The 72,089-nt window shown below is 46.6% G+C and overlaps 1 protein-coding gene across 1 annotated transcript; it reads left to right on the top strand.

The window, feature by feature from the left end:
• The first annotated feature begins 13,393 nt into the window (after positions 1-13,393).
• Positions 13,394-45,853, top strand: LOC123494947 (uncharacterized). Its single transcript, XM_073504232.1, has 5 exons — positions 13,394-14,419; positions 14,903-14,980; positions 15,584-15,765; positions 44,520-44,571; positions 45,221-45,853. Exons 1-5 carry the CDS (start codon positions 13,394-13,396, stop codon positions 45,851-45,853), a joined length of 1,971 nt encoding a protein of 656 aa, XP_073360333.1.
• Positions 45,854-72,089: the final 26,236 nt, after the last annotated feature.

Genomic DNA, 72,089 nt, shown 5'->3' with positions numbered 1-72,089 from the left:
TCAATCAATCCCGTATACAATTCCCTTTGTCTACCGGTATAGTACTTGCCCGAGATTCGATCGTCGGTATCCCGATACCTTGTTCAATCTCGTTACCGGCAAGTCTCTTTACTCGTTCCATAACACGTCATCCCATGATCAACTCCTTGGTCACATTGTGCACATTATGATGATGTCCTACTGAGTGGGCCCAGAGATACCTCTCCGTTTACACGGAGTGACAAATCCCAGTCTCGATTCGTGCCAACCCAACAGACACTTTCGGAGATACCTGTAGTGCACCTTTATAGCCACCCAGTTACGTTGTGACGTTTGGTACACCCAAAGCATTCCTACGGTATCCGGGAGTTGCACAATCTCATGGTCTAAGGAAATGATACTTGACATTAGAAAAGCTCTTAGCAAACGAACTACACGATCTTGTGCTAGGCTTAGGATTGAGTCTTGTCCATCACATCATTCTCCTAATGATGTGATCCCGTTATCAACGACATCCAATGTCCATGGTCAGGAAACCGTAACCATCTATTGATCAACGAGCTAGTCAACTAGAGGCTTACTAGGGACATGGTGTTGTCTATGTATCCACACATGTATCTGAGTTTCCTATCAATACAATTTTAGCATGGATAATAAACGATTATCATGAACAAGGAAATATAATAATAACCAATTTATTATTGCCTCTAGGGCATATTTCTAACAGTATGATGATACCGACAATCGAATCTCGGGCAAGTAACATACCGATGACAAAGGGAACAACGTATGTTGTTATGCGGTTTGACCGATAAAGATCTTCGTAGAATATGTAGGAACCAATATAAGCATCCAGGTTCCGCTATTGGTTATTGACCGGAGATGTGTCTCGGTTATGTCTACATAGTTCTCGAACCCGTAGGGTCCGCACGCTTAACGTTCGATGATGATTTGTATTATGAGTTATGTGATTTGATGAACCGAAGTTTGTTCGGAGTCCCGGATGAGATCACGGACATGACGAGGAGTCTCGAAATGGTCGAGAGGTAAAGATTCATATATTGGAAGGTTACATTATGTGACGCCCCTGATTCAATTGTACACAAATCATACACGTAAATGTGTACGATCAAGATTAGGGACTCATGGGAAGATATCACAACACAACTCTAGACACAAATTAAAATAATACAAGCTTTATATTACAAGCCAGGGGCCTCGAGGGCTCGAATACATCAGCTCGAAAACACAAGAGTAAGCAGAAGCAACAATATCTGAGTACAGACATAAGTTAGACAAGTTTGCCTTAAGAAGGCTAGCACAAAAGCAACACGATCGAATAGGCAAGGCTTCCTGCCTGGGACCTCCTAACTACTCCTGGTCTTCGGCGGCCTCCATGTAGTAGTAGGCATCGACGGTGGTATCTGGCTCCTGGGCTCCGACATCTGGTTGCATCAATCGGAAAGATGAAGAAAGGGGGAAAAGGGGGAGCAAAGCAACCGTGAGTACTCATCCAAAGTACTCGCAAGCAAGGATCTACACTACATATGCATCGATATCAATGAAATGGGTTGTATCTGTGGACTGGACTGCAGAATGCCAGAAGAGAAGGGGAAAGCCTAGCCTATCGAAGACTAGCATCTTCAAGCAGCTCCAAGCATCTTGCAGCATTCAGAGGAGTACAGAATAGCATAAAGTAAAGTAGTAGTAGTGTTATCAACCTCGGCCAGAGATCCTTTCTCGACTCCCTGCGAGAAAGCAATCCCAGAGCCATACTATCCAGTTATCACCTCAAGTATCCAGTTCTAGTTGTATCGATCGGGATACAACTCCAAGTGTCCGTTACCATAGGACAGGCTATCGATAGATGTTTTCTTCCCTGCAGGGGTGCACCAACTTACCCACCACGCTCGATTAACTCCGGCCGGACACACTTTCCAGGGTCATGCCCGGCCTCGGCCAAACAATACGCCGCAACCCGACCTAGGCTAAATAGAGAGGTCAGCACGCCGGACTAAACCTATGCCCCCAGGGGTCTTGGGCCATCGGCCCGGGAACTCCTGCACATTGCGTACGCGGCCGGTGAGCAGATCTAGCTACCTCCTTAAAAAGGCAGGTGCTTACCAGCCCAACCCGGCGCGCCCCGCTAAGTCGCATGACGTCTATTAAGCTTCGGATGATGCATACGATGCAGAACGCCCATACTATGCCCACGTGATGGTTAGTGATATCAGGCCAGAGGCCCCTCGGATCAAATATCCAAATCGTAGTGGATTAGGAGCACGCGGTAACGAGCAGAGACTCGCGATCGATGTGACCCCGTCGCCCCGTCTCGAGGACTTGCGGCAAGGGCTAAGAATGCCCGGCCACGCCTCGTAATTATCTCGCGGGCACCTTCCAGGTCAACCCGACTCCACATCACTCGCAATTAAGCTCGCGCGGGTACCCCTCAGGGCCGACCCGTCTTTAGTAACATGGTTCAGTGTAAGTCATAGTAACCATAGTAATTGTGTGTCTAACACCAAGGGGAACCCTGAGGAACCACCCTCGGTGGATTCCACTCGATGTAATCATCAAGGTGAACGTAAGAGGAACCACCCTCGAGGTTCACACTTGAGGGGTTGCACAACAGAGTCGTATCGGAAGTGGTTAAGGAGGAAATCACCCTTGATGACCATGTTCGAATAGCTACACTACAATGATCTCATCAGGAGTGATGTATGAGGTTCCACCCTCGGCACTCAATGGTAACTCTGTAGAGTCGAGCAACAAAAGGGGCGTGATGTGATGTGAGGTGTTGGGCTCTGGTCGTCGATCACGTTGATCGAGTCGTCGATGATGAAGCAGGGGCAACAAGGACCAGGTGGGGGTCACTGATGGATCACTAACCAACCTATACTAAGCAGTTTAGGATAAGCAGGTAGGTAACAATAAGCAGGTTACAAAAGCAGGCTATGCATCAGAATAGGAGCAATCAATTACAGTAGCAAAATCTAATGCAAGCATGAGAGAATGGAATGGGCGATACCGGGATGATCAAAGGGGGGCTTGCCTGGAAGCTCCGCTGAAAGGGAAGAAGGGTCGTCGTCGACGTAGTCGAACACAGGGGCATCAGCAGCGGTCTCGGGGTCTACCGTAGAGAAGAGGGGGGAAGAAACAGTAAATATAGAGCAAACAGATACATTACTAAGCATGACATGACGAAACGCGGAACTAGGGTCGACCTATCGTAGTACTACACGTTGCAGACGGAGGGGAAAATCATCCGAGGATGAATTCCCGACGTTAGTCGGATTCCGGACATATGGAAGAGAGGGGACGGTTCCATGTTCAGCATGCTAGGGTCATGTGACAGATGAACGGGTCACGTATTCGGATTCGTTAGATTTTTCTGAGCAACTTTCATGTAGAAAACATTTTCATCGGAGTTACGGATTATTTTCTATTAATTTTCAAAGTTTTAAACATTTTTCTGGAATTAATTAAATTAACAAAAGGAATTACTACGTCAGCATGACATCATTGTGACTTCAACAGTCAACAGGACGGCTGACCAGGTCAAACTGACCAGTGGGTCCCACTTGTCATAGACAATGGACTAACAGAAGTTTAAACTAACTAAAATGAGGTTAATTAACAGCTAGGCCCCACATGTCAATGGAAGATTAGATTACTAATTACTTTTAATTATAAAAACATTTTAATTAGCTTAATTATGCGGTGGGGCCTGCATGTCAGTGGTACTGGGCTGCCCAGTCAGCATGTTGACTAGGTCAACCCGGTCAACTAGGGCCCGTGGGACCCGCTGGCAGCGACCCAGGGGTGGCCCCAGGTGTGCCACGTTGGCAGTGGCCGGCGGCTGAACGCCGGCGACAGAAAACACGGCGGAGGCACTCGGGACCTCGCCGGAATCCACGTACAGGGGCCATTTGGCCCGCGCGTTGGCGCATTCGAACGAGTAAGCAACGCCGCATCCAACGTGGGTGGCCACGCGAGCTGGGATGGCCCGAGCCGTCGCCGGTGACAGGGACGGCGGAGACCCGAAGCACGGCGAACTCGCGCGCGATGAAGCGAAGGCCAAAACTGGCGGCGCGCTACTCCTACGGCGTCTTCTCGAGGTCGTAAACGCGGAAAGGGACTCGGCGGCCATGTCAGTGGCTCACGTGACGGCGAAGAGCTCATCGGCGGAGCTGGGCTCGGCCATGGCGGAACCTGCCGCCCCGAGCTCGTAGAGGAGCAAAAAGGAGGGGAGGAGAGACGGAGCTCACCGCAGCGGCTCAAGGTGGCCGATGGAAGGATTAGTAGCAACAGAGGGCGGCGCCGGAGATGAAGAAGAACAACGGCAGCCGGAGATGGGGACGAAGGGGATCCGGTGCTGCAGCGCCTCCGAGCTCGAGCTGAGGCCACCGGTCGAAGGAGTCGACCCCGGCGGAGCTCACCGACAGGGTCAGCGGGCGCGGGGCCGCGGGTAATGACGGAGGACGGCGGCGACCGCGCTCGGGCGTCGATGGGGAGCGAGGGGGAGAGGGAGAGGCGGAAAGGACGAGGGGAAGTGAGCGGGCGAGTGGGGTAGCAGGGCAAGTGGGAGGGGAGCCTGAGGCGTCGAGGGGATCCTTATCCCCCTCGTCAACGGCGAGGTGGTGCGGCGGGAGCGTGCTTGCCCGTGCCCCTGGTCGGTTGTACAGGAGAGGGAGAAGGCGACCGGGGGAGGCAAGTGCTTGGCCGGCTTGGGTGGGCCGAGGCCCAAGGGAGGCAGGGGCTTTCTCTCCCCTCTGCTTTTCCTATTTTTTGCCTTTTCTTTTAAAAACTTTCTGTTTTAGCTATTTTAGGCCATTTAGACACTTTGCAAAAATGTTGGTTCACCACCAATATTACCAGAAGAATACTTCCCACATGATGAATATTTTAGTTTTCATGTTTGAGCATTTTTGAATTTCACACATAATTTGAAATTGAATTCAACTGGATTTTGAAAGAGATAAGAGACAATGATGAACAAACACCTGTTTAGCAAAAGGATTAACTTAACCCCAGGGATTACTGTAGCACCGTTACACCGGGGTGTTACAACTCTCCTCCTCTAAAAGAAATTCTCGTCCCGAGAATTAAGAGGTAGAAGGGAACAGGTCGGGGTATTCAGTCCGGAGGTTATCTTCGCGTTCCCAAGTGGCTTCATCTTTAGTATGATTCGACCATTGCACCTTGAGGAACTTGGTAACCTTCTGGGGGGTTCGATGTTTAGCTTCTTCAAGAATGCGGATCGGATGCTCTTTGTATGTGAGATCATCTTGAACTTCAATCAATTCCGGATCCACTTCACGTTCCGGATCCTTGAAGCAACGACGAAGTTGCGACACGTGGAAGACGTCATGGACGTGAGAGAACTGAGGTGGCAACTCCAGTTGATAAGCCACCAGTCCTCGACGGGCGAGGATGCGGAAGGGACCAATGTAGCGCGGAGCAAGCTTGCCCTTGACTCCGAACCGATGAGTGCCTCTCAAAGGAGTGACACGCAGGTAAGCTTGTTCACCAGGTTGATAAGTTGAACCCCAGTGTTTACGATCATAATTGCTCTTCTGGTGGGATTGGGCCGCCTTGAGATTATCCCGGACAATGCGAACCTGCTCTTCAGCTTGTTGAATAATGTCTGGACCAATGAGCGTTCGTTCCCCAGTTTTTGACCAATTCAGAGGGGTTCGGCACTTACGTCCATAAAGCACCTCAAAGGGTGCCATCTTCAAGCAGGCTTGATAGCTGTTGTTATAAGAGAACTCTGCATAAGGGAGAGATTCTTCCCACTTCTTGCCGAAAGAAATAACACAAGCCCGAAGCATGTCTTCAAGAATTTGATTGACTCGCTCGACTTGGCCTTGGGATTGGGGATGATAAGCAGTGCTCCAGGTAATATGAGTTCCCATTGCCTCTTGGAAACTATCCCAGAACTTTGAAGTGAATATACTGCCCTGATCTGAATTGATCTCCTTCGGAATGCCGTGGAGTGATACAATTTGGGAGATATACAAGTTTGCTAATTGACTAGCAGTATTGTCTCCTTGACTGGCGGAAAGTGAGCAACCTTCGAGAATTGGTCGATGACGACAAAGATAGCATCGTTACCTTTCTGAGACTTGGGAAGGCCAGTGACGAAGTCCATTTGGATCTTATCCCACTTCCATTCAGGAATCGGAAGCGGTTGTAGAAGTCCAGCCGGTTTCTGATGTTCTGCTTTGACGCGACGACAAACGTCACATTCTTTGATATATCGAGCAATGTCTTGCTTCATTTTAGACCACCAGTACTTCTGACGGATGTCTAGATACATCTTGGTACTTCCCGGATGAATAGAGAGAGGGGTGTCATGCGCTTCTTTCATCACCTTCTCTGTCATAAGCTCGAACCGGGGTACTACAATGTGATCTCTGAAGTATAAAGTTCCATCTTCACCAAGTGAGAAATCTCTGGATTTCTCTAAGGCAAGATCCTTTTTCATCAAATCAACGTGAGCATCTTTGGCTTGAGCAGACTTAATTGCTTTCAGAAGAGTTGGTTCCAGGACAAGGTTATTCAGAGAACCCTATGGAACTAGTTGAAGGTTCAGCTTGCAAAGTTCCTCATAAAGGCGGGGTTGAGCTTTATGAACCATGTGGTTATTGCAATAAGACTTGCGGCTCAGGGCATCGGCCATTACATTAGCCTTGCCAGGGGTATAGGATATACCGCAGTTGTAGTCAGTAATAGCTTCCATCCATCGCTGTTGACGGAGGTTCAGATCTGGCTGAGTAAACAGGTACTTCAGACTCTGATGATCGGTGAAGATCTCACAACGATTACCGAGAAGGTACTGTCGCTATAGCTTTCAATGCATAGATAACCGCATCAAGCTCGAGGTCATGAACTAGGTAGTTCTCTTCGTGAGGACGCACTTAACGGGAGGCATAAGCAATCACTCTGCGCTCTTGCATTAGGACACAGCCTAATCCTTGTCGTGAAGCGTCGCAATAGATGACGAAGTCCTTGCGAGAATCAGGGGGAGCAAGCACTGGGGCAGAAGTCAGCTTGTCCTTGAGTGCCTGGAAACTTTCCTGACACTTTTCAGTCCAATCAAACTTAACGCCTTTGTGTAGCAGATTGGTCAGTGGCTTGGCGATCTTCGAGAAGTTCTCGACGAAACGACGTTAGTAGCTGGTGAGTCCAAGAAAGCTTCTGACTTGCTTGACAGTCTTTGGAGTGGTCCAGTCAAGAATAGCCTGAACTCGCTCTGGGTTGACGGCAATACCATCCTTGGAGATGACATGCCCAAGGTAGGTTACTTCGGGTAGCCAGAATTCACACTTGGAATACTTGGCATAAAGTTGATGTTCTCAAAGCTTCTCTAGAACAAGTCGAAGATGTTCAGCATGTTCTTCTTTGTTCTTCGAATATACCAGGATATCATCCAGATAGACTACGACGAACTTGTTGAGTTAATCCATGAATATGTAGTTCATGAGATGGGAGAATGTGGCTGGAGCATTGGTCAAGCCAAGAGACATGACGGTGTACTCGTAAGAACCATAACGAGTGACGAATGCGGTCTTTGGAATATCCTCTTCACGAACACAGATCTGGTGGTAACCCAACCTCAAGTCGAGTTTAGAGAATATCGATGAACCAGCCAGTTGATCATACAGATCATTGATCCGAGGAAGGGGATATTTGTTCTGAATTGTAGCTTGGTTGATAAGACGATAGTCTTGGACCAAACGATTTGTTCCGTCCTTCTTCTTGACGAAGAGAGAAGGTGCTCCCCAAGCAGAGGAACTTGGACGAATGAAACCCTTGCGAAGAGATTTGTCGATTTCCTCCTTAAGTTCAAGGAGCTCATGAGGCGGCATCTTGTAGGGTCTTCTGGCAATAGGAATGGTGCCTGTTTTCAAGTCGATGACGAACTCGACAGCCCGGGCAGGGGGTATTCTTGGAAGTTCTTCTAGAAAGACATCTAGGAAGTCGCAAACAACTGGAATCTTTTCAATTCCCTCAAGAGGTGTTGCGTTCAACGCATTCAAGACATAAAGTCGTGCTTCGGCGTTTTGAACAATCTGAGCATGGTAGCTTACTATATCATCGGAAGGATGTAGGATGTGAACGACCTTGGTGGCGCAAACGATAGAGGCATTATGTGATTTCAACCATTCCATTCCCAGAATGAGGTCAATATTGGAAGACTCCAGAATAATGGGAGAAACAAGGAATTCCAACCCTTCAATCTCAACGGGAACATCGCGACCAATCATGGTAGTTTGACATCGGCCCGCAGGGGTGCGTACCACTATCAGAGTGTTCATGGGCTCGCATCGAATGCCGTGTGCGTATGCAAATTTTTCTGACATAAATGAATGCGATGCTCCTGAATCGAATAAAACAGAAGACGGTACTGAACTAACGAGAAGAGTACCCATCACAGTGGCAGGCTGGTCTTGAGCTTCATTCAGATCAACATGATTAGCTTGACCACGACCATAAGGTCTGGCATTGTTGTTATGGGGCTGATTGTTACGGCCAGTTGAGGGCAGAGCCAGCTGGCTCTTTTTCTGATTGCACTCTTTGGCAAGGTGACTTGGACGGCCACATCTGAAGCACAAACCATAATTGGGATTGGGAGCAGGAGCTTGGGGTGGTACAACTCGAAGAGGCTGCCTCTGCGGTGGAGGAGGCAGACGAGGTGCAGCATAGGACTGTCTTGGTGCAGGTGCAGGTGGACGATACATGCTGTGGGGAATCCATATCCAACGCTTCTGCGCTGACGAGCCCGAAGATGAGCCAGCATCACGGCTGCGCCTGAGGGATCCCTGATGTTCCTGAAGACCAGTCTCAACCTGAATAGCCTTGTTCACCAAGGTGGCGAAGTCAGCAAAGTCATGAACGAGCAGTGCTAGCTTAATATCAGGGTGAAGTCCATCATGGAACTTCTCTTGCTTACGAGCATTAGTAGCAATGTCTTCTTCAGCGTAACGGGACAAGTCCAAGAATTCCCGCTGATAAGCATCTACATACTTGTTGCCTTGGGTGAGGTTGTGGAACTCGCGCTTCTTCTTGTCCATGATTCCTTGAGGAATGAAGCGGGCACGGAAAGCAGCTTGGAAATCCGGCCAACTGATGACTGTTCCAGTAGGTAGGGTACGCCTGTGTCTGACCCACCATTGAGCAATGGGACCCTTCAGAAAAAATGATGCAAAGGTGACATAGCTAGCAAGGGCCACACTAGCAGACTCCATTTCATAAGTGATGTCACGGAGCCAGTCATCAGCATCAAGGGGCTGAGTTGAGCCGCGGTAAATAGTTGGGTTGAGGCGCATGAAGTCCTGCAGAGTTACTAGGGTTGGCTGTTGATTCATGTTCGGACGAGGAAACTGAGCCATCATTCCTTCCATGATCTGGCGGTTCAGCTCAAATTGTCGCATCATTCCGGCAAAGAATTCGGGCGGTGGTGGATCGTTGGCACCGCGGCCACGACCAGCGGGTCTAACCATCCTGCTAACATGTAACAGGGGGTAGTTCAGCATTGAGCATTTGCAAAGACAAGGATCATTCACGATGAAACATGCATAATGAAATAGGTACGAAGGATACCACTTAGTAGTCAACACGACAGTGTGTGTACTATTGAAGATACTATTCTAAGGAATAACTATGGCTTATCCAACTTTGGGGTGAATGTGGTCACGGGATCCTAATGTTAGAGTTAGTAAATTCGTTTAACCCGAATGGAAGAGAGATCAGAGTCCCAGAGTATAGACGAGGAGTAAAAAATCCTAATACCACCCAATGGCGACATGGGCCCGTAAGCCACACAGCCAAGTAAGTAAAAGTTTTTCATTGACTAGACTCAACTTCGGCCAAGGAGTTGGAAAGGGGGCTACCTACAGGCAGTCGGCTCTGATACCAACTTATCTCGAACCCGTAGGGTCCGCACGCTTAACGTTCGATGACGATTTGTATCATGAGTTATGTGATTTGATGAACCGAAGTTTGTTCGGAGTCCCGGATGAGATCACAGACATGACGAGGAGTCTCGAAATGGTCGAGAGGTAAAGATTCATATATTGGAAGGTTACATTCTGTGACGCCCCCGATTCAATCATACACTAATCATACACGCAAATGTGTATGATCAAGATTAGGGACTCACGGGAAGATATCACAACACAACTCTAGACACAAATTAAAATAATACAAGCTTTATATTACAAGCCAGGGGCCTCGAGGGCTCGAATACATCAGCTAGAAAACACAAGAGTCAGCGGAAGCAACAATATCTGAGTACAGACATAAGTTAGACAAGTTTGCCTTAAGAAGGCTAGCACAAAAGCAACATGATCGAATAGGCAAGGCTTCCTGCCTGGGACCTCCTAACTACTCCTGGTCTTCGGCGGCCTCCACGTAGTAGTAGGCATCGACGGTGGCATCTGGCTCCTGGGCTCCGACATATGGTTGCATCAACCGGAAAGATGAAGAAAGGGGGAAAAGGGGGAGCAAAGCAACCGTGAGTACTCATCCAAAGTACTCGCAAGCAAGGATCTACACTACATATGCATCGATATCAATGAAATGGGTTGTATCTGTGGACTGGACTGCAGAATGCCAGAAGAGAAGGGGAAAGCCTAGCCTATCGAAGACTAGCATCTTCAAGCAGCTCCAAGCATCTTGCAACATTCAGAAGAGTACAGAATAGCATAAAGTAAAGTAGTAGTAGTGTTATCAACCTCGGCCAGAGATCCTTTCTTGACTCCCTGCGAGAAAGCAATCCCAGAGCCATACTATCCAGTTATCACCTCAAGTATCCAGTTCTAGTTGTATCGATCGGGATACAACTCCAAGTGTCCGTTACCGTAGGACAGGCTATCGATAGATGTTTTCTTCCCTGCAGGGGTGCACCAACTTACCCACCACGCTCGATTAACTCCGGCCGGACACACTTTCCAGGGTCATGCCCGGCCTCGGCCAAACAATACGCCGCAACCCGACCTAGGCTAAATAGAGAGGTCAGCATGCCGAACTAAACCTATGCCCCCAGGGGTCTTGGGCCATCGCCCCGGGAACTCCTGCACATTGCGTACGCGGCCGGTGAGCAGACCTAGCTACCTCCTTAAAAAGGCGGGTGCTTACCTGATGAGGACATCCCAAGCATGGGCACCACACCACCAACCATCAACGGTCCAATCACAAGAAGTCGCGCAATGCAAATACATGATCAGGTTAACGCTAACTTAAGTCTATCATTTGACCTTGAAAACATGGTTGTGCCTTCACCTCCTTTGTTGTTGGTTGAACTCAGGTGCGATGTCGAAGAAGGCCAAACACATTTCAGTCCGTGCAAAACAATGTTTTATGGCGAGGAAACAAAGTTAGGAATTCATGAAGAATGAGTTGTCTGCTGAAGAAACATTGTTCCAATTCTGACGAAACAATGTTTTGCACGAGTTTGGATATCCCAACTTGCGAAAGGTTTCCAGAACTCGAGTTTTCTGCTGAAGGAAACATTGTTCGACCCCAATGAACAATGTTTGGTCGGGAACTGCCAACCACCTCCAATGAGAGTTTTCTAGAAGCTACCTCATTAAGTCTTGAAGCCATTTAGTCAAACAAAGCTGGTTCACTTTCACACCTAAGCTAGTTCTCTTTCACACCTATCCAGGGGGTTGTCCCGATTATAAATAGGGTAGCTCTTCCCTTCGTTGGGCACTTTTGCCATTTCTATCAAAGACCAAAGACATAGACTCCTCTTGAGATTGGAGAGCTCTTGTTACCCTTATTCTCGTGATTCCTTGAGAAATTGCTCCTAATTCGTGTTCCATGACTAGATCGTGTTGTGTGGGTTAGAGTTCGTGGTTTCCCTTGCGGATTGCACCTATCCCGTGCTCCACGACTTGAGTGTGGTTGTGTGGGGTAGTATTGCGGGTTGTGGATCGGCGAATGTTCGGATTGCAAGCCTCGGTGAGCATCCTCCTTGTCGGGTCATAATCTCTTATTTTCCATTTTCCGGCTGCTTGCAGCTAGTTATCCCCATCCTTTTATCGATCCTACACCGTGAAGATCGGACCTCCCCTTGTACTCCCTCTTCTCCGAAGACGGGGTCGCATCATCTGGTATTCAGAGCAAGGTTTACATGGTAGGATCTGTATCTTTGTTGCTAGATCTATCCTTTTTAGTTTGGTTTTCCCCATCCTAGAGTCGAAAGCCAAAAAGCCACAAAAAAAATCCAAGCCTTTGTTTGCTGAGATCTAGTTGTTTGCTTTCCTCTTTGTGTGTGCACCAAGTTCTATCCAAAGTTGCTGCTGTTTTTCTTCAAGTCTTGTTGTTGGATTTATTGTGCTGCAAAAAAAGAGCAAAAAAAGAGAAGAGAAAGTGTTGAGCAAGTGTGCAATCATATTCAGTTTGGTGAGAAATTCATAAGTTGAAGTGGCAAGTGTTGCAGCTCAAACGTGGTGCAAGGATCTACAATTTTTTTCTTGTTCATTTGGTTTGCATCGATTGGATCTCAGCACTAGCCCTCCATTTTTACCCCACCCAGATCCACCTAGAAACCGCCAGCTTCCTTCCTTTCATTCACCCGTCCACTCCTGATTTGCTAATTCCGCATAGCCGCCAAGGAATCATTAGAATTTGGGTAAGCAAGAAGGTGAGCTGAGTGTTTTCCACATATATTTTTCTTTTTCCACTTGTTTCCAAGAGTTAACATGACAGGATCCAACTCGAGTCTACATGGACATCAACATGTGGAAGATGATCTCCCAAAAACTCGCGCAACACTTGGTGATGTGATTGAGGAGAGTATAGTTGCAGCTATGAGAAGGATGTTCGGTGGTCGTCTTCCTATCGCGGGTAATGGGGATCAACACCAACACAGCCCCGCTGCCTCGCTGGCTGCCGACAACCGGCAACGTCAAGGAAATGACGATCGCCATGTTGGTCGTGGAAGAGCGGCAGGAGTTGCTGCCCACGGCGCCCCTGCTATTGGTGCTGAACGGAGGCGTGGCGACTTTGCTGCCCCCGTGAGGGTGGGCTGCATGGAGGAAAAGCTCGCGGGCGAGGCCATGACCCCCGCGGGTTTGCTGCGGATCACCGGCGACGAGCAACACATGATGGTGATGCCGTCTTCCTTGAAGATCTCTCCGAGCATGGTGACGAAGATGAAGGCATGGGGGATTATGAACCGTACTCCCCGCCTCGCCGCGGTGCTGCTTTTGATCGCAATGGTCATCATTATGACCGTCATGATCAGGATGACCGTGACAACCAAGCGAGAGTGAAGCTACATGTGCCATCATTCACGGGAAAAGAGGATCCGGATGCATATATTGAGTGGGAAGAGAAGTGTGATCAAATCTTTCGCATCCATGGTTTTTCTGAAGCCAAGAGAGTTGATCTTGCTGTTATGGAGTTCTCTGGTTATGCTCTTACATGGTGGAATCAGCTGCAAGATGATCGGTTGATGTCTGGCAATAATCATATCCGCAGCTGGACTTTGATGAAGGAAGTCATGAGGCACTGTTTTGTTCCATCATACTATGAGAGGCAATTGTACAAGCGGTTGCAGGGGCTCACTCAAGGTGCCCGCACTGTTGAGGAGTACTATAAAGAGATGGAGGTGCTGCTAATTCGGGCAAGAACCCGTGAAAGTGATGAGGCGAAAATGGCAAGATTTTTACATGGGCCGAATGATGAAATATCAGATTTTGTGGAGATGTTTCCTTATGATACAATACAAGATGTGGTACATCAAGCTATCAGAGTTGAGAAGAAGAATATGCGTAATGGTCGTACTCGTGCTTTCCAAGGCCGCACCACCACACGCTCATGGCACCGAACACAACAACCATATGGTTCTCAGTTTGAGGGTGCACCACCTAGGCACCCACATGCCTCAACGGCTTCCTCACCTGCTATTCGCAATCAAGATAAGAGGCCATCAGCTACAGCAGGAGTATCCTCTGCTCCACCTCCAGAAAAGAGTTCTACATGTAGCAGCGACATTCAGTGCCACAAGTGCAAAGGAAGAGGTCATATCTCTTCGGAATGTCCAAGCAAACGAACTATGATAATCAATGAACAAGGTGAATGGGAGTCTGAAAGTGACCCTGAAGGTGGCAATAATGAAGTGGAAGAGGAGCAAGATTGGGAAGTAGGAGGAACTATTTTATCTCACGAAGAACTTCATGGTGAAGCTTTGGTTGTATGTCGTTCACTTAATGCCCAAGTTGTGGAGGAGGAAAAGGGGCAGCGACATAATCTTTTCCACACCCGTTGCCTTATCAACTCAAAGATATGTCGAGTGATTGTTGATAGTGACAGTTGCAACAATATTGCAAGCACTGAGATGGTCGAGAAGCTTCAATTGCAAACAAAACGTCACCCACCTCCATACCGCATGCAATGGCTGAATGATTGTGGCGCAATTAAGGTGATTAGCAGCGTGCGAATACCAATTTCAGTAGGGACATATCAAGATGATGTTGTGTGTGATGTGGTGCCGATGCACGCTTGTCACTTGCTTCTTGGACGACCGTGGTTGCATGACCGTGACGTGCAAATCAGCGGGCGTGCAAATCGCTTATGTTTTGTCCACAGAGGAGAAAAGTTCACTTGGCTGCCCATGACACCCGAGGAAGTCTATCTTGATGAGATGAAGAGAAAAGGAAAGAAAAAAGGAGAGAGTGATCAGACACAACGAGTGAGCCACCAACATAGTGAGGGAGTGTTTCCACAGCCAAATATGACCAAGCCCCGGGAAAAAGAGGGATTAGTTATGACAGCTAGGAAAAGGGATATGCGGGAATTGAGAGAACCTAATACTACATTCTTTGTACTCCTGTACAAGGAAACTTTATTGGCTGCTAACGATTTACCCTCAACTCTTCCTAGTGTTGTTCTTGATCTTTTGCAGGAGTATGAGGATGTGTTTCCCAAGGAGGTACCACCTGGTTTGCCATCGAAGCGGGGCATTGAGCACCAAATCGACTTGGTTCCGGGCGCCCCACTACCAAACCGGCCACCGTATCGAGCAAACCCAGAGGAGACGAAGGAAATTTAGAGGCAAGTAGAAGATCTTCTTAACAGAGGGTATGTAAGGGAAAGTCTTTCTCCTTGTGCTGTTCCCATACTTTTAGTTCCAAAGAAAGATGGTACCATGCGCATGTGCACTGATTGTAGATCCGTTAACAACATAACTATGAAATATCGGCACCCTATTCCTAGGCTCGATGACATGCTTGATGAACTTTGTGGCTCCAGCATATTTTCCAAAATTGATTTGCGAAGTGGTTACCACCAAATAAGAATGAAAGAGGGTGACGAATGGAAAACTGCATTTAAGACAAAATTTGGCTTGTATGAATGGTTGGTTATGCCTTTTGGATTAACAAATGCACCCAGTACTTTCATGAGATTGATGAATCATGTGCTTAGATCCTTCATTGGCAAGTTTGTAGTGGTTTACTTTGATGACATATTGATTTATAGCAAAACTTTGGAGGATCATGTTGTACATATAAAATGTGTGCTTGCTGTCTTACGGGAGGAAAAGTTGTATGCTAACATGGAAAAGTGCACATTTTGCACAAACAAGGTTGTGTTTCTTGGCTTTGTTGTTTCAACAAAAGGTGTGGAGGTTGATGAAGAGAAGATCAAGGCTATTCATGAGTGGATGCCTCCACAAAATGTGAGCCAAGTATGTAGCTTCCTCGGACTTGCAGGTTTCTACCGCCGGTTCGTGAAGGATTTCAGCACCATTGCTGCACCAATGAATGAGTTAACGAATAAAGACACTCCATTCCAATGGGGTGATGCCCAAGACAAGTCCTTCCAAGCACTACAAAAAAAAGACACATCTGTGACATTTTGGGCCGAACGAATTTTTTTCTGTCATACATATGACACTTCTATGACGATAATTGTGACAAAACCCGGTATCATCATAGATGTGGTGGGCTCCTACTTCTATGACAAAAAATCATGACAGGAAATGGGCTTTTCGTCCTGGGCGAGCCGGAGACGCAGCTGCATGACATTCTTTGGGCTGTCCATGACGGAAAAAACCATGGTAGAAGCGAGGGCGAGGAAAATTTCGGGGAGTTCCCGGTTACGGTGGGAGGTCGGGGGCCGAGCGATGCGCGTTTCTCTCGTACACGTACGCGCGTGTGTGCGAGGCATTGGCTCTAACTGAACCCGAGCGAGGCGTTGGGCTCTAACTGAACCCGAGCGATTGCACTGCAGGCTACGCGTTACTGAACCCGAGCGATCGATCAATGGCTGTTAACTGAACCCGATCGAGCGATTCCTTCGCTACTGCTGCTAACTGAAGCCGATCGATTGGATGAACAGTGAGCGTTGCGGGGGGGGGGGGGGGTTGGATGAACAGTGAGCGGTGGCGTTGCCTCTGGATGAACAGGACCCCGTGGTGTGGAGGGCTGGATGAACAGTAGACGGTGGAGGGGTGCCCGTGGAGGGGTGGTTGAACAGGACCCCGTGGTGTGGAGGGCTGGATGAACAGTAGACGGTGGAGGGGTGGTTGAACAGTAGCCGGTGGAGTAGCGCGCGGTGGAGGCTGGATGAACAGGAGCCCGTGGAGGCTGGAGGAGGTCGACGGTAGCCCGTGGAGGCTGGAGGAGGTCGACGGTGGAGATGAACAGTATCCCGTGGAGTCCCGTTTTGCGGTACGCCACACCCCTCCCGATGAACAGGACCCCCGTTTCGACCGTAGGAGGTCCGTTTCGTCCGTTTTGCGGTACGCCACACCCCTCCCGATCAACATGACCCCCGTTTCGACCGTAGGAGGCCCGTTTCCTCTGTTTTGTGGTACGCCACACCCCTCCCGATCAACAGGACCCCCGTTTCGACCGTAGGAGGTCCGTTTCCTCCGTTCTGCGGTACGCCAGGCCTCGTTTCCATCGCCTGTTCCGTCCAAGCCCTCCCGATGAACACGACCACGCATTCCGTTCCGACCCAGCCGGTTGGCTCCCACGCGTTCCGTTGCCTCCCGATGAACACGACGCATTCCGTTGCCTCCCGATGAACACGACGCATTCCGTTGCCTCCCCATGAACACGACGCATTCCGTTGCCTCCCCATGAACACGGCGGCGACGCTGTTTCTCCGTTCCGACCCAGCCATGTACAAGAGCCCTGGCCATACGTATGCGCGAGTAGGCGTTCGAGACCCCGCCCGTATGTACACATACGTGGCCGTATTTTCTTTCTTGCACCCTGGCCGCTGTACGTACGTGTACATGCTAAGTGCGCGCCTCTACTACGACACGTACGCGCCTCTACTACGACACGTGCGCGCCTCTACATCCACCAGTATATATGTACGTACACGTTCGCGACCAGAATGGCAACGCTACGTACGCTTTGACCAGGTGGGTCCCGACTGTCAGGCACTTCCTTGCGTGCGAAGATGTAGCTGGTGGGTCCCAGCAGTCAGGGGGGCGAATCATTTTGTTTTTTTGCCCGGACGCACTTCCTTGCGTGCGAAGGTGTAGCTGGTGGGTCCCAGCAGTCAGGGGGGAAACTTTTTTTTCGTGAAATACGGTGGCCCGTCTGGTGGGTCCCCGCTGTCAGGTGGAGGAATAATTATTTTGCACGTAATAAGGAGGCACTTCCTTGCTGCGGCCGTGGACCCAGCTGTCAGCCTCTCCACGTACAGTCCATGTCCGATGGAAGCCGTTCCTTGACCACGTTGACCACGCCGCGCCGAGAGCACCAGGGCGGTGGACGACGGCGAGGCCTAGGAAGGGGACGACGCGAAGCCGGGGAAGACGCGGCAGTGGATGCCCACGTGTAGAGGAGTACGAGGGTTCACTGGTTTGCTGCGGTGTGAGGCTGCCGTCGCCACAGAATAACAGGGGGTGTGGGTGAGTAGAGGGATGGCCTGGCCAGCGGTGGGAGTAGTAGGGGGCGGTGAGGCCTCCGCGGCATCGCAGCCGGCCACGGGAGGCAGGAGCACGAGGCATGACCGGCGCTGGTTTGGGCGGCTGGAGCAAGAAGACCAGAGGTTGAAGAAGCACTACGGCCGTTTTATGGACATCGTACGGTCACTGGAGCTAGAATCGTGCATATTGACTAAGTTGACAAAGCCCTCCGTCCCCGTCAACTTAGTAGGCCCACAAGTCAGCCTGCCACTATACTGGGTCCCAGCTAACAGGGGGAGTATTCATTTTTTTGTGCGTAATAAGGAGGCACTTCCTTGCGTGCGAAGATATAGCTGGTGGGTCCGAGCTGTCAGCGGCGGTAACGTTTTTTTCACGAAATACAGAGGCCCTTTCGGTGGGTCCCTGATGTCAGGTGGAGGAATCATTATTTTGCGCGTAATAAGGAGGCATTTCCTTGCGTGCAGCCGTGGACCCAGCTGTAGGCCTCTCCACGTACAGTCCACTTCAGATGCATGTCGGTCGTTGACCACGTTGACCAGGCCGCGCCGAGAGCACCAGGGCGGTGGACGACGGCGAGGCCTAGGAAGGGAACAACATAGAGGCAGGGAAGACTCGGCAGTTGTTTCCCACGCGGAGGGGAGTACGACTGTACGAGGGTTTACTGGTTCGTCTGCCGTCGCCGGAGAATAACAGCAAGTGTGGGTGAGTAGAGGGATGGCTAGGCCAGCGATGGGAGTACGGTGGGGCAGTGAGGCCTGCGCGGCAACACAACCAGCCGCGGGGAGGAGGGAGCAGGCAGTCCCGCCGGCGCTTGTTTGAGCGGCTGGAGCAGGAAGAGCAGAGATTGAAGAAGCACGACGGCCGTTCGATGGACATCCAACAGTCACTGCTTGTGCGTCAACCTTTTTTTAGGAAAGCCTCAAATCTGTGGAAAATAGCATACAACCCATCTGCCATTATTTCTAATAATTTACAGCCCATTTGCTAATTCTTAAGGAGCCCATATTCTTTTTGTTAGCATTACAGCCCATATTGTGGCCATGGTTAAAAAATTATATGAAATTTTGCATATTTCAGTGCGGTCCGAACTGTTTTTAATCCCGCAATTTTGACTCACATTCAAACTGATTTTAAAAATAAATGTATATCAATATAAAATCCAACAAATTCTCCACGCATAAAAATTAATGTAATTTAAAATCTCGAAATGAAAAAAAGATATTTGAAACTAATTGCCGGTTTGATGTGTTTTAAAAATGTACAGCCCATTTCTCATTACTGATAGGCCATTTTCTCGGCCAGCCGAATGAAGCTCTCCTCGTCTTGAAAGATTTGCAACCCAACAGGCCTGACAAAGCGACTTACTTGGCAAATCACAAAAAAACTGGGCTATGGCCGTGGATCCAGCTGTCAGCCTCTCCACGTACAATACTCTTCCGATGGAAGTCGGTCGTTGACCACATTGACCACGCCGCGCCGAGAGCACCAAGGCGGTGGACGACGGCGAGGCCTAGGAAGGGGACGACGCGGAGCCGGGGAAGACGCGGCAGTGGATGCCCACGCGGAGAGAAGTACGAGGGTTCACTGGTTCGGCTGCGGAGTGAGGCTGCCATCGCCGCAGAATAACAGGGGGTGTGGGTGAGTAGAGGGATACCCTGGGCTAGCGGTGGGAGTAGTAGGGGGCGGTGAGGCCTCCGCGGCATCACAGCCGGCCACGAGAGGCAGGAGCGCGCGGCACGACCGGCGCTGCTTTGGGCGGCTGGAGCAAGAAGACCAGAGGTTGAAGAAGCACTATGGCCGTCGGATGGACATCGTACGGTCACTAGAGCTAGAATCGTTCATATTGACTAAGTTGACAAAGCCCTCCATCCTCGTCAACTTAGTAGGCCCACAAGTCAGCCACCCACTATGGTGGGTCCCAGCTAGTAGGGGGTATTCATTTTTTGGTGCGTAATAAGGAGGCACTTCCTTGCGTGCGAAGATATAGCTGGTGGGTCCGACTTGTCAGCGGGGGGGGGGGGGGGGACGTTTTTTTCATGAAATACAGAAGCCCTTCCCACGTACAGTGCGTAATAAGGAGGAACTTTCCTTGCGTGCGACCATGGACCTCGTGGGTCCCAGCCGTCAGGCTCTCCACGTACAGTCCTCTTCCGATGACTCTCGTATGTTGACCACGTCGCGCCGAGCGCACCGAGGTGGTGGACGACGGCGAGGCCCCAGACTGGAACGACCCGGAGATGGGGAAGACGCGGCAGTGGAGTCGCAGATGGAGAGGAGTGGGAAACTTGACTGGTTCGGGTGCGGGGTGGGCCTACACTCGGCAGAGAATAATAGGAGGTGCAGAGTGGAGGGATGGCCTGACCCGGGTAGCGTTTCGCTGAGGAGCGCAAAACAATGCTGCTAGGCACCGAAGGCTGGAGCAGGCAGTTCCGGCAGCGCTGGGGGAAGAAGACGAGAGATTGAAGAAGAATTCCGGCCGTTGGATGTAAATCCAACGCCTTCTTAGGCTTCGACCTACTGGCCCACATGTCAGCCAGTCCATTTGTTTTTTAGTCCATTTGGTGGGCTGGGTGAAACAATGATGTAGCATCTATGCAGCCCGTTTAAATCCCATTTGCATTTTTCTCGAAATCCGCGGACTTGCTGGGCTGGGTGAAAATATCATGTTGGGCTAGACGGAGAAATGTTATAAAAACATAAACACATGATTGCACGTCAGTAAAATCTTTGCAAGCTTATGTACGCAATCACTAGGAGTTAACTTGCCAAGTTATATATAAACAATTATTATTATTATTTTGTAAGAACTTTCAACTTATGAAATAAAATATCATTTTAATTTGATGAGTTAATAGTACGTGGGGTATTATTATTTTTTAGGCTAGACGTGGGACGGTTGAGTTGGTTCTTGGGGAAAGTACTGGGAGAAAACTCAGTTTACATCGAAAAAGAAAGTGGGAGAAAATTCAGAGACCTGCTGGGTCCACCTGAGGAGGGGAATATGTTGGGAGGAAGGAGATTCAAAGCACGTCAGCCGAGTGAACTAGTTTTTTTAACGGACAAGTGAACTAGTTTACATACATAAGCAAATAGCCACTAAAAAGCAATCAGGTTAATGGGTTCTTAAAAGAAATATTTTGGACAAAACAGATAATTATGACACATAGGCTAATGCATGAAACACTCAGATGATAAAGGTGGTTATAAACAGATAAAGTACAACATCTAGACCTTCCTGGCATGCTTGATCATGACGCTGCGGCTGTCCATGTACTCGTCGGTTACGGGAAGCAGACACGCCCTCATGTCCAAGATCTGCCTGTACATGTCGTAGCATGCGTATGCGTCCTTGGCCGCGTAGGTTATGTAGGCTAGATTCAGAGGTACCTCCCACGTGTTTAGGTCGTCTTCTTTCATGTTGGCGTATCAGGGGTCGATGATGGTCTCAGCGAGGTCAACCACGGAGTCCTTCTCCTGCCCGTTGCTGATGATCTTGTATTGCTTCTGGATGTCGACAAGCTTGTTGCACCAGATGGCCGAATCGTCGCGTTCTTCCTTCTCTCCACCGTAGCGAAGGTGCAGTTAGCGTTGCCGATGAAATGGGCGAATGCTCCAGAACCTGGTGCAGCCATAGGACTGAGGCGAGGCAGAGCTTCACCGAGTCCGTATCGTTGGTGTACATCACATTCAACTTGGTGCAGCCATAGGACTGAACGGCGAACTCAAAGGGGAACTCCTTGCTGAAGTCCATATCCAGCAGGCTCACCCCTCGGATCGCCATTGGAGTCTCTTCGAGTGAACGAGTGTGTAGGCGGCGGCAGCAGTTCGTTTTTCAACTCTTGAGGAACTGGATTCAACAGTAAGCTGAGTGTGTACAGGCGACAACAGTTACTACCCCTCCCTCGTCCGCTGCACGCCCGGCAGAAGATGCACCCTCGGCCACACGTCGGTTCATGAGCGGGTCTGTATTGGTACTGTAATAACATGAGTTAGTGGTCACTTTACTTAAATTTAATTAGCTTTAATAGAAATTTATACCTAAAACAAGCAATGCATTCGCTCGTTCTATCAGTGCCACAGGATCAACATGCACAACAATTAGAATTATTATTCTCAGGACGCACACGATCAACACATTTGTCGCACTTTCACAAAATAATACTACCAAGTTTGAACTGTTTGTTATGGTTGTTGTCCTCTACATCATCATGCTGTGTTTCCCAGCTTGCAAGATTCAGAACCAACAAATAAGATCCAAATAATAAGTACAACAAAGATGCCTACACATCTCATTGATTCCCAGCTTGCAAGATTCAGAACCAACAAATAAGATCCAAATAATAAGTACAACAAAGATGCCTACACATCTCATTGATTCCCAGCTTGCAAGATTCAGAACCAACAAATAAGATTCAAATAATAAGTACAACAAAGATGCCTACACATCTCACTGATTCCCAGCTTGCAAGATTCATAACCAACCCATTAGAGCCTTTTGATAAAGTGAATATCGGGATTAAATCCATCTTGGCTAGCCATGTCATACAATCGAAGAACTTGGCGAATGCTCTTGACCGTCACAGCATCTGTAGTTGAGCATTCCTGCTTGCACAACGCAGATAATAAAGAGCATGATTACTATAATACTGGCACTAGTGGAAGTCAACCTGCAGTTCCACTCGATGATTCAATTCATGCCACTTTTTCTGTAGTTCACCTGAAATGAAGCAAAGATTGCATCATTCAGCTACGGCTCATCTTGCAAAGGCTAATAAAATGTTGCACGAGATTACCAGCAGAATTTGACGGAGATTTTGGAAACTCCAATCACCATTTTGTGCAGTTCCACCAAAATTGAGAGATGTTGCCCATGTAACATTTTAGTTGAACTGCACAAGACACTCATTCCAAAAAAGTGTTTTGTGCAGTTCACCAAAAGGTCACAATAGCAACAAGGTGAAATGGATATCCCTATCTGCACAAAAAGATAGAAAGTAAACAGTTGCTGGTCAATAAGAATATACGAAACATATACAAAATGAAAAGAAGCATCTTAATTATGTTCATGGAAATCATGCAAGGACAGTAGAAATTTTAAAACGTCAGCAATGCTTCATGTTACCAGAAGCATTACGATCAACAATGAGATTCCTCAAATATGGGATTACTTTAATGGTGGCATTGCTTGTTTACCAGACACAGTAAATCAACAGCAGCTAAAGAGTTGGTTTAAGGGCATGGGACCGTGGGGACACCAGGACACTCAGCAGCGTAAAGGAGCAACTTACTTATCATACTGGGGAAAACAGCAGGAGTGCCATTTGTAACACAGTTTAATTGCATCTTATCACTGGAGGCATTAGATTAACAATAACACTGGTTAGACATGTCCCTAAGGTAACAGTGTGATCGCTTCATTTTACATGCACCCTTACATTAAGAACAACAAAAGGTTGGTATAAGGACATGCGACAGTGGACGCATCAGCACAATGTACCTACAAGGAGGCATAAAGTGGTGATGCCGAGTTTGTTCATGCTATGTGAGGGCAGCAAACCTAATCCTGGAGACCTTGTACTATGTGAGGGCAGCAAATCTAATCCTGGAGACCTTTTACTATGTGAGGGCAGCAAATCTAATCCTGGAGACCTTTTACTATGTGAGGGCAGCAAATCTAATCCTGGAGACCTTTTACTATGTGAGGGCAGCAAATCTAATCCTGAGACCTTTTACTATGTGAGGGAAGCAAATCTAATCCTGAGACCTTTTACTATGTGAGGGCAGCAAATCTAATCATGGAGACCTTTTACTATGTGATGGCAGCAAATCTAATCCTGGACATACTTTGTTGACTTGTCCACCAGCCGCCACTTTCTATCCTTTTTTCAACCAATAATAGATCTGTTCCTTATCCAGTTTGTACTGCGTTTTCCCATTATTTCCCTTTTCAACCAAGAGACCGGTTGGGGATCCGGTCTCTACTACTTTCACCATATTATTTCCTCTTTGAATCAAGTCCTAGATTCATGCTACAACTTTCCCCCCTTTCTTCGTTGTTTGAACAAAGCCCTAGATTCGAATGCATGAAGTAGCTTTACCTCTAATAATACTAAAAATTTAGGTGGCTTTGGAAGAGCTGATGGGAGTAGAAAAAGATGCACATGCAGACACGTGGGGAGCTGGGGCAGTAGAGCAAGGCTGCTTTCGAAGAACTTATACCTGAGGGTCGCCAGGATGTCGGCGGCGATAGGTCGGATCTGCGAACAATACGGCAGGGAGGAAGAAGGGTCGGAGGACCTCCTGAGCCGGCGCTGTGTCGGAGAGAACGACACGGGCAGAGGATCGGGCCCCTCCGGCAGCTGTGGGTTTCCTCCCTCGGCGGCGATGACCGCGTGAATGATGCACCTTTTAGTCCTCTACACACACCGGCCGAAGGGATCCGGCCGGATCTGTGACTAGCGGTGAGCAGAGAGAAAATGTCGCTACTGCCGTCTTGTTTATATCTGGAGAGGATGAGAGAATGAAGAGAGCAACCCTAGTAAAGCAAGCGCTCAGGCCCCTGCGTCCATATATAGTGGAGTGATTATCTTTTTTCTCTCCACAACAAGCGTTTCAATTTGTGTACGTGGCATTAAAGAAAAGAAACTCTCTATTTAAGGTGACTACTGTACAACTCCTACTTACTACTAGTAGTACTACAGTATTGTTCACTTGTGCTCCCTGCCCCTCCATTCATTGAACAACCCCACGGGTGAATAAACATACAGTAATTACTGTATTTATATAGAACGAACAAGCTCGAACTATTTTCGCGTAGTTAAAAGTTGAGGGCGGGGCTTTCCCCGGGCAGTATGCGCGGCAGTTTTCGGGTAGGCGGTTTGACAGAGAGGCGAGGAGGGCGAGCGAGTGGGGCTGTGTGATTTGACGGCGCGTTACTGCTGGAAAGACTTGTGATATGACCACTCACTATAGTCATGAATTACTGGCGCTCCGACCGGGGTGATGCCCCCCTTCTGTTCTGCGCTCTAATCTGGTGCATGACACGTCGACCCGGATGCTGGCTCTCCCACATGTCGGAGTAGTAAGAAGGAGCAAAGAATGATGCGGTATATACTAGTACTATACTACTCCCTCCGTTCCTAAATATAAGTCTTTGGAGAGATTTCACTATGGATCACATACGGAGAAAAATGAGTGAATCTACACATAAAATGCATCTATATACATCCGTATGTGGTCCACAGTGAAATATCTACAAAGACTTATATTTAGGAACGGAGGGAGTACTACTCAGGTCGGAGGAGTGCGAACCACGGCAGCCCAGTGAACCAGCAGTGCGAACCACGGTAGCCCAGTGAACCAGCAGTAGAAAACAATGTGGTGATATGGCCATAAAAAACAATGTGCTACGGTCCACACTGTAGCATGTACAGTAAAACTCCTCTTTGTTTGGATCCCTGAGTTAGAGCTAGTTTGGGTTGAAATAGCCTCAAATTATCAAAACAAGAGGGGTTAGTTTGAGCTAGTTTGCTCTAACCCAGCTAAAAAAACTAGCCCGGTGGAGAGGTTCTAATTGGGTTAGTTATCCATGGGCCCACTAAAAGAGAACTAAAAAAATCTCCCCTGCCCGCACCAGATCGCTCCCCCCCTCTCGCACGACTCCTCTCTGTTCCCCATAGGGCCGCTCGCCCTCTCTCTCCTCCGGCCGCCCTCTCCTTCCGGCCTCCGCCGCCCTACTCCGGCCGCCCTCTCCCTCCGGCCTTTGAAGGTCGCCTCGCTCCCCCTTCACCAGTCGTTTTTCTCCCTCTGTCGTGCGCGGTGGCGGCGCATCTACCAGGGAGGTCGCGAGAGGGGTGAGTTTGTTCGTTCCTTCTCTGTCTCACGACCATATCATTGATCTTGCTTGCTCTAGCGCTAATTCTAATTTGGAAAAGTAGATCCTGATCAAACTTGGTATAGATTTGTGGTGCACGGATGGAATTGTTTGATGCTGCTTGAGGAGGTAATAAATCTTTCTAGAGGCCCAAAGATTCAGGTCACCTTTCTAGGTATTTCAATTTCAGGCTTGCATTATTTCTAGAGGCCCAAAGATTCAGTTCACCTTTCTAGGTATTTCAATTTCAGGCTTGCATTATTTCTAGAGGCCCAAAGATTCAGTTCACCTTTCTAGGTATTTCAGTTTCAGGCTTGCATTATTTCTAGAGGCCCAAAGATTCAGTTCACCTTTCTAGGTATTTCACTTTCAGGCTTGCATTATTTCTAGAGGCCCAAAGATTCAGTTCACCTTTCTAGGTATTTCAGTTTCAGGCTTGCATTATTTCTAGAGGCCCAAAGATTCAGTTCACCTTTCTAGGTATTTTAGTTACAGGCTTGCATTATTTCTAGAGGCCCAAAGATTAAGTTCCCAGTCGGCGACAAGCGCTACCCATGCCGGTGTCGACCTGAACTCGCAAGGGCCGGCGTCGGAGGGGTTCCCGGGGCTTGGGCTCTACAGAGCCTTCCTCCAGAGCGACGATGGCGAGCTCCTCCCTCGGTGCGTGAGGGGCTCCGGGCTCCCTCCCTATCGTGAATGACTTCCGTGATGAGTTAGCTCATTCTTTGTTTCATGAAGTGTTTTTTTTATTTTGTGAAGCTTGATTGACGACTTGTATGTTTAAGTGGGATATCTCATTTGTATGGACAAAGTAAAAATTATCATGTTTTGCATGCTTGATTTGTATAGATGGTTCGTTTATGTCAATTGTGAGCGGGAGGAGGCCACAGAAGAGCCGGCCACACCAAGAGGGTGCTTGGATCCAAGGGACTTATTTTAGTCTGACTAAAAATAGTCTCTTTAAGAGGCTAAAGTTCCAAGCACCCTGACTAAAGAGGGGCTAAAACTAGTCTTGAGACTAAATTTTTTTAGTCAGGGGTACCCCTACTAAAATGTGGATTAGTCCTCTCTCTCCTCATTTAACTCCTCTCCTTTAACACAGGCGAGTTCTGGATTGGAGGGTTTGGAGGATAATAAATGCTCATTAACTTGATTTTAGTCTCTTTAGTATTTGGATCCAAGCATGGGTGAGGCTAGCAAGTTTTAGTCCCACTACTTTTAGTCATGGAACTAAAACGTATCCAAGCACCCTCCAAATCCGGCAGGAAATAGGGTCCAAAGTAGTCAAATGATTGAGATAGAGCATTTATTGTCAATCTAACCCTGCCATCCATACACCTCTTTGGTTTAGAGTTAGTTCAGGGTTAGAATCTAACTCTAACCTCTAACTGAGTTAGAGTTCTCCTCGTCTCGGTTCATCGCCATCATACTTTCCCCATTCCTGTATTTTCAGTATCCTATGAATCAAAGAGGCCCTTTTTTGCGGGAAAAATCAAAGAGGCCCTTATACTGGTTTCGGTCCGGTCATTTTTTATAAACGTGTTATGTCCAAAATTTAATGAACGTGCTCCGGTTTCCACAAAAATAATCCGGTTTCATGTAGTAATTCATTCATTTATTTATTCTTCTGCAGGGGGTTTGCATGTAATTCGTGAGGTCTGAAATGTAAAGTACCCCGGCATATGCTCTGAGTCGTGCATGCACTACGACCCAGATGCTCTATGTCCCACATGTCGGCGAATGGGAGCACGTGGAAATAGCCTAGGAGTACATATAGGAGGATAAATGCGTGAAATAATATGTACTGTGAAGCGTAGCCGCGGTTCGAAAAGGAGACCTAAAGTGATGACAGCTATAGGTCGCACACACCCAACTAGTGGTACTAGACATACGAGTAATTTTTCCCTCAAAAGAAGAGAGGCACGAGTGCTCAGTACTCCTATTCTATAAACACGAGTCCCATCTGACAACAGCGTCCGTGCTACAGCTAGCTCTCCTCCCTCGTTTCTCTCTTCTAATTCTAAACTCGGCCGATGCCCGGTGGGCGGGGTGGGTTTGCTCAACTGCGGCCCCACCTCACAGTGAAAACGTTACGACTGGAATAAAAATGCCATATACTCCCTCCGTTCATAAATATAAGCCTTTTTAGATACTATTTCAAATGGAATACATCATATAGATGTATGTAGACATAGTTTAGAGTGTAGATTCACTCATTTTGCTCCGTATGTAGTAGTCACTTGTTGGAATCTTTAGAAAGACTTATATTTGGGAACGGAGGGAGTACTATACTAATAAAACATTAAGGCCACGAGGCGATGCAGTGCTGGTTACAGGAGGCAAGAAGAGATGCATCCATCGACGACGCCCACCTCCTCGACTCAGGGCGCCGGCCCACCGAACGGCGCCTAAGTAGCAGCAGCTTTCGTGGCCAGGTCGACGTGCTTCTGAACAATGGCGTCCAAAGATTCCAGCCGCTGGAAGAAGGCCAACGTCTTTCTGTCCTCGCTTGCCTTGTAGTGGTCCATGTAGACAATTTCCTCGTAGACGTGGATGTGCAGGTCGACGGTTTCTTGCATGGCGAGGCGCTGCGCGGCGAGCGCGGCCTCGAGGTGCACATTCTTCGTCACGACCTCCGGCACCTGCAGGGCCACCAGGGCTTGAAAGAGTTCGTCACCATGGAGGCCGATGGGGGTGGCAGGCAATGAGGAGCCTCGGCGCGCGGGCTCGAGCAGTACGACAAGGTCGTCCGCGCGCTTCTTGACGGCGGTGAACTTGCGGATGGAGTTGACCATCATGTCGTCCATGCGAGAGGCGAAGCCGGCGTCGGCGAGGGCTACGATGCCTGCGGTCGCCAGCACCGTCTGGAAACGCTGCGCGGTGCGGGGCCGCAGGCCGGCGCCTTGGATGATTTGGCACAGCCGACTGCCGCTCGTGTCCATCGCCTCCATAGGTGCTTGTGGCTTCTGGTCACTTGGTCTTGGATTGGAGTGAGCAGTGTTGCGTAGAGACTTGGGAGTAGATGGATTGGAGTGGTGGGGCGCCTTTATTATATGAGAGTCCAAACTGTGTTGCATTCACATCGTGCTGGGTCTATTCTGCTTCTCCAATTAATTCCCTCTGCATGTAATTGATGATGCATCATTGACCGTTCAACGTCTCGGGAACCGCTACCCTCTCCCTCCTTGGCATTCAAGCACCTATGGACCCGTCGACGACGAGGTGCCTATGGTGACTTCGTAAATTTCAAGATGATAGTGCCATGCGTGTGTGCGTTCATAGGGGTGAGTGTATGCGCGTGTACATGAGCGCTTGCGTCTGTACTGTGTAAAAAAACGTAAATGCGTGTCAAAAAGAGACTAGTCAGTATACTCAATATTGTGCACCTCGGAGAGGAAAACGATAGAACTAGTACGTATTTATTTACGGTGCAGATTCACTCATTTTGCTCCATATGTACTCCGTCTCGGTGTAGTCTAGTCACTTGTTGAAATCTCTAGAAGGGCAAATACTCCTTTCTGGTTTACAGGGCTATACTAGCAAGTAGTTGTACGTATTAGTACAATAGTGGGCTCACATAGCAATTTTGTCTCATGCAAGAGCCTGGCTATATGCGTGCTCCAATGTTCGCAACTGCAACGTTCGGTTTGCGCTTGGCTCTTCGCCTCTTTGAGAAGACGAACAATGATGTTACTACTACTGCTTCTACAGTGTCGAATCCACTGCTGCATGTCCGTCCACCGCGAGCGGGACAGATAGCTTGTTGTAGAAGTACTACTAAGCAAAAGTCTGTCCTCGTTTGCGAGCAACCGCATGCATGGGTGAGGGAGAAGGCGTGTAGTAAAATCAAGCTTCTCCTCGTTGTACGAGTTGACGCGACACATCATAGCACTAGCCCCACATGCTTGCCTCTAAACTTGGCTGAAAGACCCGCAGTGTACAATATATTTGCTGCAACCTCTAACATTTACCCACCACAAATTAAAATATATGTGGCCGTATGCATCGTTCTGATGCAGAGGCCGGGGAGTCGCCCCTTTTTGAAAAAAAAACAAATTAAAATATATATTCCTGTCTTGACCAGATGAGCGTGCAAACTACAATCACCAGGGTGTCAGGTAGGGCCAGAAGACTATTTTAATTTTTAAAAAAACTTCGAGACGGCCACATAGCATGGAGCCGACCCCAACGATTTTAAGCTTACAGGCATGGTACACGCTATCCTAGACTACTCTACACATGAAACTGCCACACGAGCGTCCGGGCTGCGCTTGGCTCTTCGCCTCTTCGGGAAGTCGAACAATGATGGAGTACTACTGCACTGGAGGAGTACTACAGTACGCTTCAGGCCATCTGACACCGATTGAACTGTTGCATGTCCACTGCGTGCGGGAGGGAGAGCGTGTAGCGAAAGCTTCTCCTAGTCTTGCCAGCCACCACGCTCATGGGCGAGGGAGGGACGCTCCTGCCTTTGCGTGTATGACAGGTGGGCCCGAGAGGTGTGTGGCCAACCTGTCATACAGCCAAAGGCAGGTGCAGTTAAGTCCGCGAGGGAGAGGATAATCAAACTTCTTGTTGATGTACGAGTTGACGCGACACATCAAAGCACTGCACTCGATATATTTCAATAATTTGCGTTTACCGATGCATTAATTACAACGCATGCATGCATGCCGTGACTCTCCTTTTGATACTTGCATGTGTTGATTTAATGCACCTTGAAGTAGTATAAAATATGTGACGGTAAAGCTTTGTAATACCCCGGCCCAAGTCGAGAGATGGTTGTGCACGAGGAGGGCGAGATCATGTAGACCGAACAGGACCCGACGATGGAGCTCTCTAAGGTCTCGATGGACCTCACCGTGCTCCACTTCCCCTTGTGCCTCCGCCCCTTGACGCCTCCAGTGTATGAGGTTCGAATACACCTCGTCCATTCGGCTGATTGAGCAAGGTGCAGGTTTCTTGATTGATGTGCTGTTTGATTGATTTCTGCAGTGCAAGGGACGGCACCTGGCCTGCGCGGACTGCCGCGTCGAGCGCCCCGGGAACCAGCGGTAGTGCCAGAAGTGCGAGCGCGGCGGTGGCCTCGATGTGCGGAACACGGCGGTGGACTCCGTCCTTTCGTCGGTGAGGGTGGAGTGCCCGCACGAAAGCTGTGGGCTCTACGTCACTTACCACAAGCTCGCCGATCACCAGAGCGTGTGTCCGCTCGCGCCGTGCAAATGCCCCGTGCCCGTCTGCGGCTACGAAGGCCCGCCGCCGGCGCTCTACCATCACACCAGCACCGCGCATCCCATGCCCGTGCACAGGATCTAGTACGGCAAGGTGCTCCAGCTGCAAGTGCCACTGTTGGAGCCACGGTTCTTGCTGTTCGCGGAGGAGGACCGTCGCGCATTTTTCTTGGTCGGCGGCGTGCTCGACATCGGCGCACCTATCGCCGTGTCAGTCGTCTGCATCAGAGCGGGGGCGTCCCCACTGCCGCACTACGTGGCCAAGCTGTGGGCGAACGGCCCGCCGGGGGAGCCCAAAGGCACGACCGACGCCGTCAATGTGGAAATGGAGGTGACAAGCAGCAAGGATCCCGGCGACGTCGACATGCAGGAGCTGACCTTCTTGACAGTTCCGCCCAAGCTGTTGGCCGGGGCTAAGCTTGTGTCCCTCCACATTCAGATTGACAAGCTCACGTCCTAAATGTTTCTACAGTGCCTTCTGTTTATCTTAGTAATATGCTAATATAGGGATTACCTTGGTCTACTTTAGCTTAAGAAATGGTGGGTTTTGGTGGCGATGCAGCAATTACTTCGACATCAGATCAGTAATTTCCAACAGTCGAACGGATATTTTGTGTCTGTTGGATATAAAGTTCCTTTGGGTAAGAAGTACTACTTGTCATCAAAATGGATAAAAGGAGATGTATGTAGACGTATTTTAGTTCTAGATACGTCCCTTTTTATCCATTTTGATGACAAGCACTCCCTCTGTTCCACAATAGATGCCTTCCATTTGTCAAAATATAGATGTATCTAGACATGTTTTAGTATATAGGTATATCCATGATAGAGCCAATCGGATGGTTGAGAACACTAGTTCGTAGCTACAGATGCGTGTGTGACTCCCAGATGCAGAGGCCGGGGGTCATCATCCTCCTTTTCGAGAAAAAACAGACGCGTGTGTGAGAGCTCGCCACGCGGCTATTCCTGTCGAACGCCCCATTAACCGTAAGATATGTATACGACGGTGCCAGTTACTACACGTACACAGCAGTACTCCCTCCTTTCCGGTTTATAGGGCTTAATTCAAAAATCTCACCAACCAAGATGGTGAGTGGTGGAATATTTTTTGTAGTTTGCAAAAGCACCTAATTAATGCTCTTGTTTTTCTCAAAAAATTATGTTTATCAATGCATTGATTGCAATGCATGCATGCATAAAGTACATGCATTGGTCAATTTTCTCTTAATACTTGCATGCAATGATTTAATGCACCTTGGAATCTGAACATGTGTTGGGGAACAACCAAATTGAGCCTTATAAAATGGAAAAACTAAAATTTTGAGATAAGCCCTATAAAACCGGAAAGGAGGGAGTAGAAAAAGAAGTACTCCATCCGGGAATAGTGCCGCACTTCGAAACTAGAACCGTCAATAAATTTTGAGCTTGCATCTCGTCACATTCCAAATTACTCCACGCTATATTGAATTGCAAACCTGTTCGCACCGATCACAACCTAAACGGTTTCCCACTTAGGAGCGTATTAGCACTCGGTTATAAATACTAGTATGCCAAGATGACTGCACATTCCTCCTCAACTCCTCATCCACAAAAACAAACAAGTCATTCAGCATCCTTCCCTTGTGTCTGCCATGGCCAGCGTGAGTTCTGGGTCGAGAGATTGCCACCAGGGAGAGGCGAGCATGGAAGCGGAAGCACGAGAGATGTCCCGCCTCGCTGCGAGAGCAACCTACATGTCCCGCCGCGCGGAAGTAGCAACATAGAGGTCCCGCCGCGCTGCTGAAGTAGCACGGAGGTCCCGCTGCGCCGCTGAAGCAGCACGGAGGTCCCGCCGCGCCGTCGATGTAGCAGACTGGTCCGGCCGCGCCGCGGAAGCAGCAGAGATGTTCCGCCGCGCCACGAATGCAGCAGAGATGTCCCGCCGCGCCGCGGCGGCCTGGGAAAATTTCTCGCGGGCAGGCGACGACTGTTACAGGCGCATGCATGCGATCGTCCATAGCCAGATGGATCAGATCTCCGGCTGGGCGAGGTTGCAGACGACATGAAAGCCTCGTTTGAACAGGCTACCGGCGTCATCCGGCAACTAAGGGAGGGCAATGAGAGGCTCCGGGCCAAGCGCGACCTGCTGAGGGAGAAGATCGTCCGAAGTGCAGACCAGCAGGAGGAGACCAGTGCCTTGTTGAAGAGGACCGGCGTCATCATCAAGAAACTTATGGACGAGAATGACATGCTCCGCAACGAGCGCCAAAGGCTGGTGGAGGAATCCGTGGATGTTCTCAAGCAGCGTCTTGAGGACACGAAAGAGCTCATCGCCGCTCACCGCGGAGACTAGTTCCCGCGGCCTGCAGCAACGCATCAAGAAAGTAGAGATCAGCGAGCCAGATCCTTGTCTTCCTTCTTCTTTTGCCCTTGTGTATTTTGGGCGTAGCCGCATGTGGCTTTTTTAATTATCTTTCTAATTATGTAAGACAATTAATCGTCCTTATCTTTCTGTGGAAGATCAATGTTGCGAGGCTAGAATGAAGAAAACTCTTGCTGTGGCGACCCTGGCGTTGCTGTTCTTCTAGTTGCTGCTGGGCTTCCTTCAGTTTCCTAGTTTCTTTTGATGTAATAATCGGTTTAGGATGTGGATTGTGTCGTCGGTTGTGAAATGTTGAGTTCTAGCGCGGATGTTTGGCCTTTGTTGGCCTCTTGGGATGTTGCGATTTCAATCTGGTAGCTTTTAGTCCTTGGTGTTAGGCTGGAGTTGTGTTGAACTTCTTGTGAATTGTGGTGGTTTTCAGTAATGAAAATCGGAAGGGGCAAGCCCTTCTTTGATCAAAAAAAAATTAATCGTCCTTATATATTCATCAGTCTTGCTATAAGTCGCAGTAGATGCTGTATAGGTCCGTCGGATCTTACATCAAGATCCGTGCTTTCAGATTTTCCTTTTTCTCCCTTAAATCTCAGTCGAGTGAGACATAGCCACGCCATTAAACAGAGGCTCGGGCGCCATTAATGGAGACCTTGGGAGAGAGGTGGACGGCAGATGGAGGTCAAAGGGCTCTCCTCCCGATAAGCACGCGCAGGGGTCTGATCGCACGCCTCTCGTACTCAAATAGCTACCCTGCATGACGCCTCCTAGCTAATAAAAAATGGGGACGCGTGGTGGCACGTAAATGGTACTAGTAAGTAGAACGCCCATGGTTTCAATAATACTTGTGTTTTCGATTGTAACGTGACAACACTTGTTCCAAAATGACTTTGTTGATTGTTAATGTGTGCGCCTTCGCAAATCGGACTGCAAATTTACCACAGCATGTTGGTGCCATGTCATGGCACCAAGCCAAGTTTCATTATTTTCATCCGTGTTTTGGATTTACAGGAATTAAAAAGCTAAGTTTCTCAATGTTTCCAACCCAGCCACGACGCCCAGAATTTTGAATTTTATTCCCATTTCTTGCATGGAACCTAGAAATTTACCCGAGGACACACATGTGATTTTTCAACCAACTTTGGTGCACTGGAACATGTGCTTGTATTTCAAATTTGAATTATGCACACAAAGGTGACACGTTCCCACCCAGAACCACGAGCCTTCTTGAGAGAAGCTCCGATTTGCAAGAAGCTTATACCAAAATTTGTTCCTATTCGGCCAATTTTTTTTACCACGGCATGGTACTACCATGACATGACACCATGCCAAGTTTCATGATTTTAAAACCAAGTTTCTCAATGTTCTCGACCAAGCCACGATGCCCAGATGTTTGAATTTTATTCTCATTTTTTGCATGGGAGCTACTCCCTCCTTCCATCTATATAGGGCCTAATGTGTTTTTCAAGACAGCCTTTGACTATTGACAAGATTAATAGCACATGAGATGTATACTGTGAAAATTATATTATTGGAAGCTCCTTTGACATACAAATTTGAAGGTATGCTTTGTGTAAGTTGCATGTCATATATTATTGCTCTAACGTTTGGTCAAAGTTAGCCTCGAAAAACGCATTAGGACCTATATAGATGGAAGGAGGGAGTAGAAATTCACACGAGGACACAAATGTGATTTTTCAACCAACTTTGGTGCACGGGAGCATGTGCTTGTAGTTCAAATTTGTATTATGGACATTAAATGACCAAAAACTCAATTAATGTGTAAATTAGGCCAAACGAAGCCGGATAATTCCAAAATTTAACAGGGCACTCATGTAGTTCTATGTTGCCTTTGTAAATAAACTCAAGGGGGACAACGTATATCATTTCGCACTCAAAGGTGGCACGTTCCCTCTCAGAACCACGAGCCTTCTTGAGAGAAGCTTCGGTTTGCAAGAAGCTTATACCAAAATCTGTTCCTATTCGGCCAATTTTTTTTACCACAACATGGTAGTACCATGACATGACATCCATGCCAATTTTCATGATTTTCAGACGTGTTTTGGATTTACAAGAATTTTAAAACCAAGTTTCTCAATGTTCTCGGCCGAGCCACGATGCCCAGATGTTTTAATTTTATTCTCATTTCTTGCATGGGACCTAGAAATTCACCCGAGGACACAAATGTGATTTTTCAACCAACTTTGGTGCACGAGAGCATGTGCTTGTAGTTCAAATTTGACTTATGCACATTAAATGACCAGAAACTCAATTAATGTATAAAAAACGACAAACGAACCCGGAATAATTCCAAAATTTAATAGGGCACTAATGTAGTTCTATGTTGCCTTTGTTAAGAAACTCAAGGGGGGGGGGTAGCGTATATCGTTTCACACTCAAAGGTGGCACGTTCCCTCTTAGAACCACGATCTTCCAAATCGGCCCAATTTTTTTACCACAACATGTTAGTGCCATGACATGACACCATGCCAAGTTTCATGATTTCCAGGCGAGTTTTGGATTTACATGAATTTAAAATCAAAGTTTCTCGATGTTCTCGGCCGAGTCATGACGCCCAGATGTTTGAATTTCATTCTCATTTCTTCCATGGGACCTAGAAATTCAACCAAGGACACACATGTGATTTTTCAACCCACTTTGGTGCACCGGAGCATGTGCATGCAATTCATATTTAGAGTATGCATATTAAAAGTCCAGAAACTCAATTAATGTATAAAAAGGCCAAATGAACCTGAAAAAATTCCAAAATTTAACAGGGCACTCATATAGTTCTATGTTGCCTCTGTAAATAAAATCAGGGGGGAGGCAGCGTATATCGTTTCGCACACAAAGGTGTCACGTTCCCTCTCGGAACCACGAGGCTTGTTGAGAGAATCTTCGGTTTTGCAAGAGGCTTATACCAAAACTTGTCCCAATTCAGCCAAAAATTATACGTATGAAAACAGGGTTTAGATTATCCCAAACATCTCGCTACCTAGACCAATAATGTACTATGATTTGAATTCAACATAAAATGGATACAAATATTTGAATTGGAGAGCGTATGATACATGTAGTTCATAGTGAAATATGATTACTGCTATATGTATGTTTTTTGTTATCAAGATAATATTTAAATTATTGTAAACTTGACAACAATCATATTCAAATAAGGAAATTTGATTCAAATTTAGTCCATATGGTAGACGACAATATATATGTTCACATGGTGGAGTAAAATGTTCATATATGATGGAAGATCAAAATGTACGACTACATCAATTATAAACCGCAAGGTCACCTAACGATATATTCGAATTCAACATAACGTGGATTCAAAAATTGAAATTCGTGATCATGGCATCTGTAATCATATAAAAAGGGACATTACTCTTTCTTTGGTGGGAATTGATTTGTTTTTTGTTGTTGTTGAGGGAAGTGCGAATCAATTTGGTACTGTGCAGGGTAATCTTGTTCTCCCAATTTTTTTTTACATTTTTCTTGTAGTTTTTTCAATGGCATCTATAGCAATATAGTAAATGGGGACATGACTCTCTTGTGTCTTGTATGAATTGTTTTTTTACACGTTAAGTTTGTTCTGCCGAACAAGGAATCCGTACCTTGTTATCCCGAAATTTTCAAGCTCGAGTATCTTTTGTCTCACCTGCTTTGAAACTCCCGCTTCTTCAACCCGCGCCGCGCCTTGTTATCCCGAAATTTGGACGCGCGCGAGAACTCCCTCCTCATCCGAAATCGCTCCCGCAGCCCAAACATGCGAAATCCCCCTTCTACCCCTCAGCCGGAAATGAAGCTCCATGTCGCGGTGTCAAAACCGGTGGGGGTACGCTGGTAACTTACCCTACATTTCGGATAAGCGCGTCCCTAAGCTTGGCTCCCCTTCCCCCTTCGCCCCCCATTCGTACACCGAGGCCGCCAAAACCCGCGAAACCCCACGCTCCTCCGTCGGCCTCCCGACCGCCGCCCAGCCGGAGACTCTTCCCTGACTACGTCGTCCACCGCAACAGCTCGCCGTCCCTCATCTACCGCACCGGATGAGGATCCGTTGTCGATCTCGTCGTCCCGCCGGATCAGCCGCCCCGTCCTCCACCTCCAAGGAGCTGCCCCGACGTTCGCCTCGTCTATCGCGCCACCTCAATCCCCACAACGCCGTCTTGACCTGCCCCACCGGAACCGCAGCACCCTCACCAATTCCTCCGATGAAGCCGAGACCAACTCGGCGCCACCAAGGAGGTTCTGCACTCACCGCTGCATTTTATCTTTTATTCGATCTCAGGGGCTGCCGGTGCTCGATACCGAGCAGACATGGCGTGTCTCCATCGACGGCGCCGTCGCCGGCCACATCATCCATGGTGTCTCTCCCCCATGTCGTTGCTTCCTCGGCGGCGACTTCCACAACGGCACTAGCTCCAGCTGCTCCGGCTCTCGCTCGCGCTGTGGCTCTGTTCTTGATGTCGGTCGCGCTGCTGCACTGCTCCTGCTTTCGTTCGTGCTGCTGCCATGCTCTTGCTCTCGCTTGCGCTGCTGTTGCTGCTGCACGACCTCCGGCAGCTACTGGAGTTGCTGCTTTAGCACTCGCTCGCGGTGCTACTGCACGACTTGCTCTCTGCTAGTGCGTTCCCTGCTCAAGCGTATGCTGATTTAGATCACTGCTTCTCTGCTACTAGTGCTCGAATGCCCTAAACATCTATTGCAATGCTCTGTTACTAGTTCAATCAGTTTCGACAGTAAAATTAAGTTTCGACTGTGAAGTTCATTTTCTTCAGTTAAGTTCAGAGTGAACAGTACTTACAGCATCCGTCGGAGCGGCCGTGGCGCGGCTGATGCGTTTTACATCTAGCACTTTTTGGTGATGTATTTCACATCATCTATTGCAGATTATATTAGGGTCCCACTTCAGATTAATGTTGTCTGTCTTGTCATGCTTCAGCCTCGTCGCCGTACACCTTAGCGGAGCTGCTCCAACGACGGAACCGTCCATCACAGCGGAGCAGTACCCTCGGCGCCGTTTCCAGAGGCCTCAGATCTTCTTCCCCGCCTCCGACAGTCACACCAGCATCATCACCATCGTCCACGTCCAACCCAATGATGCTGAGGTCCACAAGGCTATGCCAAAGAGGTTGTACACTCGTCGCATCACTTTGTTTCTCCATTACTATGTTCTTCCAATTCATGTGAGCCAAACACCCAGGTTGACTGAAATCCTATGTTTCCAAATGCTCTGTTTTGCACGTGCATTCCTATCCTATTCCTGTGTTTTTCCTGTCCCTGCGTTTATAGAATCCTCCAATTCTAAGGAGCCCTTACAGATTTACTTCATTTTCAGATAGGCGTCAAAGAAAACTCTGTGTGTTATGTCCTGCTCCTGCCGTGCCGTCATCCACCCCACCTGAGGTGCACCATCGACAGAAGCGTTCACTGCAGCAGAGATCCCCCCTGCAGACTTCCTTTCGCCTCCTCAGATCATCTTCCCCGTTGCCGGCAGCCACGCCAACTGCATTACCATCATCGACTGAGCAGATGAACCTGAGGACTACACAGTTCCGGAAGAGAGGTCGCAGTTTTTTGTGTTTGCTTATGTTATACATCAGTTATTATTACCTGCTACTTTATCATTCAATCTTGAGTTTTGAATTGCCCATGGGTCTCATATCGAGCCAGCAACGAATAGTATCTGTCTACTATCTGGTTCATCTGGGGTCTTCTATGTGGTTCATGTTGGGTGGGCAACAAACAATAGATGATCCATTGTCTATCTTTTTAAACTGAAGCTATAATCTACCTGCTATCTTTAGTTTTGGATCCATCCACTCGTTTGCTACCATCAGTCTTGATTTTTGCATGCACCCCTTAGGCCTTACAAAATCTAACTATTTTTTTATTATGCATGTCAGATATTGTACACAATCGTACTGAACATGTAGAGAAAAAGAGAAGACCGTTGCGTGCGAATATAATGTCATGCAGACGCCGCTCCATGGTGGGTGAAGTGGCCCCCCTCCTGCATTTCCGGATTGTATTCCAGTGGAAGATAACTGTTCAGATGGAGATTCAGAAGGAGCCGACCACGCCTGTTTACCACCTGAGGTGTTTGCTCTAACCTGGCATGCTGATGTTGGTCATATCATGCATATGGCGCCTTGCATTGCTTACATTATACATCTTATATGTCATCAGCTTAGTTTAGATTTGGTTTGTGTGAATGCCACCTATTTGGTTTCTATATCATACTCCCACCATTCCTAAATATCTGTCTTTTTAGAGATTTCAACAAGTGACTACATACGGAACAAAATGAGTGAATCTACACTCTAAAATATGTCTATATACATCCGTATGTGGTAGTCCATTTGAAATCTCTAAAAAGACAAATATTTAGGAACGGAGGGAGTATATGGGAATTATGCAATGCCATCTTCTTTAGCCAGGCATCATATACGTGAATTATGCAATGCCATCCTGTTTAGCCAGTCATCGTATATGTGAATTGTATTGTGCCATATTTTTTTTCCATAATGTATTCCACTTGTCAACAATGTTTATACATTCATCTACTCTTCCTGTGCATCAGCCATTTGAGTCGGTCATGGGAAAATCTGGAGTGAAAACAAGGTCTTCTGAGCAGTCAGTGCTACTTGTCGATGCAGATTTCTTGCTGGTTATAGATAGCTCCTCAGAGGAGGATTCAGAGAGAGATGACCAGTCGTATTCCCCCCCGAGGTGCATGCTCTAACTTGGCTGGGTTATATTGCTCATATCATGCATATGGTGTCTTGCATTGCCATGCCATGTGCTTAGATTAGACATGCTTTGTGTGAATGCCTCCTGTTTGCTTTCTATATCAGATATGTGAATTATGCAATGCCATGTTTTTCAGCCAGTTATCATATATGTGAATTATGCACCGCCATGGAGCCAGGCATCATATATGTGAATTATCTCATGCCATCTTTTTTTTATTACGTATTCCATTTGTCGAAAATCTGTGTATATTGAACTACTCTTCATGTGTATCAGCCATTTGAGCCGGTTATGGAAAAATCTGGAGTGAAAACAAGGTCTTCAGAGCAGGCAATGGTACCTATTGAAGCATATATCTCGATGGTTACAGGGAGCTCCTCAGAGGAGGATTCAGAGACAGATGACCAGTCCTATATCCCACCTGAGGTGTATGCTCTAAGTTGCAATGTTTATATTTCTCATATGATGCATATGGTGTCTTGCATTGCTTAGTTTAGACATCATATGCACAATATTGAATTCTATCTGCTTAGTTTAGAGATCATACATGCGAGTGCCAGCTGCTTAGTATATGAATCAATTATGTCAATTATATCATGCCATCCTGTATACTTAGACAACATGTATGTGAATTATTTCATCCCAACCTATTTTAGAAAGACATCACATAGTTTTGTCATGTCATCCTGTTTAGGTACTCATCATATGTTGAATTATGCCAGTATATCCTGTTAAGTTATCCATCATATATCTGAAACTGTGTCATGCTATCCTGTTTAGTTAGGCATCATATATGTGAAATTGTGTCATGCTGTCCTGTTTGGTTAGACAACATATATGTGAATTACCACATCTGTCTATCATACAATGTCTGTACGTTCAATTTCTTTTCTTGTTTATCAGCCATTTGAATTGGAGGGGGTGATGGCAGTATCTAAGGGAGCAAAAACCCGTTCTTCACAAAAGACAGTGCTACCTGTCGATGCAGATAGAACCATGGTTGTACTGGCCCACAAACTAGCCCCACCACACATAATCGAGACTCTTCCAGATTGCACACTTGCACCGTTGGGCAGAGAACCAGCTACAACCCATCTAACCGCAACCCCAGCGGATAGTAACCCACTTATAGTTGACAAAGCACCATGTCCACCACAGAGTACCCCCACACGAGCAGTTTGTAAAGCTACTGCAGTGCCCAAAGCACGAAGACCACCACAACTAACCCAAACTCCACGTTTAAAGCAGAAGAGCAACTGTTCTTAGGTCAGATTCCGTAGCTATGGTCCATACTCCTTTGCTGTTGCATCACTGTATTTACTCATACCAACTACTTTCGAATTTGAAGGATCCAATTGAAACTCCAATGGCGCAACAGGTATGTTTTAAACCTATTTCTTTAACTGGATTGCTGTTCTAACTTGTTGCTCTATGTTGATTTCAGTTTAAGTTGTATAAACAGTTATGTTCTCATGTGATGCACATTACAAGTGCTGTCAATGCTGTGTAGTTTCTCACACTTATATTCTGTCTATGCTGCTGTGTCTTAAAAATATATGAGTTGAACTGTGTCTCTATCTTGATTAGGGAACATAAACTAGAATGATATGGACAATACAGTGACCATAGTACATAGATATATGTTTGTGTCATGTTGTTATCCTGTCCACCTTACTACTGAACCGGTTTACCAAAATGAGTTTCGTATACTACAAGCTAAACCTGTGATGTGTCTGCTTGTTTCTCTTGTAGTATGCAAACAGAATATTGGAGAAGAGCACCCCACTATGCAATGGTAGAGAAAGTAATGCAGATAAGGTTCAAGATAGTGAGACAACCCTGTTGGTCTCCAAGAAAGGTGATAAAAACGATCTTGTAGACAGTGAGAAAACCCCACAGTCCTGCGTTGATGTAGTGTTCGAGTTACTGGCCAGTACCGCTGGCACAAGCTCTTCGAACTGGCTGCCTGAATCACTTCGGCTTCTTCAGTCTCAGCTACAAGCTGAAAGGCATCAGTCAGCTGTGCTGCGGCAAGAAGCCGAAGGTCTGAGGAAGTCCCTGCAGAATTCAGATGCGTACTTTCTTGTGCAACAGCAAGCGCTGGAGGATTTAAGCGCCAAACAAGAGAAAGTTAATAAGCTTGCTAAGCATCTTGCCAGGATTATGGGTACCCAGGATATTGTTTCTTGAACTCTTCTGAAGTGGTTTCAGTTCTGGACTTGTTTTGCTGCGGCGTTTATATGCTGCTTTGTTCCCTATATTTGCACTGGTGGCAAACTTTGATGCCCAGTGGATGTAATATGTGTAATAGCCGTGATAGCCTAGCATAAGTTGCTTGCTTATTTATTTCCTTGTTGTCTTGTTTATTTGTTTGCTTGTAGTCAGTGCAGTTCTTTTTCCGCGGTTTGCTAGTGGCTGCAATAACCTATTTTTTAAAACTAGGCCACAAAAACCATGGGCTAATATTTACTGTAGTGACACTGGGCCTCCTACGGGCCGTAGAAACAGTGGGCCTTCTACGGGCCGTAGAAACAGTAGGCCTTCTACGGGCCGTAGAAACAATGGGCCTTCTACGGGCCGTAGAAACAATGGGCCTTCTACGGGCTGTAGAAACAATGGGCCTTTTACGGGCCGTATCATCAATGGGCCTTATACGGGCCGTATGATCGATTGGCCAAACATGGGCCAATAAGAGGCCGCATTATGGCCGTAAACGGGCTAGAGTTGGAATCGTCTGTTCATGGGCCGACCATAACGGGCCATCGTTAATAGGCCGTATTTGATGACGCTATGAAAACGGCCCAACGTATTAATGGACCACAAACGGGCCGAGTGTAACCACAGGCTGAATTTGGCCCACAAGCAGAAAATGACAGTAACGGGCCATAAGTAAACTAATGCTGGAAATGAGCCCAAGAATAAATGGGCTCTGAGAAGGCCGAAAGATAACATGGGCTGGAAACGGCCCAACGGAATAACGGGCCGTTAATGGGTATAAAGTGATACACTGTTCATTACGGGCCAGTTTCACCACGGGCCGTTAATGGGTGTAAAGTGATACACTGTTCATTACGGGTCAGTTTCACCACTGGCCGTTAATAGGCCAAGAGTTACATAGGACCTCATATGGGCCGAAAGACGTCATGGGCCATACATGGGCCAGAAGTGAAAACGGGCTGGAATCATATTGGATGGCCCAGATGACGCTACTAGGCCTAACTCGGATAGGTTGTAACGGGCCTTGGGTTAGCGGGCTGTAAATGGGCTATATGCGAACAGGCCGTTAACAGGCTTTCCATGGGCCGGCCCGCCACCTTTTGACCAAGTCAAACGGGCCGACCTTTTCACAGGAATGGGCCTCTGTTGGGCCGTGCCATGTGTCGACGTATCATAGGCGCCTTCTGTCCAATGAGTGGATGACATCTGTCCCAACGATGAGCCGACACGTGTTTCCTCCAGCCAATGATGATTTTACATGTGGAAAATCCCCATTGGTCGGGGCTGTTAACGGGTTATCGAATCCAAAACCCGACCCGATAGCTTAACGGCGTTCCGTTACGGTGGATGCCACGTGTCGGTCACCCTTGACGAAAGCACTTCCGTGACGCGCGATTTATCGTCATGGAAGTGCACACTTCTGTGATGATAATTTTGGTAATGTCATGGAACACTTCTACGACAGCACAGGTATGACTATCTTGATTCTGTCATAAAATCGTCATGGATGTACATGCATGCCAAAAAACGCGACCTACTGTGACAAACACGTATCATCACGGAAGTGTATTTTTTTTGTAGTGAAGAACTGAAGATGAGATTGACATTAGCCCCATTGCTTTCACTTCCTGATTTTGGTAAGACATTTGAGATTGAATGTGATGCAAGTGGTGTTGGCATTAGTGGAGTACTCATGCAAGAAGGTAAACCCATTGCCTATTTTAGTGAGAATCTTAATGGTCCAACTCTTAATTATTCTGTCTATGATAAAGAATTGTATGCACTTGTTCGATTTTGGAAACATGGCAGCATTATTTGTGGCCAAAAGAGTTTGTAATACATTCTGACCATGAATATTTAAAACATCTAAAGGGCCAACTAAAACTGAACCATAGACATGCAAAATGGAGTGAGTTCATAGAGTCTTTTCCTTATATTGTCAAGTACAAGAAAGGGAAGGATAACGTTGTTGCCGACGCATTGTCTAGGCGTCACATTTTACCTTCCCAACTTGATGTCAAAATCCTTGGTTTAGAAAGCATAAGAGAATTGTATGTTACCGACTCATACTTTGTTGAACCATTTTCAAAGTGTAACAAGGGAAAAGGATGGGAGAAGTTTCACTTGCATGATGGATTTCTATTTCGAGCTAACAAATTGTGCATCCCAGATTGTTCTGTTCGTTTGTTTCTCTTGCAGGAGGCTCACGCTGGTGGTCTCATGGGACATTTTGGAGCCAAGAAAACTGAAAGTGTGCTCGTTGATCACTTCTTTTGGCCGCGCATGAGACGTGACGTGGAACGCTACGTGATGAGATGCGAGATTTGTCACAAAGCTAAGTCCCGCTTGAATCCTCATGGTTTATATACTCCTCTATCTATTCCGAATACTCCGTGGGAAGATATTTCTATGGATTTTGTTCTTGGTTTACCACGGACTAAGAGGGGGAGTGACTCGGTGTTTGTGGTAGTTGATCGTTTTAGCAAAATGGCACATTTTATCCCATGTCATACGAGCGATGATGCTTCACACATTGCTGATCTGTTTTTCAGGGAAGTTGTGCGGCTACATGGAGTACCATGCACGATTGTGTCCGACCGTGACACCAAATTTCTGAGCTACTTTTGGAAGACCTTGTGGGGAAAACTCGTCACCAAGCTCCTATTTTCCATGACATGCCACGCACAAACTGATGGACAGACTGAAGTTGTCAACAGGACGTTGTCCATGATGCTGCAAGTAGTCCTGAAGAAGAATTTGAAGATGTGGGAAGATTGCCTACCTCATGTGGAGTTCGCGTATAACAGGGCGATACATTCGACCACTAAATTTTGCCCATTTGAACTTGTTTATCGCTTCAAACCTATTGCTCCATCGATCTTTTACCTTTGCCACTGCAGGAACAAACTAGCCTTGATGCCAGTAAGTGTGCTGATTTCGTCAAGAAACTTCATGCCCAGGCAAAGGAGAACATTGAGAAAATGACTAAACACTATGCGAAGCGGATAAACAAGACCAGGAAGAAGCTGGTGTTCGAGCAAGGCGATTTGGTATGGGTACACCTTCGGAAGGACCGTTTTCCTGAGCAACGCAAGTGCAAGTTGCAGCCACGCGGTGATGGACCATTTGCGGTGCTCGAGCGAATCAACGACAATGCTTACAAGATCGATCTTCCAGAAGAATATGGTGTTAGCCCAACCTTCAATGTCTCTGATCTTTCCCCATACTTTGGGCCTTTAGAGTCGAGGACGACTCCTTCTCAAGAGGGGGAGGATGATGAGGACATCCCAACCATGGGCACCACACCACCAACCATCAACGGTCCAATCACAAGAAGTCGCGCAATGCAAATACATGATCAGGTTAACGCTAACTTAAGTCTATCATTTGACCTTGAAAACATGGTCGTGCCTTCACCTCCTTTGTTGTTGGTTGAACTCAGGTGCGGTGTCGAAGAAGGCCAAACACATTTCAGTCCGTGCAAAACAATGTTTTATGGCGAGGAAACAAAGTTAGGAATTCATGAAGAATGAGTTGTCTGCTGAAGAAACATTGTTCCAATTCTGACGAAACAATATTTTGCACGAGTTTGGATTTCCCAACTTGCGAAAGGTTTCTAGAACTCGAGTTTTCTGCTGAAGGAAACATTGTTCGACCCCAGTGAACAATGTTTGGTCGGGAACTGCCAACCACCTCCAACGAGAGTTTTCCAAAAGCTACCTCATTAAGTCTTGAAGCCATTTAGTCAAACAAAGCTGGTTCACTTTCACACCTAAGATGGTTCCAGTAGCTAGTTCTCTTTCACACCTATCCAGGGGTTGTCTCGATTATAAATAGGCTAGCTCTTCCCTTCGTTGGGCACTTTTGCCATTTCTATCAAAGACCAAAGACATAGAGTCCTCCTGAGATTGGAGAGCTCTTGTTACCCTTATTCTCGTGATTCCTTGAGAAGTTGCTCATAATTCGTGCTCCACGACTAGATCGGGTTGTGTGGGTTAGAGTTCGTGGTTTCCCTTGCGGATTGCACCTATCCCGTGCTCCACGACTTGAGTGTGGTTGTGTGGGGTAGTATTGCAGGTTGTGGATCGGCGAATGTTCGGATTGAAAGCCTCGGTGAGCATCCTCCTCGTCGGGTCATAATATCTTATTTTCCATTTTCCGGCTGCTTGCAGCTAGTTATCCCCATCCTTTTATCGATCCTACGCCGTGAAGATCGGACCTCTCCTTGTACTCCCTCTTCTCCGAAGACGGGGTCGCATCATTATCAGTCCAACCCGGCGCGCGCCGCTCAGTCGCATGACGTCTATTAAGCTTCGGATGATGCATACGACCCAGAACACCCATACTATGCCCATGTGATGGTTAGTGCTATTAGGCCAGAGGCCCCTCGGATCAAATATCCAAATTGTAGTGGATTAGGAGCATGCGGTAACGAGCAGAGACTCACGATCGATGTGACCCCGTCGCCTCGTCTCGAGGACTTGCGGCAAGGGCTAAGAATGCCCGGCCACGCCTCGTAATTATCTCGCGGGCATCTTCCAGGTCAACCTGACTCCACATCACTCGCAATTAAGCTCGCGCGGGTACCCCTCAGGGCCGACCCGTCTTTAGTAACATGGTTCATTTAAGTCATAGTAACCATAGTAATTGTGTGTCTAACACCAAGGGGAACCCTGAGGAACCACCCTCGGTGGATTCCACTCGATGTAATCATCAAGGTGAACGTAAGAGGAACCACCCTCGAGGTTCACACTTGAGGGGTTGCACGACAGAGTCGTATCGGAAGTGGTTAAGGAGGAAATCACCCTCGATGACCATGTTCGAATAGCTACACTACAATGATCTCATCAGGAGTGATGTATGAGGTTCCACCCTCGGCACTCGATGGTAACTCCGCAGAGTCGAGCAACAAAAGGGGCGTGATGTGATGTGAGGTGTCGGGCTCTGGTCGTCAATCACATTGATCGAGTCGTCGATGATGAAGCAGGGGCAACAAGGACCAGGTGGGGGTCACTGATGGATCACTAACCAACCTATACTAAGCCGTTTAGGATAAGCAGGTAGGTAACAATAAGCAGGTTACGAAAGCAGGCTATGCATCAGAATAGGAGCAATCAATTACAGTAGCAAAATTTAATGCAAGCATGAGAGAATGGAATGGGTGATATCGGGATGATCAAAGGGGGGGCTTGCCTGGAAGCTCCGCTGAAAGGGAAGAAGGGTCATCGTCGACGTAGTCGAACAGAAGGGCATCAGCAGCGGTCTCGGGGTCTACCGGAGAGAAGAGGGGAAAGAAATAGTAAATATAGAGCAAACAGATACATTACTAAGCATGACATGACGAAACGCGAAACTAGGGTCGACCTAACGTAGTACTACACGTTGCAGACGAAGGGGAAAAACATCCGAGGATGAATTCCCGATGTTAGTCAGATTCCGGACATATGGAAGAGAGGGGACAGTTCCATGTCCAGCATGCTAGGGTCATGTGACTGATGAATGGACCGCGTATTCGGATTCGTTGGATTTTTCTGAGCAACTTTCATGTAGAAAACATTTTCATCGGAGTTACGGATTATTTTCTATTAATTTTCAAAATTTTAAACATTTTTTGGAATTAATTAAATTAACAGAAGAAATTACTACGTCAGCATGACATTATTGTGACGTCAGCAGTCAACAGGACGGCTAACCAGGTCAAACTGACCAGTGGGGCCCACGTGTCATAGATAGTGGACTAACAAAAGTTTAAACTAACTAAAATGAGGTTAATTAACAGCTGGGCCCCACATGTCAGTGGAAGATTAGATTACTAATTACTTATAATTATAAAAACATTTTAATTACCTTAATTATGCGGTGGGGCCTGCATGTTAGTGGTACTGGGCTGCCCAGTCAGCACGTTGACTGGGTCAACCCGGTCAACTGGGGCCCGTGGGGCCCGCTGGCAGCGACCCAGGGTGGCCCCAAGTGTGCCACGTTGGCAGTGGCCGGCAGCTGAACACAGGCGATAGAAAACACGGCGGAGGCTCTCGGGACCTCGCTGGAATCCACGTACAGGGGCTATTTGGCCCGTGCGTTGCCGCGTTCAAACGAGTAAGCAACGCCGCATCCAACGTGGGTGGCCACGCGAGCTGGGATGGCCGGAGCCGTCGCTGGCGACAGGGACGGCGGAGACCCGAAGCACGACGAACTCGCGCGCGATGAAGCGAAGGCCAAAACGGGCGGCGCGCTACTCCTACGGCGTCTTCTCGAGGTCGTAAACGCGGAAAGGGACTCGACGGCCATGTCAGTGGCTCACGTGACGGCTACGAGCTCATCGGCGGAGCTAGGCTCGGCCATGGCGGAACCAGCTGCCCCGAGCTCGTAGAGGAGCAGAAAGGAGGGGAGGAGAGACGGAGCTCACCGCAGCGGCTCAAGGTGGCCCGTGGAAGGATTAGTAGCAGCAGAGGGCGGTGCCGGAGATGAAGAAGAACGACGGCAGCCGGAGATGGGGACGAAGGGTATCCGGTGCTGCAATGCCTCCGAGCTCCAGCTGAGGCCACCGGTCGAAGGAGTCGACCCCGGCGGAGTTCACCGACAGGGTCAGCGGGCGCGGGGCCGCGGGTGGCCGCGACAACGACGAAGGACGGCGGTGACCACGCTCAGGCGTCGATGGGGAGCGAGGGGGAGAGGGAGAGGCGAAAAGGACGAGGGGAAGTGAGCGGGCGAGTGGGGTGGCAGGGCAAGTGGGAGGGGAGCCCGAGGCATCGAGGGGATCCTTATCCCCCTCGTCAATGGCGAGGTGGTGCGGCGGGAGCGTGCTTGGCCATGCCCCTGGTCGGTTGTACAGGAGAGGGAGAAGGCGACCGGGGGAGGCAAGTGCTTGGCCGTGCCCCTGGTTGGTTGTACAGGAGAGGGAGAAGGCGCCCGGGGGAGGCAAGTGCTTGGCCGGCTTGGGTGGGCCGAGGCCCAGGGGAGGCAGGGGCTTTCTCTCCCCTCTGCTTTTCCTTTTTTTTTAAATTTTGCCTTTTCTTTTAAAAACTTTCTGTTTTAGCTATTTTAGGCCATTTAGACACTTTGCAAAAATGTTGGTTCACCACCAATATTACCAGAAGAATACTTCCCACATGATGAGTATTTTAGTTTTCATGTATGAGCATTTTTGAAATTCACACATAATTTGAAATTGAATTCAACTGGAATTTGAAAGAGATAAGAGACAATGATGAACAAACACTTGTTTATCAAAAGGATTAACTTAACCCTAGGGATTACTGTAGCATCAGTACACCGGGGTATCACACATTCGGACACCGGAATGGTTCGGGTCATTTTGGAGTACCGAAGGTTACCAGACCCCCCGGGAGGTTAATGGGCCACCATGGGCCTTAGTGCAGAAGAGAGAGGGCCGGCCAGGAGGTGGCGCGCGCCCCCCTTGCCAATCCGAATTGGAAAAGGGGTGGGGGCGGCGCCCCCCTCTTTCCATCTCCCCCTTCTCCCTTCCCTTCATTCTCCTAGTTGGAATAGGAAAGGGGGGCCGAATCCTACTTGGACCGGGAGTCCAAGTAGGACTCCCCCTTGGCGCGCCCCCTCTAGGGCCGGCCTCCTCTTCCCCCCCTCCTTTATATACGTGGAAGGGGGCACCCCAAAGACACACCAAGTCTTCTCTTAGCCGTGTGCGGTGCCCCCCTCCATAGTTACACACCTCGGTCATATTTTTGTAGTGCTTAGGCGAAGCCCTGCGCCGGTAACTTCATCATCACCGTCGCCACGCTGTCGTGCTGACGGAACTCTCCCTCGGCCTCAACTGGATGAAGAGCTCGAGGGACGTCATCGTGCTGAATGTGTGCTGAACACGGAGGTGCCGTACGTTTGGTACTTGGATCGGTTGGATCACGAAGACGTTCGACTACATCAACCGCGTTACTAAACGCTTCCGCTTTCGGTCTACGAGGGTACGTAGATACACTCTGCCGTCTTGTTGCTATGCATCTCCTAGATAGATCTTGCGTGATCATAGGTAAATTTTTTGAAATACTGCGTTCCCCAACAGTGCCATCATAGCCAGGTCTATGCGTAGATGTTATATGCATGAGTAGAACACAATGAGTTGTGGGCGATAATTGTCATACTGCTTACCAGCAACATCTTACTTTGATTCGGTGGTATTGTTGGATGAAGTGGCCCGGACCGACATTACATGACCGCGCTCATGAGACTAGTTCTACCGACGTGCTTCGCACACAGGTGGCTAGCGGGTTTCTGTTTCTCCAACTTTAGTTGAATCGAGTTTGACTACGCCCGGTCCTTGTTGAAGGTTAAAACAACACACTTGACGAAAAATCGTTGTGGTTTTGATGCGTAGGTAAGAATGGTTCTTGCTAGAAGCCCGTAGCAGCCATGTAAAACTTGCAACAACAAAGTAGAGGACGTCTAACTTGTTTTTTCACGGCATGTTGTGATGTGATATGGTCAAGACGTGATGAGATATAAATTGTTGTATGAGATGATCATGTTTTGTAACAGTTATTGGCAACTGGCAGGAGCCATATGGTTGTTGCTTTATTGTATGAAATGCAATCGCCATGTAATTGCTTTACTTTATCACTAAGCGGCAGCGATAGTCGTAGAAGCAATAGTTGACGAGACGACAACGATGCTACGATGGAGATCAAGGTGTCAAGCCGATGACGATGGTGATCATGACAGTGCTTTGGAGATGGAGATCAAAGGCACAAGATGATGATGGCCATATCATATCACTTATTTTGATTGCATGTGATGTTTATCCTTTCTGCATCTTATTTTGCTTAGTACGACAGTAGCATTATAAGATGATCTCTCACTAATTTTCAAGGTATAAGTGTTCTCCCTGAGTACGCACCGTTGCTACAGTTCGTCATGCCAAGACACCACGTGATGATCGGGTGTGATAAGCTCTACTTCACATACAATGGGTGCAAGCCAGTTTTGCACACGCAGAATACTTGGGTTAAACTTGACGAGCCTAGCATATGCAGATATGGCCTCGAAACACTAAGACTGAAAGGTCGAACATGAATCATATAGTAGATATGATCAACATAGTGATGTTCACCATTGAAAACTACTCCATCTCACGTGATGACCGGACATGGTTTAGTTGATATGGATCACGTGATCATTTAGATGACTAGAGGGATGTCTATCTAAGTGGGAGTTCTTAAGTAATATGATTAATTGAACTTTCATTTACCATGAACTTAGTACCTGATAGTATTTTGCATGTCTATGTTGTTGTAGATCAATGGCCCATGCTACCATTCCCTTGAATTTTAATGCGTTCCTAGAGAAAGCTAAGTTGAAAGATGATGGTAGCAATTACACGGACTGGGTCCATAACTTGAGGATTATCCTCATTGCTGCACAGAAGAATTACGTCCTGGAAGCACCGCTAGGTGCAAGACCCGCTGCAGGAGCAACTCCAGATGTTATGAACGTGTGGCAGAGCAAAGCTGATGACTACTTGATAATTCAGTGTGCCATGCTTTACAGCTTAGAATCGGGACTTCAACGACGTTTTGAACGTCATGGAGCATATGAGATGTTCTAGGAGTTGAAGTTAATATTTCAAGCAAATGCCCGAACTGAGAGATATGAAGTCTCCAATAAGTTCTATAGCTGCAAGATGGAGGAGAATAGTTCTGTCAGTGAACATATACTCAGAATGTCTGGGTACCACAACCACTTGACTCAACTAGGAGTTAATCTTCCTGATGATAGTGTCATTGACAGAGTTCTTGAATCACTGCCACAAAGCTACAAAAGCTTCATGATGAACTATAATATGCAAGGGGTGGATAAGACAATTCCCGAGCTCTTCGCGATGCTAAAGGCTGCGGAGGTAGAAATCAAGAAGGAGCATCAAGTGTTGATGGTTAACAAGACCACTAGTTTCAAGAAGAAGGGCAAATGGTAGAAGGGGAACTTCAAGAAGAACAGCAAGCAAGTTGCTGCTCAAGTGAAGAAGCCCAAGTCTGGACCTAAGCCTAAGACTGAGTGCTTCTACTGCAAAGGGACTGGTCACTGGAAGCGGAACTGCCCCAAGTATTTGGCGGATAAGATGGATGGCAAAGTAAAAGGTATATTTGATATACATGTTATTGATGTGTACCTTATTAATGCTCGTAGTAGCGCCGGGGTACTTGATACTCATTCTGTTGCTCATATTTGCAACTCGAAACAGGGGCTACGGATTAAACGAAGATTGGCTAAGGATGAGGTGACGATGCGCGTGGGAAATGGTTCCAAAGTCGATGTGATCGTGGTCGACACACTACCTCTACATCTACCGTCGAGATTAGTTTTAGACCTGAATAATTGTTATTTGGTGCTAGCGTTAAGCATGAACATTATATCTGGATCTTGTTTGATGCGAGACGGTTATTCATTTAAATCAGAGAATAATGGTTGTTCTATTTATATGAGTAATATCTTTTATGGTCATGCACCCTTGATGAGTGGTCTATTTTTGTTGAATCTCGATTGTAGTGATACACATATTCATAATATTGAAGCCAAAAGATGAAAGGTTCATAATGATACTGCAACTTATTTGTGGCATGCCGTTTAGGTCATCTTGGTGTAAAGCGCATGAAGAAACTCCATGCTGCTGGGCTTTTGGAATCACTTGATTGTGAATCACTTGATGCTTGCGAACCATGCCTCATGGGCAAGATGACTAAAACACCGTTCTTCGAAACAATGGAGCGAGCAACTGATCACTTGTTGGAAATAATACATACTGATGTATGCGGTCCGATGAGTGTTGAGGCTCGCAGTGGGTATCGCTATTTTATGACCTTCACAAATGATTTGAGCAGATACGGGTATTCTACTTGATGAAACATAAGTCTGAAACATTTGAAAAGTTCAAAGAACTTCAGAGTGAAGTGGAAAATCATCATAACAAGAAAATAAAGTTTCTACGATCTGATCATGGAGGTGAATATTTGAGTTATGAGTTTGGTCCTCATTTGAAATAATGTGGAATAGTTTCGCAACTCACGCCACCTGGAACACCACATCATAATGGTGTGTCCGAACATCGTAACCGCACTTTATTAGATATGGTGCGATCTATGATGTCTCTTACTAATTTACCGCTATCGTTTTGAGGTTATGCTTTAGAGACAGCTGCATTCACGTTAAATAGGGCACCATCTAAATTCATTGAGACGACACCATATGAACTGTGGTTTGGCAAGAAACCCAAGTTGTCGTTTCTTAAAGTTGGGACTGCGATGCTTATGTGAAAAAGCTTCAACCTGATAAGCTCGAACCCAAATTGGAGAAATGTGTCTTCATAGGATACCCAAAGGAGACAGTTGGGTACACCTTCTATCACATATCCGAAGGCAAGATATTCGTTGCTAAGAATGGATCCTTTCTAGATAAGGAGTTTCTCTCGAAAGAAGTGAGTGGGAGGAAGTAGAACTTGATGAGGTATTTGTACCTTCTCCCTTATTGGAAAGAATTTCATCATAGAAATCAGTTCCAGTGATTCCTACACCAATCAGTGAGGAAGTTAATGATGATGATCATGAAACTTCTGATCAAGTTACTACCGAACCTCGTAGGTCAACCAAAGTACGATCCGCACCAGAGTGGTACGGTAATCCTGTTCTGGAGGTCATGTTACTTGACCATGAGGAACCTACGAACTATGAGGAAGTGATGATTAGCCCAGATTCCACGAAATGGCTTGAGGCCATGAAATCTGAGATGGGATCCATGTATGAGAACAAAGTATGGACTTTGGTTGACTTGCCCGATGATCGGCAAGCTGTAGGGAATAAATGGATCTTCAAGAGGAAGACTGACGCTGACGGTAATGTTACTGTCTACAAAGCTCGACTTGTTGCGAAAGGTTTTCGACAAGTTCAAGGAGTTGACTACGATGAGACTTTCTCACCCGTAGCGATGCTTAAGTCTGTCCGAATCATGTTAGCAATTGCCGCATTTTATGATTATGAAATTTGGCAAATGGATGTCAAAACTGCATTCCTTAATGGATATCCTAAAGAAGAGTTGTATATGATGCAACCAAAAGGTTTTGTCGATCCTAAAGGTGCTAACAAAGTGTGCAAGCTCCAGCGGTCCATTTATGGACTGGTGCAAGCCTCTCGGAGTTGGAATATACGCTTTGATAGTGTGATAAAAGCATACGGTTTTATACAGACTACTGGAGAAGCCTGTATTTACAAGAAAGTGAGTGGGAGCTCTGTAGCATTTCTAATATTATATGTGGATGACATGTTGTTGATTGGAAATAATACATAATTTCTGGATAGCACAAAAGCATACTTGAATAAGAATTTTTCAATGAAGGACCTCGGATAAGCTGCTTATATATTGGGCATCAAGATCTATAGAGATAGATCAAGACGCTTAATTGGACTTTCACAAAGCACATACCTTGATAAAGTTTTGAAGAAGTTCAAAATGGATCAGTCAAAGAAAGGGTTCTTGCCTGCGTTACAAGGTGTGAAGTTGAGTCAGACTCAATGCCCGACCACTTCAGAAGATAGAGAGAAAATGAAAGTCATTCCCTACGCCTCAGCCATAGTTTCTATCATGTATGCAATGCTGTGTACCAGACCTGATGTGTGCCTTGCTATTAGTTTAGCAGGGAGGTACCAAAGTAATCCAGGAGTGGATCACCGGATAGCGGTCAAAAACATCCTGAAATACCTGAAAAGGACTAAGGATATATTTCTCGTTTATGGAGGTGACAAAGAGCTCGTCATAAATGGTTACGTCGATGCAAGCTTTGACACTGATCCGGATGACTCTAAGTCACAAACCGGATACGTACTTATATTGAATGGAGGAGCTATCAGTTGGTGCAGTTCCAAGCAGAGCGTCGTGGCGGGATCTACGTGTGAAGCGGAGTACATAGCTGCTTCAGAAGCAGCAAATGAAGGAGTCTGGATGAAGGAGTTCATATCCGATCTAGGTGTAATACCTAGTGCATCGGGTCCAATGAAAATCTTTTGTGACAATACTGGTGCAATTGCCTTGGCAAAGGAATTGGGAATTCACAAGAGAACGAAGCACATCAAGAGACGCTTCATTCCATCCGCGATCAAGTCAAGGAGGGAGACATAGAGATTTGCAAGATACATACGGATCTGAATGTTGCAGACCCGTTGACTAAGCCTCTCTCACGAGCAAAACATGATCAGCACCAAGACTCCATGGGTGTTAGAATCATTACTATGTAATCTGGAATATTGACTCTAGTGCAAGTGGGAGACTGAAGGAAATATGCCCTAGAGGCAATAATAAAGTTGTTATTTATATTTCCTTATATCATGATAAATGTTTATTATTCATGCTAGAATTGTATTAACCGGAAACTTAGTGCATGTGTGAATACATAGACAAATAGAGTGTCCCTAGTATGCCTCTACTTGACTAGCTTGTTAATCAAAGATGGTTAAGTTTCCTGACCATAGACATGTGTTGTCATTTGATGAACGGGATCGCATCATTAGAGAATGATGTGATGGACAAGACCCATCCGTTAGCTTAGCATAATGATCGTTTAGTTTTGTTGCTATAGCTTTCTTCATAACTTATACATGTTCCTATGACTATGAGATTATGCAACTCTCGAATACCGGAGGAACACCTTGTGTGCTATCAAACGTCACAACGTAACTGGGTGATTATAAAGATGCTCTATAGGTGTCTCTGATGGTGTTTGTTGAGTTGGCATAGATCGAGATTAGGATTTGTCACTCCGTGTATCGGAGAGGTATCTCTGGGCCCTCTCGGTAATGCACATCACTATGAGCCTTGCAAGCAATGTGACTAATCAGTTAGTCACATGATGATGCATTAAGGAACGAGTAATGAGACTTGCCGGTAACGAGATTGAACTCCCCCCTTGGCGCGTCCCCTCTAGGGCCGGTGAGTGAGTCCTGGATTACGGGGTCCTCGGGTGTCCGGGTTATGTGACATGGGCCGGACTGATGGGCCGTGAAGATACAAGACGGGAGACTTTCCCCCGTGTCCGGATGGGACTCTCCTTGGCATGGAAGGCAAGCTTGGCGTGCGGATACGAAGATTCCTTTCCCTGTAAACCGACTCTGTACAACCCTAGCCCCCTCCGATGTCTATATAAACTGGAGGGTTTAGTCCGTAGAGGCAATCATAATCAGACAGGCTAGACATCTAGGGTTTAGTCATTACGATCTCGTCGTAGATCAACTCTTGTAACCCCTATACTCATCAAAGTCAATCAAGTAGGAAGTAGGGTATTACCTCCATCAAGAGGGCCCGAACCTAGGTAAACATCGTGTCCCCTGCCTCCTGTTACCTTTGATCCTTAGACGCATAGTTTGGGACCCCCTATCCGAGATCTGCCAGTTTTGACACCGACATTGGTGCTTTCATTGAGAGTTCCTCCGTGTGGTCGACAGAAGGATCGATGCCTCTCCTCGTCATCAATGACAAAATCACCTCTGGAGGAACGCTAGTTCCTGGGCAGACCCTCCAGATTGGCAAGATCACTATAGGCGCCCGTCCGGCCATAAAGCTTGAGGCAGTCCCCCGAATTGCCAAAAACCATCTCCACATCAACCCCGAAAGCATCGACAAGATGGATCCAACAGATGTTTCATCTTTAAACAAACTGCTACATCGCATCGCCACCCTAGGGGTTTCAACAGATTACGATCTGATTGGGCTTAAACCCGACCAGAGAGAAATCGTATCCCCACCGGTCACCCACCTGGTGACCGTCGTGGAAGAGCAAGGTGAGGATACTGCTCCTCCTGCGCTAAAAACAAACTATGTTCGGATTTCCGAGGTCTGCGAGCCGGACACTCTTCTTCAAGAAACTATTCGTCCTCCGAACATAGAACTAGGCTTCAAGCCTAAAAATTCTCAAGACACTCCAGATCCTGGGCCGTTAATCTCAGAAATTTCTCAGAACCTGGATTCTACAGTGGGCCATGGGACAGATTTAATCCCACCCACCCACCACAAGCAATACTCTCCAAGCTATTCCGGTCCCCCGGACATATGCGATTTAATGTATATACGACAGCAACCTCAGGAAACAGTCCACCACTTTTGGGCTAGATTCCTACTTGTTAAAAACAAGATTAAAGATTGTTGTGACGATGATGCGGTATCAGTTTTTTGCCGCAACTATACAGACGAGGGGATCCTCAATGCCCTCAACCGACGCCGCATATTGCACTTTGCAGATTTGGCTCACATAGTACAGAAGTACTGTGCAATGCAAAGCGCCTGGAAAGCCCAGACAGCTCGGTGGGAATCATCGGCCTCTAAGCCACCCACCGGCCGGGAAAAAAGGATGCACCCTCATGGGGCACTCGATCATCGCTTCACGGACAAGAAAATTAAGCCCCTTATAGGGCATAGGACCGTCCTTGATGAATGGCTTGACAAGCCTTGCCAGATACATACGACGCCGAATTCCGAACCAACGCATAGCCTCCGGGCATGTTGGATACTTCGGCAGGTGGCTAAAAGCGGTGAGGCCATCCTCACTAAAACTACCCCAGCAAGGTACCCCTTCGAGGGTAACGATCTCAATGTGTTCACGGTCTTCGAGACCTTATCTTCAAACAATCGGCGCAAAAGGGCGCTCCGCGACCTCGCCGAAGTCAACCAAGTAGCTGCAATAAACCCTTGGAACGACATGGCAATAACTTTTTATTGAAGGTTATGGCAATAACTTTCAATTCCAATGATGAACCACGAGCCCGATCTGTCCGAGCACCAGCCGCCTTAGTGCTAAATCCAATTGTGGATGGATTCCAACTCACTAAAGTGCTCATGGACGGGGGCAGCGGATTGAACCTCATCTACGAGGACAATCTAAACAAAATGCAAATGGACAAGAGTCGCATTGAGCAAAGAAACACAACCTTTCGAGGAATCATCCCCAATCGAGAAGCAAGATGCTCGGGGAAAATTAAACTGGATGTGGTATTCGGCACACCAGAGAACTATAGGTCCGAAGAGATAATCTTCCAGGTGGTCCCTTTCAACAGTGGATATCATGCCCTGTTAGGGCGGGATGCATTCACACGCTTTCAAGCCATACCTCATTACGGGTACATGAAGCTCAAAAAACCCGGGCCCAATGGTGTTATCACTATCTCCAGTGATCCGGACATAGCACTCCGCGCTGAAAACAAAACCGCATCCCTCGCCCTCGAGGCACTAACCGAAGCCCTGCGGTTGAGGAACTTACCGCTCTGCGTTCCATAGTGGATAGAGACGACGTAATGCTCGATAAGAGACCTAAATCCACTTCTTTCAAGCCAGCAGATGAGAGAGTAAAATTCCAAGTTCATCCGACGGACCCTAAGAAAACAGCTTCTATTGGAGCACAGCTGGATCCGGCGGTCGACGCTGCACTACGCGCGTTCTTGCGCGAAAATTGGGACATCTTCGCCTGGCATCCCTCGGATATGACGGGAATACCACGCGCACTGGCCGAACACAGTCTCAACATACTGAAGGGATACAAGCCAGTCAAGCAAGCGCTGCGGCGATTTTCCAAACCCAAACAACAAGCTATGGGTGAGGAACTAGCCAAGCTGCTCGAAGCCGGGTTTATCAGAGAGATCAAACATCCGGATTGGCTAGCAAATCTGGTCATGGTGCCAAAGAAGGACAAATCCTGGCGCCTTCGTGTCGACTTTAAAGACCTTAACAAAGCCTGCCTTAAGGACCCCTTCCCACTACCCCGCATAGACCAAATCATTGATGCAACCGCAGGACACGATTCACTGTGTTTCCTTGACGCATACTCCGGATACCATCAAATTAAAATGAAGGAATCCGATCAGGCCGCAACGGCTTTCATTACTCCATATGGGCCCTTATGCTTCAACACCATGCCCTTTGGACTCAAAAACGCCAGCGCCACATACCAACGCATGATTCAAACATGCCTGGAAAAGCAAATCGGCAAGATAGTCGAGGCATATGTGGATGATGTAGTCATCAAAACCAAACATGTCGAGTCATTGGTGGACGATTTACGCCTTACATTCGACAACCTCCGAAGATATGACATACGGCTCAATCTGGAAAAGTGTGTTTTCAGCGTCTCCGCTGGCAAACTGCTCGGGTTTATTGTCTCCAATAGAGGCATTGAAGCAAACCCAACCAAAATCTGAGCCCTGTCACAATTGGCAACACCAACTGACCACAAGCAGGTCCAAAAACTAGCCGGGTGCATGGAAGCTTTGAGCCGTTTTATCTCCAGATTAGGAGAAAAGGCATTGCCATTGTATCGCCTGCTCCGACGCACCGACCACTTTGCGTGGACGGACGCTACAACAGCCGAACTGGAGGAAATAAAAACTTTGCTAGCAAGCAATCCCATCCTAGCCGCACCAAACGTCGGCGAACCAATGTTGCTCTACATATCTGCAACTCACCAGGTGGTGAGCGCGGTCCTCGTCGTCGAACGAGAAGAGGAGGGGCATAAATTCCCACTCCAAAAATCAGTATACTATGTATCAACGGTCCTTACACCATGCAAATCCCAATACCCGCATTATCAGAAGATAGCATATATGCGGTCTTCATGGCATCTCGGAAGCTGCGGCACTACTTTCAAGAATGTTCGATCACGGTGGCTTCCGAAGTACCACTCAATGATATTATAAACAACCGGGACGCCACCGGCCAGATTGCCAAATGGGCTATTGACCTCTTACCATTTGAAATAACATATAAGCCACGCCGAGCCATTAAATCTCAGGTGTTGTCTGACTTCATCGCCAAATGGACGAAAGCTGAACTCCCTAAAGAGTATGGCACATATTCCAACTGGGTGATGCACTTCGACGGCTCTAAAATGCTAGCCGAACTTGGGGCTGGCGTCGTCCTGACATCCCCCACAGGAGATATAGTCCATTATGTGCTCTAGATACTGTATACAGACTCTAATAACGCAGCCGAATATGAGGCCCTATTGCATGGTCTTCGGATGGCTGTCTCTATGGGCATACAACACTTCGAGGTACACGGGGATTCAAACCTCGCAATATCCCAAATAAACGGAGATTTTGACGCCAAGGATCCGAAGATGGCGGCATACCGCAACGCCGTACTCAAAATATCAGCTCGGTTTGAGGGGCTTGAGTTCCATCGCGTGGCCCGAGAAAGCAATCAGGCAGCGGACATCCTTGCTCACATGGGCGCTAAGCGTGACCCCGTCCCACCCAACGCCTTCGTGGAAAGGCTCTTCAAGCCATTCGTAGTGTGGTAGGACGAGTGCGGCAACGCCAGTCCGGATCCGATCATACCCCGAGATTCCGAACCCAATCCAGACATCGTCGGGGGCTCAGCCACCGAAATAACACCATCGGTTCATACAACCATGGCAGTAATCGCCCCATGGACCGAACCCTTCCTGGCCTACCTCAATAGGTGAGAGCTCCCCGAGGACCAGAATGAGGCTCGATGCATCGTTCGACGCTCGAAAGCCTATAAGGTTCATGAAGGAGAGCTTTACAAGAAAAGTACTACCAGAGTCCTTCAACGGTGCTTCTCCGAAGAAGAGGGGCGGCAACTCTTGGCCGAAATCCATGCCGGTCTTGGTGGTCATCATGCCGCAGCTCGGGCCCTTGTTAGCAAGGCCTTCCAAACTGGGTTTTTCTAGCCTACGGCCCGAGCAGATGCGCAGGACCTCGTCCAGCGGTGCGTAGGATGCCAGCTTTTCGCCAATCAAAGCCATATGCCGCCTACTGGCCTACAAACAATCCCCATTACTTGGCCTTTTGCGGTCTGGGGGCTTGACATGGTTGGACCCCTTAAAGGGGGAAGCCATAAGAAGAAATACTTATTGGTTATGGTCGATAAGTTCACTAAGTGGATAGAAGCCAAGCCAGTTAAAGCAGCTGAAGCCGGACCGGTGATAGACTTTATATCCGGTGTAGTACACCGTTACAGTGTCCCGCACAACATTATCACCGATAATGGCTCTAACTACACAGCCGATGAGGTAAAAACCTGGTGCGCTAATCTGGGCATCAAACTTGATTATGCCTTCGTCTATCACCCTCAAACAAACGGTCAAGTCGAACGGGCTAATGGCCTGATAATGAGCGGCATTAAACCCAGACTAGTGAGGTCCTTAAAAGCGTTAGATAAACACTGGGTTGAGGAGCTCGACTCCGTACTCTGGGGGCTGCGGACCACGCCCAATCGCACGACCGGATACACACCGTTCTTCATGGTGTACGGCGCAGAGGCTGTCTTGCCCTGCGATATTATTCACGACTCACCTTGAGTACGCATGTACGAGGAGAAAGAGGCCAAGCTCAACCGGCAAGATGACTTAGACGACCTGGAGGAGGAGCGCGATGTAGCAAAATCTCGTTCAACATTCTACCAACAACAAGCTCGGAGATACCAAAGCAGAGAAGTGCGGGCCAAGACCTACAATGTCGGCGAACTCGTTCTGCGCCTACCAGAGAAGAAAAAGGACAAGCTCAAGCCCAAATGGGAGAGTCCCTTCATTATCGATGAAGTACTCACTGGAGGAGCATATCGCCTTCGTAATGCATCGGACAATCGCTTAGAGCCGAACCCATGGAACACCGCCAGACTCTGAAGATTCTACGCCTAAGCCCGAACTCATTGTTCGTCATCTTTTCGCTTTTCTCTTTCTTCTTTTCGTTTTTATACGACTTTTAGCTCGTGTTCGGATAAACCGCACACCCGAGGGGTATGCATCCTTAAATGTACATACCCCACAATACCTGGGGGCTTCTTTTCACAAGAAGCTTATTATTATTTTTCGAGCATCAAGCTCACCGTATATGTGCCGTCTATTCATATATGTCTTTTCTTCGCCATTATATGCACCTTTATGACTTAAGTTTTTGCCAAGCTGGGTTGCCTGGCTCCTGTGCTTATGCCCTAAGTTCCCGCTTGTTTGGCTAGGGCATAAAGGGAGCACCTCTGCGATTGTTACAGCCGGGTTATCCGGACGTGTACCTCAGACGGGTGAAGCCGAAAGCTAGCGTTCTTAAGGGAATGATTGGTCGGTGAGCAAAAGACGAATTGCCCTTGTTGCAATACAAAACCCCCAGTCGATAACGCGTACTGATATTTTTAGAATCACAGATTCGGTATGCACAAAAGCCGCATACTGGCCCAGGGAAAGGAACCCTTAATGAAACTATTCTCTCTGGAAGATGTTTCTTACAACCAAATGTAATATAACATAACTCCCCGAATACAACTTGTCTGTTCAAGCAACTATGACCGGACTGCCTGGTTTCCGAATGTACTTTGGTGTTTACCTACGGTATAGTATTCAGAAACACTCCAAACCTAGGGTTTTCGGAGGTCGAAGCAGAAAGTATGCCATGATAATCGTTTTACAAATTCAGCCGCAGACAAGTTTGTCGATAAAAGTACATTGCTACTTGGACTCAAAAACTTCTTCTTCCTCTAGACCCTCTAACAGGTTGTCTAGTCTACAATCTTGTTGAGAAAACCTGGCGGCCATCTTCACTTGGTCGTACACTGATATGTCTCCAACGTATCAATAATTTCTGAAATATTCATGCCATGTTTACAATAGTTTTATATGATTTTGGTATGATTTGATTAGAACTAACCCGGACTGACGTTGTTTTCAGCAGAACTACCGTGGTGTTGTTTTTGTGCAGAAATAAAATTTCTCGGAATGCAATGAAAATCAACGGAGAATTGTTTTGGAAAATATAAAAAATACTGGAACGAAGAGTTACTGGAGGGGAGTGCCGTGGGCCCCACGAGGGTGGAGGGCACGCCCACCCCCTGGGCGTGCCCCCTACCTCGTGGACTCCCTGTGGGACCCCTGACTTATCCTCGACGCCATCCTCTCCTATAAATACAGAAACCTCCAGAAAATAACCTAGATCGGAAGTTTCGCCGCCACAAGCCTCTGTAGCCACGAGAAATCAATCTAGGCCCTCTCTGGCACCCTGCCGGAGGGGGCCATCATCACCGAAGGCCATGGAAGAGGATCCCGAGGGGCCATCATCGCCATGAAGGCCAAGGACCAGAGGGGGAACCTCCCCCCTCTCTCTCAGTGGCGCCAGAGTGCCATCGGGAGGGGAATCATCGCCGCAGTGATCGTCTTCATCAGCATCACCATCATCATCAACATCCTCATTTATTTTACGCGGTCCACTCTCCCGCACCCCGCTGTAATCCCTACTTGAACATGGTGCTTTATGCCACATATTATGATCCAATGATGTGTTGCCATCCTATGATGTTTTGAGTAGATATCCTTTGTCTTTGGGTTGGTTGATGATATAGATTGGTATGAGTTGTATGTTTTATTTTGGTGATGTCCTATTGCTCCCTCTGTGTCGCGCAAGTGTGAGGGATTCCCACTGTAGGGTGTTGCAATACGTTTATGATTCGCTTATATTGGGTTGCTTGAGTGACATAAGCATAAACCCGAGTAAGGGGGTTGTTGCGTATGGGATAAAGGGGACTTGATATGTTAATGCTATGGTTGGGTTTTACCTTAATGATCTTTAGTAGTTGCGGATGCTTTCTAGAGTTCTAATCATAAGTGCATATGATCCAAGAAGAGAAAGTATGTTAGCTTATGCCTCTCCCTCATATGAAATTGCAATGACGACTACCGGTTTTGTTAACAATTGCCTAGGACAATTCCGCACACCGAACCATCATTATTCCACACTCGCTATTTATAATATTTAGTAATATATTCTAACTTTATGATAACAACACCTACTTTTATATTTTAGCTCTCCGATATCATGCAAAGTTATCCTCTTCATACCCACAACGTAGTTTTATTTCTCGTTTCTAGTTGGAAGCAAACGCTCGGTGTACGTAGAGTCGTATAAGTGGCAGATAGGACTTGAGAGAATATTGATCTTACCTTTAGCTCCTTGTGGGTTCGACACTCCATACTTATCACTTCCACCATTGGGAATTGCTACGATGATTCCCTGCACTTGGGGATTATCAAGCTCTTTTCTGGCGCCGTTGCCGGGGAGCAATATCGTGGGGTTGATATTCTCGTGTGTGCTTGTTTGCTTTCTTCACTAAGTAGATTTTGTTTTTCCTTTTTGTTTCTGTTTAGTTGTGGGTGAAACATACAAAAAAATATAAAAGAATGAAAATACAAAAAAAATACTTGCCTCTCTTGCCTAAAAAGTTTTTCAATAAGAGAAGTGATTGGAAGGTTATGCATTGGAGAAGTGAGGGGCGACCTTGAACACTTGTGTTCATGCTCATGGAAACAATATTAAAAAAATTCATGGAAGCTTCTCTGAAAATAATTACCCCCTTGTATATATCCATTTTATTATAAAAGTAATGTGCCAAGCTTTGGTTTTAGGATGATTAGATTGCTTGTTTACTATGTGCAGTACAAAAACAGAAACTTTGGCTGTAGTGCGTGAATTTAATTTTTTTACTGGAAAGTGAAATGGGTCTGAAACTTCTTGCACATTACTTATGTACAAATTTTCATATTTTTTAGAATTTTTTGGAGTTACAGAAGTTTACTAAACTTCCAGATTACCACAGACTGTCCTGTTTTTGACAGTTTCTGTTTTCTATGTGTTGATCGCTTATTTTGATGAGTCTATGGGTAGTATCGGGGGGTATGAACCATGGTGAAGTTGGAATACGGTAGATAAATTTCTAATATGAAATTGGAATGAGTTTGCAACAGTACCTAAAGAGAGTGATTTGCTTTAGTATACTAACGGATCTCACAAAGTTTGTGTTAAGTTTTTGTGGATGAAGTGTTCGAAGAACGAGGAGTTACCGATGTGAGAAGAATAAAGAGAGGCAAGAGTTCAAGCTTGGGGATGCCCAAGGCACCCCAAGTAAATATTCCAACGATACTCAAGCATCTAAGCTTGGGGATGCCCCGGTTGGCATCCCATCTTTCTTCTTCAACAATTATCGGTATACCTCGGGTTTTGTTTTGTTCACATGATTTGTGTCCTTTGTCTTTTTCTTTTTCTTTAAGAACCATGCTAGTATGAGATGTCCCTTCATCAATATATAGAATGATTCATGTGCTTCACTTATATCTTTTGAGTATGACCTTATAGAATGCTTTTTGTGCTTCACTTAAATCTTTTGAGTATGGTTTTATAGAATGCTTCGTGTCTTCACTTATATATTTTGAGCTTGGATATTGGTTAGTCTATATTAATTGTAGAATGCTCCATGAACTTCACTTATATATTTTGGTGTATGAATAATACTATCATCTAAAGCGGGCTTGGAAGAGTGTCAACTTTAGGAATTAGTGATCCCACTATTCCGAATGAGAAGAATTTTGCTTATGTGGAGAGTAGTAAAATTTCTATGCTTGTAGATCATGAAAATAATGCCTTATGTGATGGTGATATTGTTGAATTCATTCATGATGTTACTTAAAATTATTATGAGGGAGGAATATATGCTTGTAGGAGTTGCAATAATATCAAGTTCCCTCTCTATGTGCTTAAAGTTTTGAAGTTATACTTGTTTTGCCTTCCTATGCTAGTTGATTCTTGTTCCTATAAATTATGTGCTCACAAAATCCCTAGGCATAGGAAGTGGGTTATATTTAAATGTTCTGTCATATTCTTCATGATGCTCTTTTTATGTTTCAATTCTTATCTTTTATGTGAGCATCATTGAAATCATCATGCCTAGCTAAAAGGCATTAAAGAAAAGCGCTTGTTGGGAGACAACCCAATATTTACCCTTACAGTTTGTGTGTGTTTACATTATTAAGATACTGTAGTAATCATGTTTTATAGATTTTGTTTCAATAAAGTGCCAAGTAAGACCTTTGGGAAGACTTGGGTGAAAGCTAATGTGATCTTGCTGTAAAAAACAGAAACTTTGCGCTCACGAGATTAGCTGTCATTTTTTACAGAAGAGTGATTTTGAGTTGATTATTTTTGCAGAAGATTAATAGAAATATTCCTCACGTCCACCACTTTATTTCATAATTTTTGGATCAGCAGAAGTATGTTTGTTGTTCAGATCATTACAGACTGTTCTGTTTCTGACAGATTCTGTTTTCATTGCATACTTTGCCTGTTTTCTACTTTCTGTGGCTTATATTTCTCAATATAAATTGTAGAAATGATATGGTACAGTAGGCATTGTGTGAGAACAATTATGAACCTTGTCTTTTACAGTACCAAAGTTAATGGTTTACTCTTTATCATACTAACCTATCTCACGAAGTTTCGTTAAGTTTTGTGTGATTGAAATTTTCAAGCTTTGGGTGAGATATTGATATGAGGAGAATAAGGAATGGAAAGAACCTAAGCTTGGGGATGCCCAAGGCACCCCAAGGTAATATTCAAGTAATACTCAAGCACTTAAGCTTGGGGATGCCCTGGAAGGCATCCCCTCTTTCGTCTTCAAAACTATCGGTATACCTTACTCGGAGCTATATTTTTATTCGTCACATGATATGTGTTTTGCTTGGAGCGTATTTTCAATTTTACTTTCTGTTTGAAGAAAATCATTGGATATGAAATCTTGAATGAAAAAGAATCCTGCCATGGCTAGTTAATTATTTGACTACTCAGTGTTCTTCACTTATATCTTTTGGAGTAGTTTGTCATTTACTCATGTGCTTCACGTATATCCTATGAGTGAATGGTTGAATGAATTGAATATCATAAATCTAAATTTATATATGTTTAATATGCTTATACCATGGGGAGTAATGACTTCACACAGAATAAGTATAGGTAGTAAACTTATTTGAAAGTTAGCAAACACAGAATTGGTCACTTGAACAATTCATGAAAGAATATTGAAGGAAGAGAGATTTCACATATAAATATACTATCTTGGACATCTTTTGTAATTGTAAGCACTCATTAAAATATGACATGCTAAAAGGTTGATGTTGGACAAGGAAGACAACTTAATGGGTTATGTTTTCCTATATCTGAAACGTTGTATTGTCTTGGATCATCCAACATGTTGAGCTTGCCTTTCCCTATCATGCTAGCCAAATTCTTTGCACCAAGTAGAAATACTACTTGTGCTTCCAAACATCCCTTAAACCAGTTTTGCCATGAGAGTCCACCATAACTACCTATGGATTGAGTAAGATCCTTCAAGTAAGTTGTCATAGGTGCATGCAATAAAAATTGCTCTCTAAATATGTATGATCTATTAGTGCGAAGAAAATAAGCTTTATACGAACTTGTGATAGGGAAGAAATAAAAGAGACGGACTGCATAATAAAGGTCTTTATCACAAGGGGCAATATAAAGTGATGTTCTTTTGCATTAAGATTTTGTGCATCCAACCATAAAAGCGCATGACAACCTCTGCTTCCCTCTGCGAAGGGCCTATCTTTTACTTTTACCTTCTACCCTTATACAAGAGTCATGGTGATTTTCACCTTTCCTTTTTACACTTTTTCCTTCGGCAAGCACTTTGTGTTGGAGCGATCCGGATATATATATCCCCTTGGATGTAGGTTTTCATAAAGTATTATTGTTGACATTACCCTTGAGGTAAAAGGTTGGGAGGCGAAACTATAAGCCCCTATCTTTCTCTGTGTCCGATTAAAACTTTGAACCCATAAATATCACGTGAGTGTTAGCAATTGTGAAAGATTAAATGATAGTTGAGTATGTGGAGTTTGCTAAATCAAAGCTCTGACATGGACCCTTCCTGAAAATAAGATGAATTGCAATTGTTTGATGACTGAGAATATAGTTTGTTAGTTTCAAGAAAGTTCAAGATCTATACTTTAACATGTGAATAGCTTGTTACTTGATCATGAAAAGTTTCACGAGTTGAGCTACTGTTATGATATATAATGATGCTAGAAAAAGTGATTGGAACTATCATTGATCAAACTTATGCACTTGCTAGCATTCACACTTCATAAATTATTTCTTTTATCATTTACCTACTCGAGGACGAGCAGGAATTAAGCTTGGGGATGCTGATACATCTCCAACGTATCTATAATTTATGAAGTATTCATGCCATGTTTACAATAGTTTTATATGATTTTGGTATGATTTGATTAGAACTAACCCGGACTGACGCTGTTTTCAATAGAACAACAGTGGTGTTGTTTTTGTGCAGAAATAAAAGTTCTCGGAATGCAATGAAAATCAACGGAGAATTTTTCTGGAAAATATAAAAAATACTGGAACGAAGAGTTACCGGAGGGGAGTCCCGTGGGCCCCATGAGGGTGGAGTGCGCGCCCACCCCCTGGGGCGCCCCCCTACCTCGTGGACTCCCTGTGGGGCCCCCTGACTTGTTCTCGACGCCATCCTCTCCTATAAATACAGAAACCTCCAGAAAATAACCTAGATCGGAAGTTCCGCCACCACAAGCCTCTGTAGCCACGAGAAATCAATCTAGGCCCTCTCTGGCACCCTGCCGGAGGGGGCCATCATCACCGGAGGCCATGGAAGAGGATCCCAGAGGGGCCATCATCGCCATGAAGGCCAAGGACCAGAGGGAGAACCTCTCCCCATCTAGGGGGAGGCCATGGAGGAGGAAGCACAAGGGGGAGAACCTCTCCTCCTCTCTCTCGGTGGCGCCGGAGTGCCATCGGGAGGGGAATCATCGCCGCGGTGATCGTCTTCATCAACATCACCATCATCATCTCCATCCTCATCTATTTTACGCGGTCCACTCTCCCGCACCCCGCTGTAATCCCTACTTGAACATGGTGCTTTATGCCACATATTATGATCCAATGATGTGTTGCCATCCTATGATGTTTTGAGTAGATATCCTTTGTCTTTGGGTTGATTGATGATATAGATTGTATGAGTTGTATGTTTTATTTTGGTGCTGTCCTATTGTGCCCTCCGTGTTGCGCAAGTGTGAGGGATTCCCGCTGTAGGGTGTTGCAATACGTTTATGATTCGCTTATAGTGGGTTGCTTGAGTGACAGAAGTATAAACCCGAGTAAGGGGGTTGTTGCGTATGGGATAAAGGGGACTTGATATGTTAATGCTATGGTTGGGTTTTACCTTAATGATCTTTAGTAGTTGCGGATGCTTGCTAGAGTTCCAATCATAAGCGCATATGATCCTGATAACCCACAAGTATAGGGGATCGCAACAGTTTTCGAGGGTAGAGTATTCAACCCAAATTTATTGATCCGACACAAGGGGAGCCAAAGAATATTCTCAAGTATTAGCAGTTGAGTTGTCAATTCAACCACACCTGGATAACTTAATCCTGCAGCAAAGTAGTATGGAAGTAACGGTAACGGTGGCAAAAGTAACAGTAGCAGTTTTGTAGTAACTGTAACAGTGGCAACAGTAAAGTAACTAAGCAAACGACAATATGTGAAAATCTCGTAGGCATTGGATCAGTGATGGATAATTATGTCGGATGCGATTCCTCATGCAACAGTTATAACATAGGGTGACACAGAACTAGCTCCAGTTCATCAATGTAATGTAGGCATGTATTCCGAATATTGTCATACGTGCTTATGGAAAAGAACTTGCATGACATCTTTTGTCCTACCCTCTCGTGGCAGCGGGGTACTATTGGAAACTAAGGGATATTAAGGCCTCCTTTTAATAGAGTATCGGACCAAAGCATCAACACTTAGTGAATACATGAACTCCTCAAACTACGGTCATCACCGGTAAGTATCCCGATTATTGTCACTTCGGGATTAACGAATCATAACACGTAATAGGTGACTATAGACTTGCAAGATAGGATCAAGAACTCACATATATTCATGAAAACATAATAGGTTCAGATCAGAAATCATGGAACTCGGGCCCTAGTGACAAGCATTAAGCATAGCAAAGTCATAGCAACATCAATCTTAGAACATAGTGGATACTAGGGATCAAACCCTAACAAACCTAACTCAATTACATGGTAAATCTCATCCAACCCATCACCGTCCAGCAAGCCTACGATGGAATTACTCACGCACGGCGGTGAGCATCATGAAATTGGTGATGGAGGAAGGTTGATGATGACGATGGCGACGGATTCCCCTCTCCAGAGTCCTGAACGGACTCCAGATCAGCCCTCCCGAGAGAGATTAGGGCTTGGCGGCAGCTCCGTATCGTAAAACATGATGAATCTTTCTCTCTATTTTTTTCTCCCCAAACGTGAATATATAGAGTTGGAGTTGAGGTCGGTGGACCACCAGGGGGCCCACGAGGCAGGGGGCGCGCCCCCACCCTCATGGATAGGGTGTGGGCCCGCTGGCCTTGATTCTTTTGCTAGTATTTTTTATTAATTCCAAAAATATTCTCCGTGAAGTTTCAGGTCATTCCGAGAACTTTTATTTCTGCACAAAAATAACACCATGGCAATTTTGCAGAAAACAGCGTCAGTCCGGGTTAGTTCCATTCAAATCATGCAAGTTAGAGTCCAAAACAAGGGCAAAAGCATTTGGAAAAGTAGATATGATGGAGACGTATCAACTCCCCCAAGCTTAAACCTTTGCTTGTCCTCAAGCAATTCAGTTGACAAACTCAAAGTGATAAAGAAAAACTTTTACAAACTCGGTTTGCTCTTGTTGTTATAAACATGTAAAGCCAACATTCAAGTTTTCAGCAAAGATTATGAACTAACCTTATTCACAATAACATTTAGGTCTCATGTTTACTCACATCAATGGCATAATCAACTAGCGAGCAATAATAATAAATTTCGGATGACAACACTTTCTCAAAACAATCATAATATGATATAACAGGATGGTATCTCGCTAGCCCTTTCTGAGACCGCAAAACATAAATGCAGAGCACCTCTGAAGATCAAGGACTGACTAAACATTGTAATTCATGGTAAAAGAGATCCAATCATAGTCATACTCAATATAAATTAATAGTAATGGATGATGACAGCGGTGCTCTCCAACTAGTCTTTTTAATAAGAGGATGATGACTCAGCATAAAAGTAAATAGATAGGCCCTTCGCAGAGGGAAGCAGGGATTTGTAGAGGTGCCAGAGCTTGGTTTTGAAATAGAGATAAATAATATTTTGAGCGGCATACTTTCATTGTCAACATAACAACCGAGAGATCTCGATATCTTCCATGCTACACACATTATAGGCGGTTCCCAAACAGAATGGTAAAGTTTATACTCCCCCACCACCAACAAGCATCAATCCATGGCTGGCCCGAAACAACGGGTGCCTCCAACTAACAACAGTCCTGGGGGAGTTTTGTTTGCAATTATTTTGATTTGATTTGAGCATGGGACTGGGCATCCCGGTGACCAGCCATTTTCTCATGAGTGAGGAGCGGAGTCCACTCCTCTTGAGAATAACCCGCCTAGCATGGAAGATACAGACAACCCTAGTTGATACATGAGCTATTCAAGCATGCAAACAGTACAAAAAAATACACTTCGTGATGATACGTGTTTGTCACAGTAGGTTGCATTTTTTGTCATGCATGTACATCCATGACGATTTTATGACAGAATCAAGATAGTCATACCTGTGCTGTCGTAGAAGTGTTCCATGACATTACCAAAATTATCATCACGGAAGTGTCCACTTCCATGACGATGAATTGCGCGTCATAGAAGTGCTTTCGTCAAGGGTGACCGACACGTGGCATCCACCGTAACGGGACGCCGTTAAGCTATCGGGTCCGGTTTTGGATCCGATAACCCGCTAACAGCCACGACCAATGCCGATTTTCCACGTGTAAAATTCTCATTGGCCGGCGGAACCACGCGTCAGCTCCGCGTTGGCACAGGTGG

The sequence above is a fragment of the Aegilops tauschii genome, chromosome 7, assembly GCF_002575655.3.
Source record: "Aegilops tauschii subsp. strangulata cultivar AL8/78 chromosome 7, Aet v6.0, whole genome shotgun sequence".
Classification (NCBI taxonomy): domain Eukaryota; kingdom Viridiplantae; phylum Streptophyta; class Magnoliopsida; order Poales; family Poaceae; genus Aegilops; species Aegilops tauschii.
Note: the sequence above shows the minus strand (reverse complement) of the source record. Positions and strands in the feature narration are given on the sequence as shown.

What these genes read in the sequence shown, in the direction of transcription:
- LOC123494947 (XM_073504232.1), top strand. Translation starts at nt 13,394, where the DNA reads ATGGAGTTCTCTGGTTATGCTCTTACATGGTGGAATCAGCTGCAAGAT. An exon ending in TTGAGCACCAAATCGACTTG is followed by an intron (nt 14,981 to 15,583) that starts GTTCCGGGCGCC and finishes TGCACAAACAAG; the next exon opens with GTTGTGTTTCTTGGCTTTGT. An exon ending in ATTGCTGCACCAATGAATGA is followed by an intron (nt 15,766 to 44,519) that starts GTTAACGAATAA and finishes TTTCTCTTGCAG; the next exon opens with GAGGCTCACGCTGGTGGTCT.